The sequence below is a fragment of the Cyprinodon tularosa genome, unplaced genomic scaffold, assembly GCF_016077235.1.
Source record: "Cyprinodon tularosa strain WSP-4 unplaced genomic scaffold, ASM1607723v1 ctg337, whole genome shotgun sequence".
NCBI lineage: Eukaryota > Metazoa > Chordata > Actinopteri > Cyprinodontiformes > Cyprinodontidae > Cyprinodon > Cyprinodon tularosa.
Genome location: NW_024039049.1, coordinates 30,484 through 102,572, shown reverse-complemented (window position 1 = coordinate 102,572; position 72,089 = coordinate 30,484). Strand labels below are relative to the sequence as shown.

Sequence of the window (72,089 nt, the reverse complement as noted above, 5' to 3'; positions counted from 1 at the left end):
GTGAACAGCGCTAATGCTGCGCCAGTACAGCAACTATTTCCGGGTCCAGTCCCTCCTCCGAGGTCACCAGCTGTGACGTCATCAGAGTTCCGTCCTAGTCTCCCAGAAAGATTTTCTGGTAACATGAAAGATTGCAAAGGATTTTTATTTCAATGTCGTTTGATTTTTATGAACTCCCCTGGCTGTTTTTCCACGGATCACAAGAAGATAACTTTCATTCTCTCTCAGTTAACAGGAAGAGCCTTGGAATGGGCTCAGGCAAGATTTGCCGCTGACGATACTTTAAATTGCTACTACTCTGATTTCATTTCTGAATTTACCCAGGTCTTCAACCAGGAAACTGACCAAACTATTGATTCTAGAGCTCTTTTCAACCTTAAACAGGGAAACTCTTCAGTGGCTGAATTTTCTATTAACTTCCGGGTTAAAGCGGCAGCTTCCGGATGGAACCAAAGCGCCTTGAAAGGAGCCTTTTTCATGGCATTAAACGAGCACATTAAAGATGAACTCGCAACCCTCGCCGAACCTGCTACCCTTGAAGATTTAATTCGCCTCTCCATCAGATTAGATAATAAAATTCGAGCCAGAAACAGTTCTAAGAAGCAGGGTACAAATTCTGCCTCTCATAACGTGACTGTTTGTTCTCCCTCTATAGAGCAGTTGCCCATTCAGAGGTCTAAGCCCCAGTCTCTAACGTTGCCTGTTCAGGCCTCACATTCGGGCGAAAGGGATGTTGAACCCATGCAGGTGGGACACACCAGGCTCACTCCAGAGGAGAGACAAAGGCGTTTTCTAAGCAAACTATGTATCTACTGTGGTGAGAGTGGACACTTCATCGCTTCCTGCCCGGCAAAATCAAAAGCCGGGGCCCGCCAGAGGATCTGAGGAGTCTGGCGGGCCAAGTAAACACAAAGAAATCTCCTCGACTGTTACTGCCTGCCACGCTTTTCTGTGCTAATCAAAGCCTCTCTTTTTCTGCTTTCATCGACTCAGGCTGTGAACGTAACCTAATCGACTCTAACCTCGTCCAGCAACTCCTGATTAAAACCATTCCCCTTTCTCAGCCTCTCAGTGTATCCGCCATAGACGGAAAAAGACTCCATTGAGTTACCCACCAAACTCAGCCCCTCGAGCTACTTCTGTCAGGTAACCACCGAGAGACAATAACATTTTTCGTTTTTCCCTCTGCATGTTCCCCGCTGGTGCTCGAGTTTGAATGGTTGGAGAAGCATAATCCTCACATAAACTGGACTGAACGTCATCTGGAATCATGGTCCACTTCATGCCACGAAACATGCCTTCGTTCTGCTGCCCCCGTGGTGGGGTCTCCTAGAGGTGGGGGGGAGATGGACTCTCCTGACCTTTTTTCAGTTTCCCCTTAGTACCATGACTTAGCCCCTGTCTTCAGTAAGGTCAGTGCGACGTCCCTACCTCCACACAGACCATACGATTGCGCCATTGAACTTTTACCTGGTGCTCCTCTTCCTAGCAGCAGATTGTATAACATTTCCAAGCCCGAAAGAGAAACGATGGGAAAATACATCAATGAATCATTAGCTGCTGGAATAATTCGCCCATCATCCTCTCCATTGGGCGCCGGGTTCTTCTTCGTGGGTAAGAAGGATGGTTCCCTGAGACCTTGTATTGACTATCGAGGTTTGAACCAGATTACAATTAAAAACAAATACCCACTGCCTCTTCTCGCCTCTGCTTTTGAACCTGTACAGGGAGCAACAGTGTTTTCTAAGTTGGATTTAAGAAACGCTTATCATCTCCTTAGGATCCGTGAAGGCGATGAATGGAAAACTGCCTTCAAAACACCCTTGGGCCAATTCGAATACCTTGTAATGCCCTTTGGTCTAACTAACGCCCCAGCCTGCTTCCAGGCCCTAGTAAATGATGTTCTCAGAGACTTTCTCAACGTGTTTGTTTTCGTGTACATTGATGACATTCTCATTTACTCCAAGGACCTCGATGAACACAAGAAACATGTCCGTCTTGTCTTACAGAGACTACTGGATAATAAGCTGTTCGTGAAAGCCGAGAAGTGCGAATTTCATCAATCTTCAGTCACCTTTTTGGGGTTTGTGCTCGAGGGCGGCCAGGTAAAACCTTCAGAGGACAAGATCAAAGCAGTCTTAGACTGGCCAGTTCCAGAGAACCGCAAACAATTACAGAGGTTTCTAGGGTTCGCTAACTTCTATCGTCCGTTTATTAGAAACTACAGCCAGACCGCCCTTCCATTAACCTCCCTTACTTCTGTTAAACGCACTTTTCAGTGGACTCCCGAGGCTCAAGCAGCATTTGAGAAACTAAAATCCTTGTTTTCCAGAGCTCCTGTCCTCATGCAACCTGATCCTGCTAAACAGTTTATCCTAGAGGTGGACGCTTCAGATTCTGGTGTTGGAGCTGTCCTGTCCCAGAGGCTCGATTCAGACCAAAAGATACACCCTTGTGCTTTCTTCTCCCGTAGACTTTCTTCCGCTGAACAAAATTATGATGTGGGTGACCGAGAGCTCCTGGCTATCAAACTGGCGTTGGAGGAATGGAGGCACTGGCTGGAGGGAGCTGAGCACCCGGTTCTTGTATGGACAGACCACAAGAACCTGGCTTACATCCAGTCCACCAAACAGGCTAATCCTCGCCAATCCAGGTGGTCAATCTTCTTTTCTCGGTTCAACCTAATTATCTCCTACAGACCCGGATCCAAGAACGTGAAGCCCGATTCTCTCTCTCGTCTCTACTCCGTCGATCATCCCGAGACACCTGAACCTGTCCATCCAGCTTCATGTACTGTGGGAGTGGTCAACTGGGAGATAACTGACCTCATCAACTCAGCCCTGGCCACTGAACCCGATCCAGGTAACGGTCCATCTAACCGTACATATGTTCCATCTTCTGTCAGGTCCCGTCTTATCCAGTGGATGCATGCCGCCAAATTCTCTGCTCATCCTGGAGTCAGTAGAACAGTAGCTCTCATCTCCAGACGCTTCTGGTGGCCCTCTCTCCACAAGGACGTAAAGGAGTATGTGTTGGCTTGCCCCACATGTGCCCGTAACAAAGCCTCACACCAACCTCCTTCTGGCCTGCTTCAACCACTTCCTGTTCCCTCGCGTCCCTGGTCCCATATCGCCATTGATTTTGTCACCGGTCTTCCTGTCTCTCGAGGTATGTCCACTATACTCACCATTGTTGACCGCTTCTCGAAGTCCTGCCACCTTGTTCCCCTCAGAAAGCTTCCCACGGCCTTCCAGACAGCTCAGCTCCTCATTAAACATGTTTTCCGGCTTCACGGCATCCCCCAAGAGATCCTCTCGGACAGAGGTCCTCAATTCATCTCCCAGGTATGGAAGGCATTCTGCTCTGCACTCGGCTGCAAACCCTCTCTCACCTCAGGTTACCACCCCCAATCGAATGGTCAGACCGAGCGCATGAACCAACAGTTGGAATCCACCCTTCGCTGCCTCACATCGAACAACCCCGTGGATTGGAGCCAATTTCTCCCATGGATTGAATATGCCCATAACTCCCTCAGATCTGCATCCACTGGACAATCCCCATTCCAGGTCAGTCTCGGGTATCAACCACCTCTTTTTCCCGCAGATGAGAGAGAGATATCGGTGCTGTCCGTCAATCAACACATCCGCCGGGAGACCATCGCCACACTCAACCAGTCATCAGTGTCTGTTAAACGCTTCGCTGACGCCAGGAGACCTCCCGCCCCCGAGACATCCCCCTCAAGGGGATGTCTCGAAAACTCTCCCCAAGATTCATCGGACCATATAGGATCACTCGAGTCATCAACTCCTAAGCTGTTCGTCTCCAACTACCTCAGTCCCTCCGAATCCACCCTACATTCCACTTGTCCCAGATCAAGCCTGTTTCTTCGAGCCCTTTGTGCCCACCGTCCGACTCCCCACCACCCGCCCTGGAGGTCGATGGCCATCCGGCCTTCACAGTGCTCCGCATCGTGGACTCCCGTCGACGAGGTCGCGGATGGCAGTACCTCGTCGACTGGGAGGGCTACGGACCGGAGGATCGCCAGTGGGTCCCAGGCTCGTACATCCTCGATCCTGCACTCATCGAGGAGTACGAGCGTTCCCGCCCATCTACCTCTTCCGGACCGCCAAGGGGCGGTCGTTGAGGGGGGGGTACTGTTGGGAGCTGGAGAAATCCCATCTTTCTCCAGCAGAGTCCGCCGTGGATCCTCTGAGGGAGCTCCCTGCACAGCTGCAGCTCATCAAGATCATCAGAGGATCCACTACTTAAGCTGTCTTCAGACCTCGCCTCAACGCCGCAGTGTTGTTCCAGTTGGTCAGCGCTAAAGCCTAGATCCTCTGAGTATCTCCATGACTTTGAATCCAGTCTGGATTCTAACTATTATCTCTGTCTTCCAGGAAACCTGTGCCTCCTCTGAGAAAGCTCTGGAAGAGCTAACCTGCCGAGCCAACCTTCTGAGCCAAACCCTGAAGATCCCTCTGAGAAAACCTCAAGCAGCTCAGGACTGAGCTGGGACTTCCAAGCCAAGGTCTGTTCTAACAAGACGTGAGACGCTGAAGCAGCTAACAGACTCTGCTGATGAACCCTTCTCGAGATCCAACAGTGACTCTCCCAAAGTTAACCTCAAGAACCCTCAAGGTACAATCAGTGAACTTCTGGAAATAAATCCCTGCCAGCAAACCGCTAACTGTGCTGTCTCTCACGCAGACTCCGGTGAACCAGTATCCAGGCCCCGAATCAGAATCAGTACATTCTGTGTGTTTGTGCTTTAATAAACTGTTGAACTGTTCATCCTTGTGTCCGTCAGTGGTGTTCTGCATAACTGGGTCGCCTTCAGTGAACCCATCATGACACCTATTCACTACTGTTTATGCTCTAAAAACATTCTAAATGACTTCGTTTCCAGTAAATTATGGACGCTACCCACTCAGGACACTTGGAATACATTGGACGAGCAGTATGGAGGAATATTGACACGTTTTTTGTGGACTTTTATGGACCTTTCTGCCTCGGGCGCCATAGACCTCCATTATTTGAATGTCAGCAGACAGCAAGAAGCCTCCCAGATCTCCAGATGCATTTGAGATATCAAGAAAGTACTCCAGAGTGTTGTTCAGCATGGGGGTGAGTAGAAAATGAAGGCTAATCATGTTTTGGGTGTACTATTCCTTTAATTTGTATTTAATAAAAGCACCACTAGATGGCAGTATATCTTACACACTGGGGCTTTAATAATAGAAGCATGATGGTAAAAATCACAAACTTTTCTGTGCTGCAGAGACACATGATTTCTATCTGACGGCTGGTGTGGCTACGCTTGGGGTCAAACCCAATTGAGAAGACAATCCAACGAAAAAACAAGATCCGTAAAGTTAGGCGCACTTTGATGGATGCATGTGGAATATATTTTACCCATAATGATTCCCTTCAGTATATTATGTTCGAATGAGAGAAAACATCTTCCCTGTGGATCAGCTGGATTGAGTTCCTCTGCAGGAATCCTGGACCTGAAGCAACATCTGGTTATTTTACTGTGCGTGATGTGTGCTTGTGACCTTTATAAAGCTTGAAACAGTCAGCATATGCAAACACAGCCTGTCTCCTACGTCACAATTGTTCACAATACATGATGGAATTTTGCTTCATTTGTTGGGGAATATTTTTATTCTTCCAATTTGGAAAAAGACTCTTGCTTTCACTGTGAAGCCGCCCTTCTAGGCTCTTCTTCAGGAAGTACTGTGTTGATTTTCCATGACAGAGGAGCTGAAACACTAAAACAACAGGCTTCAGGTTCAGACAGAGAGGCACGAATGTCGTCGGTCGGCTTTAAAGGAGGGGAAGCCCTTTTTTGAAGCCCGGATTTTGGCAGTGATTAAGTTCACGATCGAGGAAAGTAGTTCTCCGCAGCAATTTGTCCACCTGCATGTTTGAACAGACGGGTTGGTAACAATTACTGGTCCAGGAAAGCAAACATTACAGAGTCATTACAGTAATGATAGTAATTCAGGCCAGGGTAGAAGTTAGCCTCTGCAGGCTTTCTCTCACTCTTTCTCCTCTCTGTCCCACCTGAAGCCCAGACGCCACTCACCTCTTTTTTCAACGTTTTTTTATTTCTTGCTTTTTTATTTTGAAATCATAAAACAAATCACAGGCTTTTTAAATCATATAGTTTGCAGGTGAACTTCTCCACATGTTCTCACACTGCGACCACAAACCTCAGTGGGTTTAATTGGGATGTTATTGGACAGACTGACACACGGCGCCGCATCTACTGATCTCTATTTATTCACTGGATTGCTGATCGCCCGTCGGTAGTACAGGGTCGAAGTGAAGCCACCGGCAGCCATATTGGTACTCCCGGTCATAATGTAAACAATCGGTGCTCTACAGCATCGAACAACGATGATGTTCTGCTTTTCAGGGGGACTTAAGGCTTTAAGATAAAGATAAATTCATCACTTTGACACAGACTGGCTGCTTCATAGCATCAGTAGATTAACTTTAACTTAGAATAAATAAAAATCGGCCCATCACATTCCATAGTCATTATAAACTCAATGAAGACTATAAATCATGTAACATATTATACAAAATTAATGTGTTAATGGAGCAGAATAATACAGATGAGCCAAAAGTGCTAAATTGATGATGTAAATGTAATATACATGTATTGATTTCATTGGTATGTTAATTACAACATATAAGTTTAAGATTTTACTACTGAATTACAAGTACATGTCTGTTAATGTTGTAGTATTTTTCTATTTGCAGAGTGTGCATGAATGATGCCGTATACGTTTATACTCTGTCTGTGCATTAGCCTTTAAAGGCACACTATGCAACATTTTTCAGTTAATTAATGTGTTCCATAACGTTTTGGATGATTAAATGAGTCATTTCAGGTCGAACAAAGGTTTTCTCGGCCGCCCTGGTGGTCTGTGGGGGAAATACCGCACTTGCAATTGCAGGAGCCCTCGGCCCGCACCCACAGGCTCAGAAGTCTCGCGAGAGTCGGTCTTGCTTTACGGCGAGAACTGCTACACGCCCCCAGTTAAAAGCATTCTCGTTGCTAGCACAGTGGCGATCTTTGTGCAGTTATGCTATGTTCACACCGGACGCAGCAAGAGCAGCAAAATCGCGTCTGCTGCTTCATTTTTGCTGCTTGTACCAGTTAGTTCTGACTAACGGTGCAAAAGTGTGTCTGACGCGCGTTGGGCGGAGCTTCACTATCCTTTCTCTGCCTTGCAGCTATATTTGCTGTGATCAGTGGGAATAAAGTAGTTTTAATATGTTTTTAAGTGAGAAAATACACCTGAAAACGTAATCAGTGCAGTCAGTTCATTCAGATTATCATCCTGCCTTCAATATTATTTCTGTCGGAGCCGCTCAGACCCCCACATACCAGCGGTGCGCCGACAGTAGGGATCCCTTCATCAGCAGCCTCTGGCTGGGTCGCCTCCTCGCGGTTCACCGCGGCGGCTGGTAGGTGTTTTTCATCTAAATAATCCGATCTGCAGGCAGCAGGATAATAAAAGCCAACATATTCTGCCGGCAGATTTCTGCATTTTAAGTTAATTTAGGCGTCAATAAACTGTTTAAGAGGAGTGATCATAGCGCTCTGATCATCAGCGCTGTGTCTCTCTCCCTGCGTCAGATGCTTAAACGCGCCCGACGCGCTGCTTCAGACGCGCTGCTTCAGCTGCTCAAAACGCGCCGCGGGACCTTTTGCTGCGCCTTGACGCGCGTCAACCATTGACTTTGCATGTAAACTAGCTGCTTCTATCGCGCCAGCTGTGGTGTGAACGCAGCATTAGTCATTCGTTGCGTTCACCTGTCTGCTAAGCTCAAAACAACCGCGCCTGGCTTGACGGAGAAACCAGGAGAACAGCTGAGCATATTTACGACAGTGCACTTTTACTTTCTCCCTCTGGGGGGAGCCTCGCTGGAAAATCAACACCGGTTGCATAGTGTACCTTTAAATCTGACAGGTTTACCATAGTGTCATGATCTGGCCTGTTTGCTCCCCATTAATTGGTTATTTCTCTCACCTGTCATTTTCCCTCCCTGCCTCAATTATCATTTATTCCTCTCACCTGTTTCCTTTGGTTTATATTCAGTTCAGCCTGAGCATTCAGTGCCAGATCATTATTTGTCTTTCTGTTAGCCTCTCTGTTATTTTGATTCTTTGGTTCATGTCCTGGATCCTAGCTGCCAGTGGAAAGAGGTTTTTGTGTTTGTCTCGTCTCCTGATCGTCCACTGTTCCTCCTCAGCTGAGTCCTCTGGGTTTTTGGCTCAATATGTGGGGAGATTCAGTTTTTTATCCCGTAAGCCTGGCTCCAGGGAGGAGACCAGTTTAAAGTCCCTGCTTCAAGTTCCGGTTCCACGTCCTGTCTCGGCTACCCTCTTCCACTGAGCCTGCCTGTCTGCACCTGAGCCTGCCTGCTCCTGTGCTTGACCACCTGGCCACACTTCTGGACTCTGAACCCTCCTGGGAGCCTGTGGATGCCTGGAAGTCTGGATCCTGCCACCTGTTTCTGTTCCTGCCTGATCTGGATCCTGCCTGTTCTGCCTGTTCTGGATTCCTGACCAGGATCGGCTTCCATCATGTCCTCTGGGACTGCAGCACTTGGGGACATTCTTGGTCTAGACTGTTAAACCAGGTAAGTGACCAACACATATAATCATCTTCTGTCAGATGATCGTTGTCACTTACCTGTGTTTCTCCCACTACAGAGTGTCTGAGATTGGGCGGTGCCCCGCCCCCCTCCTGCAGTGTCCGCGAGCCACAGCTCCACTTTAGTTTTTGTTTTATTCAATAAACGTTTTTAACTTTCCTACCGACTGTCTCTCCTTGAATACTGGGTCCATCTGTCCTCGTTCCATGACAGATAGAGCTAAATTAATGAACCATTCTAAAAACTCCACAGAGCTTCAGTTTTTACACTAGCAAAATCACATAAATTTGGTAAAATAACAGGAAACGTCAAGTTCATATTTTGCTTTTCTCTCTTATTTACAATAATAATCTGATAATTTGAAAAAAACAATTAAAAAAAGTATATATGCACACACTTACAGTGAAATTACGTGTGAAGAAACTTCCAAATGACATGTAGGCATTTTTACTGCGTATCTCCGTGGGAGTGGGGAGTAGCAACATGGCGGACGGTGGCTTCACTGTTTTTGGGCAATCAGCGATCCAGTGAATAAATAGTGATCAGTGGGCGCATCATTATGAAGTAGACTGTATCTGATGTATGAGGTGGGGTTTGTACTCAGGCTCCTAACTGACTGTTTTTCTCATTCTTCTTCATATAATCCAAGATGGCGGCATGAATGGTTTGATGTGTGTTTGTCGCGTATACCTATTCTCATTTATACTCATTTTGCTTGCTTTTATACTCATATATGGAGAAATTTTTTGGCAGATTCTATGCTTGAGTTCTTTGGCTTTTAGATAAGGAGAATTTTTTAGATTATGGACTACGTTGTTGCAGAAAAGCTCCATCTCCAGGCTCTTCCTGTTAGCCCTAGCAGTCCAGCTACCATTTTGAGACTCCAGGCTCTAAATAGCCCAGCTATCACCTCCTGGCTCTGCTTGGATATTGAGGCCCTCCGAGCCTCTATAGGACCTGGCAACCCAGCTTCCATCTTCTGGCTCTACTTGGATCGTGAGGCCCTGCTACCATCTCTAGGCTCCAGGCCCAAACAGCCTAGCTACCAACCTCCTTCTCTGGCTCAGCTCTAACCCTGCTACCATCTCTAGGCTTCAGGCCCTAGCAGGCCAGTTACTGTCTCTGGGTGCTGTTTGGATCCTGTGGCCTTGCTGGCCCTTCCAGATTTCACTTGGATCTTGGGGTTCTGCTGGCTTCTCCGGACCCTGGCAGCCCAGCTAACAACTCCAGGCTCTGCGTGGATCCTGAGGCCCTGTCAGCTCATTCGGGTTTTGCAAACATCCTCTGCTAACATGGCTTTTCTTTTAATGTTGCTTTGCTCATTGTTTGTGCAAAATCTAAGATCAAGTGATTTACACTCGGTGAGTACATCTTACAACATTTATGGCTCTTTGGATGTAGCCTATGGATTCAACTGTTCAGCCTTTGTGCATTCCCCTCAAATTCCGAAAGAGTTGGCAAAGGACTTAAATTTAGCCTGGTTTCTACCCAGAGATATTCATCAGCTTCAAAATCTCTTGATTTTAAATGACTATTTTGCATTTGATGACAGACATTTCTGGGACTTTCATTTTAAAAACTCTACAGATCTGTTGTATACTGATGGTAAACAGAGATGGTTAATATTCTTATTGCTGCTTTTGTCTGGCAACGTTCAGCCAAATCCAGGTCCTGAGTTGCAGTGTATTTCATTGCCATCTGATGTGAAATCCATGTCTGGTTTGAGTGTAATTCACCTAAATGTTCGCAGTTTGTTACCCAAAATGGATCTGCTTAGAATTTGGGTGAATTTAACAGATGCAGATATTGTTGTGCTGTCTGAAACCTGGCTGACAAAATCAATTACTGATTCGAACATCGGATTAAATGGTTATAATGTGTTTCGTACTGACAGATTAAGGAAGGGTGGTGGGGTTGCTATTTATGCTAAATCTAAATTTAATATGAAGTTAGTCCATTCAGAATCAGTTGGTAAGCAGCTGGAATTTTTGGCAGTGAGGGTGGAGTTGGCCAAGGGCCTTTATGTTACTGTTGTCGGGTGTTATAGGCCTCCTTCTGCCCTCAGTACTGCATTGCAGACACTTATTCAACTCTTATCCAGATTGGACTACTCTGAAATTATTTTAGCAGGTGACCTAAACTGGGACTGGCTAAAACCTTGCTCAGATGAATTTAAGTCATTTTGTGATTCTGTCAATTTTACACAATTAATCAACTCTCCCACTCGTTTAAATCTTAAGTGCCATGAGAAATCCACATTAATTGATTTAATTTTGACTAATGTCCCGCACAAATTTTCTGCTGTTGGTGTTTTTTGCAATGACCTAAGTGACCACTGCGTTATCACTGCTGTAAGGAATACTAAGTTGCCTAAAGGTAAACCTCGTGTAATATGTAAGAGAAATCTTAAAAATTTTAATGAACAGGGCTTTTGCCATGATTTGTTTAATTGTGATTGGAGTAGAATGGAGCTGATTCCCGATGTGGAGTCAGCCTGGATCTTTTTCCGGGATAGTTTTCTGCAAGTAATAAATAAACACGCCCCACTAAAGAGATTTAGAGTTAAGGGGCGGGATAATCCCTGGTTTTCCTCTGAGCTTGGAGATATTCTTCATGACCGCAATTTAGCTTGGGCCAAAGCAAGAAAAACGGGCTCTTCGTCTGATTGGCTTGCTTTTAGACGGCTAAGAAACAAATGTTCTTCTTCTATTAAGAAAGCAAAATCTGATTTTTATCTGTCAGTCACTACTAATAACTTAAATGACCCCAGAAAATTCTGGAAGGCTATAAAATTACTTTCTTCTAACAAAGATAGTATCAATGTTCCTTCTTCTATTATGAAAGAGTCTCTAGTAGTTTATGACAAGCTAGAGATACTGAATCATTTTAATGAGCATTTTATTCAGTCAGGTTCTTTGTTTGACACTGTTTGTCCTTATGCTGTGACACCCTGTGGAGATGTGCCAGTCACTACGGGTGTTTTTAATCTCGTTCCATTTTCAGTGGCTGACGTTCAAAAAGCCCTAAAAGGACTGGTTCCTGAAAAACCCCCAGGACCTGATCTTATAGAACCCTATTTCTTAAAAATAGCTGCTGATTGTGTAGCACAGCCTCTAACGTACCTTTTTAACCTTACTTTAAAGAGCAACACTATTCCTAAAATCTGGAAATCTGCATTTGTTTGTCCATTACTGAAAGGGGGTGACCCGTCAAATTTAAATAATTATAGACCAATTTCTAATTTGTCTGTTTTGGCCAAAATGCTTGAATCCCTGGTGAGTGATCAGATGAAAGACTTCTTGCACGCCCAGGACATTTTATCCCCAGTTCAGTCAGGTTTTAGAAAAAAACATAGTACCATCACAGCTGCAATGAAGGTGATAAATGATATCTCTGTTGCTCGTGACAAGAAGCAGCACTGTGCATCACTTTTTCTTGATTTGTCAAAAGCGTTTGACACGGTTGATCATGATGTTCTAAAGATTAGGCTTCTTAAATCAGGGTTTTCAAAGAAAACTGTCTCTTGGTTTTCAAACTATCTTAGTGACAGAACTCAGTGCATTAAGCATGATGGTGTTCAATCTGGTATTTTACCAATCTTTAAAGGGGTTCCACAAGGCTCTGTATTAGGCCCTCTTTTATTTACTATTTATATAAATGATCTTAATCGGCATGTGTCTGATGCAAATTTTCATTTTTATGCAGATGATACAGTTATTTACTGCTGTGCACCTTCTCTTAAACAAGCCATTGCACACTTACAGAATGCTTTTAATGTGGTCCAAAATACTTTGCTACAGTTGAAACTTGTGCTCAATGCAGAAAAAACTAAATGTATGCTTTTCACAGACCTTCGGAACAGGTCACTGAATGTTCCTTCAGTGGTTACTCTTGATGGTCGTGAAATACAGATAGTTTCAACTTATAAGTATCTTGGTATTGTCATTGATGACAACCTATCATTTAAGCCTCATGTTCACTGTCTAGTGAGAAAGTTGAGACTAAAATTGGGTTTTTACTTTCGAAATAAGCTGTGCTTTTCTTTTAATGTAAAAAAACGGTTGGTGGCATCCACTTTTTTAACTGTGCTGGACTATGGTGATATATTATATATGCATTCATCTGCTCAATGCCTGCAGATGATAGACGCAGCCTATCACGCATCATTGAGATTTATTACTAATTGTAAAGCTCGCACCCATCACTGTGAGCTGTATTCTCGTGTAGGGTGGTCTGCCTTGGCTACACGGAGGCTTTGTCATTGGTATATATTTATATATAAGGCTATTCTTGGTGCGCTTCCATCTTATTTATGTTCACTTCTTATGAAAAAAAGTACTGGTCATTACTCTCTCCGTTCTCAGGCTGTTGTCTTGTTTTCTGTCCCACGTGTCAGTACTGAGCTGGGTAAAAAGGCCTTTGCTTACTCTGCTCCCTTTACATGGAATTTGCTGCAAAATAACATGAAACTTAGTAAATTGGTTCCTTTGAATACTTTTAAGCTGAGAATTAGATGTTTTGAGTTAGACTCCCTCACATGTCAATGTTTTAATTGAAATTTTATTGTAAGTGCATATTTGGCTTTTATGTGTGTGTCTTTTATACATATGTAATGATGTGATGTAATTTTGATGCCTATCCTGGCCAGGTCTCCCTTGCAAAAGAGATTTTTAATCTCAATGGGTATTACCTGGTTAAATAAAGGATAAATAAAAAATAAAAATAAAAAAAAAATTCTTTGTAGAAATAGGCCGGTTAGATGGGGAGTATTAAACCTTTTACAGTCTCCAACATCTTCATCTTCACCAACCTTTCCCTATCTTCCCTTCATCTCTGAAGAAAACAGTGGACAATGAAACACGGCAGTGCAAGTATCATTATCATGATGCTTTTAAGAGGTCTGACCCACATACAGAAAACCACTCAGAGAACCAAGGGAAAGTTTAACAGGTTTGTTGATGAGAATAACAGGAAGTAGAATCTTCAACTCAGGGAGCTGATGAACCGGAACTAGAAGTGGAAGGGAAGTTCACAGAGGTTAGTTCAATGGCCGTAGGAAACTGAATTGAGTTCTTGAAAAATTGAGGAAGCGGAACTCACGTTGGAGGGGGTCTGAGTCTAATCCTTGAATCCAGAAATTGTGGGTTATCCAGAGGAAGGGTGGAAGGGAGGGTGGACAGGTTGGCAGAGTTGGACCCTGAGGATTAATTAGAGAGGACTGCCACTTAGAATTCCGACAGAACTTGAACAGGTCATGTGGAAGTTTTCCCCTGCTCAGTGTGAACACAAAAGATCCTTCCAGGGGGAGAAGGCCAAAACTTCCAGTCAGCGGGAAGGCTTCCTGCCAAAATGCAAAGACAAAAACACAGTTAATCTCAGACAAAACGTAGCTTAGGTTTGACTCAGCTAATCTCGGCTAGGCTAGAGGACCCAAAACTGGCAAACACTCTGGCGTCGAGGTAGTGGCAGTCAACGGCTCAAATACTCCCCAGTGATTAACGAACGAGCCGCAGGTGTGCAGGAGGGCCAACGAGGACAGGGTGCCACCTGTTGGTGGAGGGAGAGACAAGCACAAAATAAACCCACACAAACTGTAGTCCTAACAATCATGGCTGCACTTATTTTTATTTACATTTTACATCATATCTGAGCAGAGGGAGGAATGTCTACTATATTCATTCATTTCAGTTTATTTCTATAGCTCCAATTCACATCATGTCATCTCAGGTCACTTTACAGAAATTATTCAACCAGATCATCCAGTCAGATTGATTCAAAGTTTCCTATCCAAGGAAAACCAGCTGATTGCATCGACTCATTGACTCTTCAGCAATCCCTCACACTAAGCATGCTTGTAGCGACAGTGGAGAGGAAAAACTGCCTTTGAACAGGAAGGAACCTCCAGCAGAACCAGGCTCAGTGTGAGCGGCCATCTGCTGAGGCCCACTGGGGTTCAAGGAGACAGAAGCAGACATAGAAAAAGAGGCATAGATACAAAAGGAACATTGAATTCTGATCTATACAAGCTTTCTATGTTAGAAAAGGTAACAGTAAACTAGCTCCAAAGCTTCTGTCTAGGAAAACACAGTTAAGCAGTTGAGCTCTATGTCAGTTTTCCTGTCAAAAGGTGTGAAAGAGAGAACATCCAGTTAGCCACAGTGAAAAATAAAAGGTGTTGATGGCAGCAGCACAGCTGATATTTCTCTCCAGGATGGAGTCACAGCCAAACAGGAACAGACCAGATGAAGCTACTATGAGAAAAAGCAGAGAGAGCAGAACGTTAGAGATTGAACTAACAGATTCTGCAGAGTGGGAGAATAGAGATAGAATGAAGCAGAATGATGAAAAAGGGGTCCCTATGTCCTCCAGCAGTCTAAGCCTATAGCAGCAGAACTATAGAGATAGCTCAGGATAACCTGAGCCACTCTAACTAGAAGCTTTATCAAAAAGGAAAGTTTTAAGCCTAGCCTTAAAAGTAGACAGGGACAACCCCCTGTTTAGCTGCTGACATCAGCATCTTCCATTATAAATGATAGTGTTGGGCCTGTTTTTCAGCCTTGAGTCCGGTTTCTCTCCTAAATATAACTATGGGAACAACTTTTACTGTGACTAACTGGATGTGCTATTTTATCCCTTTTTACATGAATACCAGCCTAAAGCTAATCATCTTAACCGTTTTCTTTTCTGGACAGAGCCACCATTTTAACATTTCTCTTCATATTTTTATTCTTTTTTTTTCTTCACAGTATAAAAAACTGCTGCATAATATCTCAGTGCTATGCAGTATGGTTTAAAGTTGTACTGTGACAAATAATGCGATGGATTCCAAGTCATCGCTACTGAAGCCTCCATCCAGGCAACGTTTCAACAGCCTTATTTACGCGACAGAAAAACGAGCCCACGGAGCCAAGAGGGGTTTGATTTTCCAAGATGCTGAGTCGCCGCTCAGCGTCAGTTTCCATCCAGTCTGGAAAACATTTGCAAAGTTTTGTTATGAAAATGGGCGCAGATATGCTCCATCCTCACTCTGTGGGAAAGATGGCTCCGTTTTCCATCTGGGGCTCACTTAGTCGGCGTGGGAGGTTGTGTGAACATTTTCAGTGCAACACTGCAGATGATAAAATAGCTTATGAAAAAAAAAACCAAACAAATGACTGCAGTCACTGCTCTGGGTGGGCCTGCAAGCATATGACACATTAAGCCTGTGATGGATCCGTTTTCTATTTCTCAGCAGTTTTGTGTACAGTTGCAGTGAAATATAATCCCTTAAATATCACCTTTGATGTTTTATGTGTTTGCTTTTAGTCCAGTGACTTGAACAGTCTTCATATTAGCAAAGACATTTGGATCGAGAGGCTTATGTTTACAAGAACTTAAAATACCTTCATAGTTTCTTTTTTTTGTGTGTTTAGTTTCTTTAGTATTTCAAACACTTATTGGACCCGATAGCTGCTATAGGTGTAGAAAGCCTTAAAGCTCAGGAAAATAATTAAGTGGTAATGATTATGATATCTTGCAGGTGCAGGTGGAGCTTAAAGGAAGGAGTCTCCAGGTTTTATTTAGTTGTCTAGATCCACCTTTAGCTCCGGTTACAGCTGCAAGTCTTCTGTCTGATCAAGTCAAGTTCTTTACAACAACAGAAACAATCAAATAACCAATGAAGCAGCAAAACAAACACTTTCTTATCTAAATAAATAGTTCGCTCAGATTTTTAAAGAAAGGCTATTTCAGAGTTTAGTCAACCAGGCTAACCTATATGCGGCATAATTGTCATAAAACAGGACAGATTGACCAATATTCAAGGTGAGACAGTCGGTTGGAAGGTTCAAAGCGTTTATCAATATAAAAATATAAACAAACTGAAGCTAAAGTGGAGCTGCTAGGATCTGCAACTCTCGGATGCTGCAGGAGGGGGGGCGGCGCACAGTCCAGTCTATCTCCCTGGAAAGCGGCGCAATCCAGCAGCTGGACTGAAGGCAGACGCAGCAGGCGTCACTGAGAATGTCCCCGGTGCAGCAGTCCTAGAGGACTTGCAGGAAGTCGATCCTGGACAGGGATTCAGATCAGGCAGGATCCAGGCTTCCAGGCAGGTTCAGAGTCCAGAAGCGTGACCAAGCAGACACGCACAGGATCAGGCAGGATCAGGTGCAGACGGGCAGGCTCAGTGGAAGACAGTAGCAGAGACAGGACGTGGAACCAGAACTTGATGCAGGACCTTTAAACTGGTGGAGCCAGTTGGAGCCAGGCTTACTGGGATAAAAACTGAACCTCAGCGCATAAAGAGCCAAAAACCCAGAGGGTTCGGCAGGGGAGGAACAGTGGACCAGCAGGAGACGAGACAGACACAAAACCATCTTTCCACTGGCCGCCAGGATCCAGGACATGAACCGTGGAATAAACAGAACTGAACGGAAATCAACATCTAATGATCTGGCCATGATAGCTGGAACTGAGCCCAATATAAGAGAAACTGGCAGGTGGATGAGATGAGAGATAATTAGGAGCTGGAAGGAGTGAAGCAGGTGAAAGGCAGGAGTAATTAGGACCAGCTACCAAAGCAGATCATGACAGTAATTCAGTCTAACACGGCTTAGATTCTCCCATCTAAAACAGAACGGACCAATCGCAAAGCACAAGGCGGGAGTTTCAGTTTGCGCCAAAGTTACCCATAATGCAGTAGTGCTTTTCTGTAACCATAGGGTATGTTCAATTCCAGAGGCTGCGTCCGTTCGTGAAAAATGAATCATGGGAAACCGAAGGCTACGGAGGAAACAGCGGACCCGTCCTTCAAAACAGGCTAGAAGAAGGACGCATTTTTGGAGGATCTTCCAATCCGATCAGACCTCGATATGACGTAATCGTCCGACAAATCTGGCCCTCAGAGGACGCAGCCGCCGGATTTGAACTCTGCACTATTTTTCTACAACTTGCCTTTTGTATCTATGCTTCTTTTTCTATGTCTGCTTCTGTCTCCTTGTTTTCCTTACATAGAAAACGTTGAATCAATCTGACTGGATGATCTGGTGAACTGGAAAGGGCCTTGAGATGATGTGCGTTGAATTGGAGCTATAGAAATAAACTGAATAGATTTAAAGTGCAGCAGTGATCAAAGAAAAAAAACATGGTGCAAAAAAACTCTTTGATTTGGTCAGTTTGATGCAGAGTCTGTGACAGGATTTAGGGATTTTTTCGCTTTCAGCTGTAAATGTTGGATTTCTTTAACAGCTAGTTTTTAGATTTCTTTCGCTATTTTTATGTTTAGTTGTTGTTGTTTTTTTCTGGTGGCGCTAAAAACATTAAATGTCAAACTGAGTATTCTCTGATCCAAAGTTGGACCTTTCCTCTCCGCTGAGAAATCCCCCTCCTCTCCTCTCCTCCCACTGTTCTCCCTGAATCCCTCCCATGACTGATGTCATCATTTCTCACTAAAACCTTAACCAAACAATAAATATTCACCAGCTCAGTTGCTCTAAAAAAGCAGGGTTTGTTTGCACAACAGCACTTGCCAGAACACGCATAGAGGTTTTTGCTGGGTGTGATAATATCGGCGGTTTGTATTATCAAACACCAGATTGGGAAAGCAGAAGCTCCACAGAACTTTAAAGAACAAGCTTTTCCTTTAATCGGTTCACCCAGGATTTTATTTTGTGTTTAGTTTGTTTTTTAAAACCGTCTAATTCTGGATAAATCAGATCAGACTTTCCGTATAGCTCTCACCAATGATTGGCAGGTTCATTCCTTTAGGATCATTAGCAAATAAAAAGGAACATCTTGGTTTTAATAAGCAGGTTAACAAACTCAGACTCAAATCCTAAACTCGGAATTGATCCAGTCTAAGTTTCGAAACTCTGAGTTTTTCGATTCATAAAAGCTGCTATGAAATAGTTCAATCAACTCGGAGTAGGTCCGCTCAGAGTTTAACACGAGCGTAACAATTATGAAAAGCAATTATCAGTGGATCCCTGACTCAACGGGTCGCCATGACAACAGGAAACAGGAAGTGCCTATTTCACTCCACTGGAACTAGATAATTTAATCAAGAAATAAAAAAATAAGAATGTGTTTAAAAGACAGAGAAACAGCCGTACAGCTGCAGAGGAGAGGAAGATGGAGAAGGAGATTGCTGCTTGAGTTAATGAGTAAGTTTCTATTAAGCTAACTATGGCAGGCCGTTTTAACATCTATTAAAAGCACTCTCCTCTCTGTTGCTCCAGTTGTAGATCACTAAAGTAAGATTAGGTGATCTAATTCAGCATATAATAAACTTCCTTTCGTGCTGCATTCAGGGTCCCTAGAATTTATCGCTTCCATAGAATCAGCTTCAACCAGCTGTGTATAAAGTGCAGTTTCCTGTATTTCACAGCACCCTCCTTCCTGTCATATTCCATATTCCATTTGCTATAAAAAGCTGTCTTTCTCTCTCCTTTCGTCGCATTAGAATAATTTTACCCCACACCATCATCGCCCTGATTATTACTTCTGCTACAGCTTGGCAATCGATTAGAGAATCTAATAAGACAGTGGAGAAAATGGGCAACAGCCCACATGTAGAGATTTAGAAAGACCTCCTTTATTAACAGGCTAAAAAGCTGCAACAGAACTGCAACAGTTATGTGGCAACAGCTTTGCTGTGGATTTGACTTTCCAGAGTTGCTGAAAGTCGCTTCTGCTGCAGGAGTGTGGAGCTGAGAAATCAAAATGTACCCTTTCAAAAGCAAACTACTTCTCTGCATTTCAACCTGAGATACTTTTCATATTAAACTGAATTCAGTTTATTTATATAGATTGGTTCAAAGTTTTCTATAAAGGGAAAAAACTGCTAACTGTATCCAGTCATTGACTTTGCAGGATCCTCCCCTCCTGAAAGAGCGAGTAGAGACAGAAAGCAATCACTGTCGCTCGTCTCCAGCAATCCCTCAAAGCAAGCATGCAAAGGGACTGAAGTTCTATAGGTGGTTAAGTCCAGGAAATACACATTTAACAGCTGAGCTCTGAGCTGGTTTTCATGCCAAAGAGATGGAAGAGAGCAAATCCAGTTAGTCACAGTCAGAGAAACAGGACTACACTGGAAAACAGGCCGAGCTCCAACATCTAGAAACAAAGGTGTTGATGGCAGCAGCACAGCTGATATTTCTCTCTAGGATGGAGTCACAGCCAAACAGGAACAGACCAGATGAAGCTACTATGAGAAAAAGCAGAGAGAGCAGAACGTTAGAGATTGAACTAACAGATTCTGCAGAGTGGGAGAATAGAGATAGAATGAAGCAGAATGATGACAAAGGGGTCCCTATGTCCTCCAGCAGTCTAAGCCTATAGCAGCAGAACTATAGAGATAGCTCAGGATAACCTGAGCCACCCTAACTAGAAGCTTTATCAAAAAGGAAAGTTTTAAGCCTAGCCTTAAAAGTAGACAGGGTGTCTGCCTCACGGACTAAAACTGGTAGTTGGTTCCACAGGAGAGGAGCCTGAGAACTAAAAGATCTGCCTCCCATTCTACTTTTAGAAATTCTAGGAACCACTAGTAAACCTGCAGATTGAGAGCGAAGTGCTCTGTTAGGAACATAAGGAAGGAGGATTTTAAATTCTATTCTGGATTTAACAGGAAGCCAATGAAGAGAGCTAAGAGCTAAGATTTTGTTTTTCAGTTTCAACTCATTGTGGATCTATGTGGCTCTATAGAAGGAGCCTTTCAACCCTTTCCAGACTAATAAGTGTCGATGACTTTGTATCTTAGCTTGAATATCTTTTTAAAGTGACATGAAGTGTTGGTGCTGGGATCTGGAGGCTTGTCTACCTTTCTCCACCAGAGGGCACCTGAGATCTTCCTCCTGAGGGCGTGAGCTGACTTCTACACATCTGTTTCCCATCTGCTCATCTGGAGGCCTTCTTAAAGGAATAGTACACCCAAAACATGATTAGCCTTCATTTTCTACTCACCCCCATGCTGAACAACACTCTGGAGTACTTTTTTGATATCTCAAATGCATCTGGAGATCTGGGAGGCTTCTTGCTGTCTGCTGACATTCAAATAATGGAGGTCTATGGTGACGAGGCAGAAAGGTCCATAAAAGTCCACAAAAAGCGTGTCAATATTCCTCCATACTGCTCGTCCAATGTATTCCAAGTGTCCTGAGTGGGTAGCGTCCAGAATTTACTCGAAACGAAGTCATTTAGAATGTTTTTAGAGCATAAACAGTAGTGTATAGGATTTCCTGAAAGCGAGCACATGCGCGTTCACGACGCTACGGAAACCGCGGCAGACCAAACCAGATGAAAGTGCGCATTCAGCGTCTGCTCTGCCGATAATGCAAGCGTAGAAGAAGAAATGTGCTGTTTACCTGTCAGCTTCTTGCTGTCAGCAGACAGCAAGAAGCCTCCCAGATCTCCAGATGCATTTGAGATATCAAAAAAGTACTCCAGAGTGTTGTTCAGCATGGGGGTGAGTAGAAAATGAAGGCTAATCATGTTTTGGGTGTACTATTCCTTTAAGGAGGAGGAGGCTGACACTTCCCTGCCAGAGTGTTTGCCAGTAATGATACCAGCAAACTTGAGCCAGCTAACTCTGATCTGTTTCTCTGATTTTTGTGAACTAGTCTGACTCTGTGTTCTTCTGCCTCTCAGATCCTGACTTATCTGGATATCAGTCAAATCCTGGAGAAAACAATCGCTGCCTGGAACCTGCCTGTCTGCCCTTCGCCTCAGCCTGCCGATCAGCCTTTGGACTCTCAAGGTCCCCCCCCCCTGCCGGTAGAATATCCTCTGAGCAAGTTTTAACTCAAACCGCTGTTCAACTGCAAGTTTCCTGGATCCTCTCTAACCGATCTGTCCTCCTCTAGTTGCTTCCCTCCCGTGACCAGCCTGACGAACCAAGACCCCGTTCACATTTCACTGTAACTTTGTAAATAAACCTTTTAACTTTTTCCCTGTCTCCTGAGAGTGTTTCTGCATGTGGGTTAGACGATAAGACCCCAACATGACAGTTTTTGAGTCTCCAGGTCAGGCAGCTAACAGGCCGATGTGTCAAACTTTTTCAAGCTGCAAGACGTTTTTTCGGCTCATCGAAGGTAAATGATGAAGCAAAACTTTTCAGGACCACATCCATGAAAGAGAACATGGTCACTGGGCAGGAAAATAATAAATAAGGCCGGGATGACTCAGGACTCCTGGACGGTGCTAAAGTTTGAAGTCGCCTGCAGATACAATCTTTCCTCATTGCTCCAGAGAGTCTGATTCATAGCTTAGTCTGAGTCTGGCCTGTTATAGGCTGGGCCTTTTTTCTCCTTTCGGGGGGTGTCAGCTTTAACGACGACTGATTTAACTCTTCAGATTTACATAGAATTAGTCTCAGCGGAGCGCTGGGTGGGACAACAGAGGCTAATATATTGTTCCTCAGTAGAAACCAGAGTGGGAGGGCTTTTTTTTTTCTGCTGTTTTATGAGCCGTCAGGTTTCCACCTGTGCTGACACGGCAGAGATTTTACAATAGTCCTGAAAGAGTTACAAGCAGAAATACCAATGCTTTTTTCCCTTTCTTTTTTTCTCCCTCTTTTACTGGAAGGGTGGGGTGGGGGGGCCTGCAGTTATTGTGGAACATTTGTCAGGCAGCCAGTTGCAAGAGCAAAGCCAAACGCTTGATTTATGGCAACATCTGCAAGATGCAAGGCTCTTGTGTATGCTTTCAATCACAGAAGGAGCCTGCGCCTGGATGGGAGACTCAAAAGAACTGGTCTGATGGGGGTTTCATGGAATCCATGCTGGGAATCACAAAGATGGCCGCTGATGTGAGCGTGTTATACGGCCGTGGGATCTCTCCAGCTCAGGGTTTACACATAATTACTTTTATCAGCCATCTGATACGCTCCAACATTTGAAGGTAATTCTTGATACTGGGAAGTCTAACATCTCAGGAGATTTCCTCTGCTTCAGTACAGAGAGCAGAGAGCTGTTTCTAACTGTGATGACAATAAACATCTGTCTGTATGTCAGCACATCTGGCAATAATGAAAGCAAATTAGCTTCAAAATTCAGAGTGTCTGGCAGGGACATAAGGCTGGGGCACGGTAAAGGCATTGGGCTCATCGTCCCAAGACCAAGGAGATTAGAGCGACCTGAGACCCGTAGCTCTGTCGGTCATTACCGGTTTGCAAGAATGGTTCACTTCCTGTCTCATTTGGCTGGACACAGAATCAAAGCGGGGGGAAATGATCCTGCCCCCGAGCCAGAAGTGCACAGAAATCACAGAGCGACAGACTCAAGACGAAAACATCCTTCAGAAGTGGAAACGCTTCAGTGCCACAGTCACTTCTTATGCCACAAATGGTTTTATAGTTGCAGCAATTTCAGAGACTTTCCTAAACGGAGTAAATAAACCATTGTTAGGGGGGGAATTACAGCCGCCTGCCTAATTGTAACATGCAGAGCTTAGTGAAGTGTAAAACCTCGCCTTTGAGTGGAGAAGGACATGTTAGAGAGTTTGTCTCCACCCAACCAGACCTACTGAACAACACTTACCATGAAATCCGTATATCTGATTTTTTTTTTCTTTTTTGTAATGATGAGGGAAATAATTTAATATAGAAAAACTTAAAATATAAAGTCAGAATTCTGCCAAAAGTGCACACATGTAATCAATACTGATCCAAGCAGTTTTATCTAATGAAAAGTCCGCTCATATTCAGAATTCAAACCTCTGAGAGTTCTTTAAATACGAAATATGAACATACTGTTGAATAAATAGTCAGTGTTTTTAATTCAGAGTAATTTTCATGTGAATGTGCTTTACTGGAGGCATCCATGTTTGTCAAAGAACACTACTGCCACCTACTGGTTAGTGACGTCACGGTGCGGTATCGGCTGTTGATCAAGTCCCAGTGCTGTATCTGGTGTTTGTCATAACCAGAGGTGGAAAGAGTACTAAAAAATTGTAACTGAGTAAAAGTATCTTTACTTTGCCTAAATTCTACTCAGAGTAAAAGTAAAATTACCCATCTCAAAATTTACTCAAGTAAAAGTACAAAATTACTTCATTTAAAATGTAATTTGAGTAAAAGTTGCTTAGTTACTTTGAGTTATTTAATGCAAAAAAAGGATGAGTCATGAATGGAATTGAGCACAAGGTGTTTTAATCGATTGCAAGGCGTATTTCAGTGACATCCACACTGCAAAAGATCATCTGGGCTAAGGAACATACTTCCTCACAGTCAGAGATGGCAAAAGTACTCACTTTCCGTACTTGAGTAAAAGTACAGATACTTGTGTTAAAAAATACTCTGGTAAAAGTGGAAGTACTGATTAAACTTCTTTACTCAAGTAAAAGTAACAAAGTACAGGCTTGTAAATTTACTTAAAGTATAAAAGTAAAAGTAGAAACCACTTTTTTCATGCCGTTGCCTACATTTTAAATGGATGTCTGCCAATAGGACTAGATCTCCGTTGTGTTCATTTACAATCATCTCGTCGTCCATGCTACTATGCTAACGCCACCGCCACCAAGCTGCAATGATTTGCCGCCAATGAATACCGCCGAATCTGTCGATTCATCTTGTAGCGGTGCGTCAAATGCAACGTAGATTCCCATCCAATTAGATTGAATTTGGTATTGATGACGTGAAAAATAATAACGGTAACTCCATTGAAATGATTCAAAACTAAAGTAACGAGACAATTTTCTAAAATGTAAGGAGTAGAAAGTACAGATATTTGTGTAAAAATGTAAGGAGTAGAAGTAAAAAGTCGCCATAAAAATAAGTAGTAAAGTAAAAATATCAGAAAAATCTACTTGAGTACAGTAACGAAGTATTTGTACTTTATTACTTCCCATCTCTGCTCACAGCACAAGGACAGTCACAACCTGAACCATAAAGTGCAAACTATTTTCAAACCTACTGTCCAACAGACAACATCATGATAGGAATAAAGAAATTTAAACTGCGTTTTAAAGTTTTCAAAATGCACACAAAATTAAATGCCCAAAAGATATCAGAAATCAAACTAAAACGCAACAGTAAAGTAACAAAAGTAATACTTCTTCTTCTTCCTCAAAAACTTATTTTTTACAGATTTAAAAACTTCTAAAGACGAGGGAAAAAATATTGATACATTAAAATATCCCAATATCTTCATATGCTGATATATTGCCATTTAAAAACACCATATCAATCTCTTTTACTAATGAAATATTGCTATATGTCATCGTTATGCTACGAAATCCCCCGAAAATTCACCAAATGTTGCCATATTTTTATATGTTGATCTATTTTACTAACAAAATCTCACTTTAAAAATCTATTTGATATCAGCGTATGAAAATATATTTGAGTATATTATTTTTCAAAGTGTCAGAAATGGATAACAAAACTGCTATTTTCAATGACTACTTATTTTTGTCCAGCTTTAACATCAGTATCGATATCGGTTATCGGCTACATGAGTTTTAAAATATCGGCATATCGGATATCGGCCAAAATCCCAATATCGTGCATCCCTAGTAATATTAGGAGAAAATGTTATATGAGAATTAAAACGTTTCCAGAATAGTCAAAGTTATTCTGTACAAGTACAAAAATCAACAAATTATGAATATAAAGTATATTCTGGGATTAAAGTCCCTCTGATGCTGTTTTAGTGTCTGATTCTAACAGCAGATTTGCCACATTCAACATGGCGGACGCTTTGACTCATCCGCATCATAGGCAGACCCCGTCCAAGGAGACATCTACATAGATAATATCTATGTTCTTTACTGCCAGCACTATTTTATAGCACATATCATGGAGTCCGCGGCCTCATTGTGGCTTCAGTGTGCTGACTGTTTCAGATATTCGGACCGAGCTTTAATATTTAAGGATTTACTCTTCCTCCAACATTTTTTCCTCATTTTACTCTTTCTTTTTGACGTTTTGTTTTGATCCCATTTAGTTTCCATCAAGGAAAGAATGCGTTTGATGAAAATGTGAGTGAAATATTTCATCCACTACTCTTTAGAACCCGATACCAGCCTTTGGAGCAGTCCTTTGTACCTTTATGTTACGTTCTCACTGTTTAGACGATTTAACTGTATAAAAAACAAATCCAAAGGCCATGATCAAAAGGTGTTTTGTTGCACTGATGATGCATGTTGCATAGCTTTCCTCATCTCCCAGCCCTTGCTCTTCTGCTCTGACATCTGTTTTACTTACATCTCCTTGTTCATAGTCCATTGTTGACCTCACACAATGTTCTTTTTTAGAAAATTCATCTCAAAACAATGTGCAGCTCTTGTAAATACCACCACAATGCCTTAAACAAGGAGTGTAATTAGAATCCTCTGAGTTGATCATTTATCTCTCTGAAATCCCTGCTGGTCGTTGGAGTTCATGATTGTTGGTACCGAGATAAGACGGAAAAAATGGACCGGACCTTGATTGTTGCTTCAGTCGCTGCACGGCAGCTGTTCTCCAGGTGTTTGGATGTGTGTGGCTGAACCATCTTGTCTTAATGGCGGCCTCCTCGAAGAATTGGCAGGACTTCCAACGCCCTCCCCACCCCTCGTTCCTTTAAAACAGACCAAAGGCACACAAACCACTCAGCCAGCAGCATGCTGAGGAGGTGTACCTTAACATTACTCAGCCAGAAGAGATTGCTGAAAAATAAAATGAAAGCAAACCTTTTTGTTTCTCTTAACACCAAAGTAACTGTAATAGATGGTCTGGTTAAATCCCCTCCCCCTCCAAGCTGCTGGCACCGCCATAGTGAATTTAGCCGTTTTCGTAAACACAGCTCCACTGTGGAAGACTTGAAGCCGCAAGACATGTTCCAAGTGCAAGTTTCAACAGCTAGGCCCTTTGCACAAAGCACACCGTTTTTGCCCTCATGCTGAAAAGGGGGGGGAGGCCTGAAACAACAATCCACCAGGCGAGAGCGGTGGGGGGGGGGGGGGGGGTGCAACAGGGAGAGGAATGAGTCACACAGCAAACATAGCCTGGGCTAAGGTACATTATACCACCATGTTCCAACAGCAATTAGTGGCATTACCTGAAATTATACGTAATGATTCTAAGCTGTGTTTAATCGCAGCCACCTTTATTAATAGAACCATAAATAACGGTAGTTAGAAGAACTAATTTGCTGGTTGGTAGCCTCCAAAAATTCTATTTAAATACCTGTTTCCCTTCTGGGATGATGGCCATGCCGAGCAGCTGAAAAAGTGGACATTCCTTACTTAAAAAACAAGATTTCATCTAGAAAAGTTTTTTATGGAGTTTTGTTTCACAATTGTTGGAAGCAAAGAACGTGTTTTGTAAAAAAAATCCATAAATTAAACTTTGAAAAATTTACTCTCCCAGAGAAAAAAATGGAGAGTAACTTGACTGTATTTTTTAAAATAAATCCTTTTTCATAATAAGTTTTACTAATTATACTCTTATGCTGCTATAGGCTTAGACTGCTGGAGGGCATAGGGACCACTTTTCATCATTCTGCTTCACTTTATCTCTATGCTGATGATACCCAACTATATCTGTCTATAATCCAGATGAAGCTAACCCATTACATAGATTACAGGCATGTCTGAAGACATAAAAACCTGGATGGTTTCTAGAATTTCCTTCTTTCATCTGAGGAATATTGCAAACATGAGAAATCTCCTGTCCAGGGGTGATGCTGAGAAACTAGTCCATGCATTTGTTACTTCAAGGCTGGACTATTGTAATTCTTTACTATCAGGAAGTCCACAAACTGTAGTTAAAAGCCTTCAGCTGATCCAAAATGCTGCAGCCAGAGTTCTGATGAAAATGAAAAAGAGAGATCATATCTCTCCTATCCTGGCTTCTCTTCATTGGCTTCCTGTTAAATCCAGAATAGAATTTATATCATATAAAGCCTTAAATGGCCAAGCTCCATCTGATATCAGAGATCTGATTGTTCCTTATGTTCCTAACAGAGCACTTCGCTCTCAATCTGCAGGTTTACTAGTGGTTCCTAGAATTTCTAAAAGTAGAATGGGAGGCAGATCTTTTAGTTCTCAGGCTCCTCTCCTGTGGAACCAACTACCAGTTTTAGTCCGTGAGGCAGACACCCTGTCTACTTTTAAGGCTAGGCTTAAAACTTTCCTTTTTGAGCTTATAGTTAGAGTGGCTCAGGTTATCCTATCTCTATAGTTATGCTGCTATAGGCTTAGACTGCTGGAGGACATAGGGACCCCTTTTCACTCCATTTTCCAGTGTAGTCCTGTTTCTCTGACTGTGACTAACTGGATGTGCTCTCTTCATCCTCTGACATGGGAGCTGGTTTGGAGCTCGTCTGCCTGGCTGTGTGTTTCCTGGACGGGGCACTGGACACTGAATCTGGTTCTGCTTCCTGTTCAAAGGGAGTTTTTCCTCTCCACTGTTGCTACAAGCATGCTTAATGTGAGGGATTGCTGAAGAGTCAATGAGTCGATGTAATCAACTGGTTTTCCTAAGATAGAAAACTTTGCACCAATCATTAAAACGACTGATAATAAACCTTTTTCTTTCTGATAGAAAGGAGAGTTTGCTGAATCCATCTGAGTATAACTGTCTCTTTATAAAAAAAGCAAAGACTGATAGAGATAAAACTTCCACTAACTTTGAAGTGTTTTCTTTTGTTCTAATAGAAAGGACACTTGGTCTGGTTTTTATTCTCCTCCATATTTTCTCCCACTAAGAATTCTCTCATTTTCCGTTAACCAGTCCCTTCAAACACAGTCGTTCTGTTTTGCTCTATGTTTATCTGACCAGTTAAAGGTTATTAGCCTATAAAAGAAAATAGGTTTTTGTTCTGCTTTAGTGTGGAAGTCCTGCAGGTTTAGAGGTTTTCTAGCTTCAGCACAGCTGATTCTCATTATTGCAGTTTAATAGCCCGTTAATCAGCTATCAATTAAAATCAGCTGTGCTGAAGCAGGAGAACCTCTCAAACCTGCAGGACAGCGATCCTCCAGGAACCATTTTGGGCATTCCCGCTCTAGAACAGACTGAGGTTCTGCTCCTATAGTAACATTTGTATAATCGGTGTCTTTTCTAATGAAAGTACTCCCCGCCCAGTGCCTCTGACTTTAACCGTGTCTCTTTCTGGGAAGACGCCACCACTACAGCTAAAGCTTCCATGAACCTTGCAGTTTCTTTGTATTTCTTTCTATAGAAAGGACACATGGCTCATTGTTTATTCTCTTCCATTGTTTCCTGAATTGAACCACTATCAATGCTCCAGCTTAAATTATCGTAACCATTCCCTTTAAACTTTCCAGTAGTACTCTCAAAGTACTATTTATTTGCATGGATCTTTCTAATCGGAAACACAGATGAACGGAGCTTTTTATTTTTGGTTCCTGCAGAAAGTGCACCTGACCTACAGATTCTTTTGTACGATTTTTTTGTTTTACTTTCCTACCTGAAGTACCTCCTGCTCAGTGCTTCTGTGTTTATCAATGTTTTTGGAATGACTATGACCCGGATGACTGAGAACCTTTAGCATTATATTGACTCCATTTTGGAAAGGACACCCTGGGAATAATGTAAGAGTACGAGAACCTGCTTAGGAAACTTGCAGATTTTAGGAACCATCTTTGTTTCATGAGAACTCAATGACTCCCCAATACCAAGAGGTGGACCTGTTCATTAGGCAGAAGTGTCAAGTAACAAAGTACAAATACTTCATTACTGTACTTAAGTACACTCTTAAGGCATCTATACTTTATTCCATTACTTATTTTTCTTCCTACTTCTGACTTCATTACATTTTCACACAAATATCTGTTCTTTCTATTCCTTGCATTTTTAAAACAAACGTTACTCGTTACTCTTGGCTTCGGTTTAATAGACAAGCGCACCCTTTCTGAGGCTGTCGTTCTATTGGCTGGAAAGGTTGCTAGGCGACGATCCGATCCAATCTGAGAGAGAGCAAAAAAAATCCGCAAGCAGAGCCTACGGGTTTGCGAGCGTATCTGAGACTCGAGCAAAAGAAGGAGGCAAGCGAGAGGAGAAAATATCTGTGCAAGAAGCATTAAATCTGAGAGAAGAAACAAAGATTTGAGAGAGAAGAGAAAATATTTGAGAGAGAGCGCATGTTTGGAGTGTGAGCATTATAAGTTTTGAGTGCAAGAAGATGAAATTCTTTTCTCAAATTGGAATTATGTGCTCTTGCATTATGGCAGGATAATTCTTACATACATGACAAACGTTTATCGATGTCTATGACCTAGCCTAGCCTAGCCTACCCAACTGTAGGGTGACCAGATGTCCTCTTTTTCCCGGACATGTCCTACATTTCAGACTAGGGTTCTCAAAAGTATCGATAGTTAAAAAAGTATTGATACTAAAATGTTGTATCCGGATACGATACTCTCTAACTCTCAGCTTAGTGCTTTTTTAAGGTTCACATTCAGTTCTCAAAAATTAAATGTTGAACATGGGTCAATACTCATTAAAACCTTAAAGTAATCAAAAGTAATTAGTGGGGATGCACGATATAATCGGCCCCCTATCGGTATCGGCCTTAAAACTGAATATCGGACATCGGCCGACCGACCGATATTTAACCCGATATTTGATCAGCTTCTGAGTTTCTAAAGTCTAAAAAAAATAAATAAATACTACTTCTTCTTCTTCCTCAAAAACTTCTTTTTTACAGACTTAAAAACTTCTAAAGACGAGGGAAAAAATATTGATCCATTAAAATATCCCAATATCTTCATATGCTGATATATTGCCATTTAAAAACACCATATCAATCTCTTTTACTAATGAAATATTGCTATATGTCATCGTTATGCTACGAAATCCCCCGAAAATTCACCAAATGTTGCCATATTTTTATATGTTGATATATTGACGCGGTATCGATCTATTTTACTAACAAAATCTCACAAGAATTTGCAAAATATCACGAGAGTTTGTAACAGAACGATGAAATTTCACGAGATTTTGGAAGTAAAATAGACCGATACCGCGTTTTTAAAAATCTATTTAAGTATAATATTTTTCAAAGTGTCAGAAATGGATACCAAAACTGCTATTTTCAATGACTACTTATTTTTGTCCAGCTTTAACATCGGTATCGATATCAGTTATCGGCTACATGAGTTTTTAAATATCGGCATATCGGATATCGGCCAAAATCCCAATATCGCGCACCCCTAGTAACTAAGTTACATTCGTTTTTAAAAGTAATCGACAAAGTTACACTACAATTATATTTTAAACAAGGTAACTTGTAACTGTAACAAGTAACTTACCCAACACTGCTTATGACTGAATTAAACTGTTTTAACTGAACAGGTTTGATTAAAACCAGATTTAAAACTGACACTACTGTTGGTCTGTGCTGTTCTGGGATAACGGTAATCTTGTTAATCCCAATCTGAAACAGATCAAATCTAAACAGGGATTAAAAGAAGCACAGTTAGGATTATTACCAGCACATTTTTTTTTATTGTTAACATATGTGCAAAACACTGCTTTAATCAAAGCGCACATAAATGGAAGATGCTTGGCTGCAAAGTATCTGTACAAAAACAAGTAAGCAAAAATAATCAAATCTGTTTATAAACAATTTACAAAATATAATAAACTTTATATAAACATGTAAATATTCATTTATGTCATCATCAGCAAAATAACCGCAGCTATTTTGCACGAAGCTGTCCTTTACATTCATTGTTGCACGTTTCAGACATCCTTTATTGCCAAGGTTTCCATTCAGTGAGGTAGAAAGGTTCCGGTTTTTTTTACGTTCTCTTTGGTTCTCCTCGTGAAAAACAGGACGGCCGACCGGCTAGGAGCTCGTCCTCGTTTGTGGGAAATGATCGGTCCTGCAGCTGTCAAAAGGCTGCTCATAGACGCTGCTGCCTTGTTCTGACGAGTCCTTGTGTTCCAGGTCCGAGTCGACGTCCAGAGCAGAGTACAGATTCTCATGAAGAGTTAATCCATGATGCGTGACGGATGGCGGGACGTAAACATCCTTGTTCGGAGTCCAAGGAGCTTTCCCAAATGTTCCTACAGGACAGGTTTAGACGTTAGACCGAAGCAGAGGTCATTGTGATGAAAAGCCAGCGGCCTGAACAACTTACCCATGAAAGTGTTGCTGGTAGAAACGCAGTTCGGAGGTTTTCCACAATCAACGGGTTCCGCCTCATCAAGCGACGGCTGCGGGTGTCCCTGTTCAGACGGGGAGCCTGGACTCGAGCCGCTGTCCGGATGCTGCAGCCCGAGGGAGGAGGAGCAGAGGTCCAAATGCTCGAACGGCGAGTACTCCCTCTTTTTGGGTTTAGTCAGGCTGCCGCTGTAGGACTCCATGGAGACCGGCTTCTGGTAGGCGGGAAAACCTGAGGGGGAAACGGGCAGATGTGACATCACTTCCTCCTCTAAGACGATTGAACCGGGACGGGATGAAGAATTTCACCAACCTGGGAAGCCGTCAGACGGCTCGCTGGGGTAGATGCCGTCCTGACAGAGCAGCGAGCCGATCGGACCTTGGTAATGGCAAAGCAACGGATCGATGGCCGCCTGCATGTCGGCTTCACTTCCTGTGTCCAGCTGGCAAAGACCTACCAAGGTTAAGACATGGTGCCCGGTTAGGATTTCAATCAGTTTTTCCTTTTTGATAAAGCTTATAGTTAGAGTGGCTCAGGTTATCCTGAGCTATCTCTATAGTTCTGCTGCTATAGACTTAGACTGCTGGAGGACATAGGGACCCCTTTTTCATCATTCTATCTATGCTCTCTCTTTTAATTAAGTGAGTATAAAGTGACCTGAGATGACATGATGTGAATTGGAGCTATAGAAATAAACTGAATAGAGCTGAATGGAAGAAGGAAAGGCCAGCGTTGTACCGTTCATGTCTTTGGCTTGAAGGTAGAAGCCGCTGTAGGACGACGCCAGGTACTGATGGCTGCTGCCACTTTCGGACGGGATGTAGGCGTCCTGTCGGTCAGCCAGAGTCCCCTGGGAGGACAGGTAGCTGGGAATGTCCGCAGGCAGGTTGGTCTCGTCTAAAAGCACAAAGAAACGAATGAGTCAGAGTTCGGATGCCTGGACGATCCTACAACCAGGCGTCCACTGACCCGTATTGGTGACGCTGCAGTCCTCGTTCCGCCGGCGGGTGTGGTAGATGATGACCACCCAGACCAAGGAGGTTCCAACTACACAGCAGACCACCGCTATGATGACCACTCCCACTGTGGCCCACCCATCGTCAGCCGCTCCCAGTCCCCCGCCCATGACCAGCCCAACGCCGCCCTGCGCCGCCGAGTCACAGTTAGGGTTCGGAAGGACCGCCAGGCGGACGTCGCCTCTCTCCGTTCCCAGGACGTTGGACATCTCGCAAGTGTACTTCCCCGCGTCCGCCTCTGCAGCGTCGACCACGATGAGGAGCTGGTTGGCAGCGGCGAAGAAGTGGCGCTCGGTTACCAGCAGGGGGCTGTCGTCTTTGGTCCAGTTCAGCCTGGGAGGAGGGCTGCCACCGGCGATGCACTGGAGGACGGCCGTCTCGCCTTTAACCACGGTGCGATCGAGGAGTGGCCGCAAGAAATGGGGGGTTTCTGCAAAAAATACAGGAACGGGTTAAACGATGAAAGAATCTCTAGACGGAAAATGTCGGCTCCAAACGTGAGCAAACTTTCTCACCGAGAACCGTGAGAGTCGCGTTGGCAGAAATGGCTCCTGCTGTGTTCTGAGCGGTGCAGCTGTAAACGCCGATGTCCTCCGTTTTGACCCCCACGATGAAAAAAACGTCGTCCTCCGGCATGACGTGCATGCGGCGCTCGCGGGCGGCGGGGAAGTCGGTGCCTCCGTCTTTCTGCCAGGCGATCTGAGGTGAAGGGTGACCGGTGGCGGCACATTCCAGCCGCGCCATCATCCCCGCCCGCACCGTCAGGTCCATTGGCGTTTTCAAGAAAGAGGGAAGTACTAAAAAAAACAGAAGAGGGAGTATGGAATGAAATTTATTCCATTATTTTTGCAAGCGAAAAACATGTTTGAAAATCGATATTTAAAAACAACAAAATTTTGAATCCAAAATTAAAAATTTGAAAACAATTTAATTTAAAAAAGGCTTGGAGAGTAACTTAGCTGTATTTTTATTTTCTTTTTTTTCGTTCACATGTATTTTTACCTTATTTTGTTATTTCTTCCAAAAAATGTTGACAATTAGTATTTTTTCAATCTTTCTCTCTTCAGTAATATTTATTAACAGATTATTTATTTATAAATATTTATAAATATATAAATATTTATAATTATTTATTTATTTTTTATTATTATTTATTCTTCAGATACAGTATTACTATTGCATTATTTTGATTTGCGTTTTATGTTTTTTAAGAATCTGAAAAGAATGCAATCTGTAAAACGCAATCTGATAAACTGAAATTTGTAAAAAAAAAAAAAAAAAAAAAAAAAAAAAAAGGAAAATATAAAATTTGTAAGTTTTTTTGAACTTTAAAATTCTGCAAAAACAAAAAAGTTAGTGAAATAAAATCAAATGAAAGAATTACAAATAGAAATTTTAATTTCTGGATTGCATTTTAAAAAATGTCCATGTTTAATATATGTTCTTTGTTTGCAACAATAACGGAATAAAAAGTCACTCCATACCAGAGACACAGGTAACCGTCATTCTATCTCAGGCTTACTGTTGACGGTGAGCCGGGCCTTGGTGGAATACGACGAGCCGAAGTGGTTGGAGATGACGCACTGGTACCTCCCCTCGTCAGAGAAGTCCACGTTCCGCAGCTGCAGGGTGGTGGTGTACTCCGTCACTTCCGTCTCACTTCCCGCATCGCCCTGCGCCCGGAGGTGCGCCTGGCTGTGGATCTCTGCGTCGTTCAGGACCTCGTTGTCTTTCTTCCAGGAAAAGTTCATGGGGGAGTCACTGGAGCTTGCGGCAGAACAGACGAACGTCACGTTGGTTCCTTTGAGAGCCGACTGCGTCTCCGGCTGCACCGTAATCTTGGGTTTTGGGAAGTCATCTGGATGCAGAAGGGAAATCATTTCGTTACATATTTCTAACTCAAATCATTAAAGAAATTGGAAACAAAACTATGGAGTGATTTTTGTGCCGTTATTGTTGCAAGCAAAGAATCCATGCAAATAAAAATAGAAAATGTAATCCAGAAATAAAACTTTGAAAATGTTTAAATTGAAAAGGTTTTGAGAGCAACTTGTCTGTTTTCTAAGATTATATTTTTTTGTCTAATTCATTTCTCATATAATTTTTCTGACACAGATTTAATTTTTACACGTTTTAGATTTCTCTTTTTCAGATAAACTTTCATGAATTTATCCTTCTTTTCAAATCATGTTTTCCACATCACTTCACTTCTTTCCATTGGACGTTAGCAGAAATATTCTTATTGGTCCTATGGAGTGAAAATAATTTGATCCATAAAATGAAATTTCAAGAGGATGCATTTTTAACAATAAAAACTACTTTAAAAATAATTGAAAACTGCATAAAAAACTAAATTTGAGAAATCAGCAAGGTTACTCTTAAAAGGATCACATCTATTTTAAATCTCCGTTTACAAAACTTTGCATGCAAAAATAAAGGAACAAAATTCTCTCCAGAGTTCTACCCAATCCGATCCAAACTAAACGGCTATTTCTGAGCTATTAATGCTAAGTCAGGACCTCCAGCTGAATAAAAAACGCTCACCGCACACAAACTCCTCCTGGCGCACAGAGAACACAGTCCTGCCCTTCAGCATCTGTGGGTGGGCGCAGCTGGCATTGATGGAGGGCAGGAAGGTTTGCTCTGCCACCCAGATGGGAAGCCACTTCAGCTGGCAGTCGCAAAGGAGGCTGGAGGTATTCAGGTGCCTACGAGGAGGAGAAAACAGCAACAAAATGCATGAATTTACTCACATGCTTCATTAATCCAACAGTTAAGAAGGAGACTGTTTCCTATAAGCAGCTGAATCAAGATATTTCAGTATAAATAAGAAAAGACAACCTATCTCTCCTTTAGTTAAAGATCAGACTTTTGCTATAATGTATCGATTCTGACCTTGAAAAGAGAAAAATATGTCTGATCTAAAGTCAGGCAGAGAAAATAGATTTTCTTTTCTGCTGCATGGATGAATGCATTCAGAAAAAAAAGATGTCATTAAAATTGCTACATGATGGAAAAGGCACAGGTATGGAGTTGATTTTGTTTCAATATTGTTGCAAGCTAAGCTTATGTTTAATAAATCGCAATTTGAACTCATCGGATATAGAAAACTTTTGTAAAAGAAGCTTCGCGGTTTTCTCAGATTTTACTTTTTCAAATTTTTTCCTTTTCACATTTCTTTTTTAATAGATTCTATTTTTTTTTTTATGATTTCTGTAATTCATATTACGGTTTAGACATTGCATCCTTTTTGTATTGAGTGTCCCAGATCATATTCTCTTCACCTCAAGCTGAAAAATCTAAAGCCTCGGGCTAACGCGCATTTTGCAAACATGGGTCGACCCGTTAAAAAAATGTGGCTCCCTACCCACTGGCTAATAAAGCCGATCTTTTTTAGCCATTATGTTAAGGGTAAAAGATGCTCTTGATGCACACTTTGACCAATAAAACGATGCTAACATCCATGCAGGAAGAAGTGCGTATTCGGAAGATAATATGATCTGGAAAATCCATGATACTCAATCTGGAAAAATGAAACTTAAAATCTAAAATCCGGAAAAAAGGAAAATAAGTTTTTCACAAAATAACACTCGAAAATAATCCAAAAACAAAAAACAATCTAAGAGCAAATTTCTCTTCCCTGGATGGCATTTTCTTCCGTTTTAATTTATCCAATGTTCTTAGCGACAATAACGGAAAAGAATTCACTCCATACAGAGTAAAGTTTGGCATAGGCCTGAACGATGAAGTCACCAGCGTGTGGTGCCGACTTTCCCAGCACACCATAATGAATTAGACCTGGTGTGCTGGGCAAATAAAAAAACAACGAAGCTCTGTTGAAACTCGACACTTACAGCTGCTGAAGGTTCTTCATCTGGGAGAAGGCGTTTGCTTGGATGGACATGATGCCATTATTGCTCAGATCTCTACGTGGAGACAAAGAAAAAAAGGCATCAGCTCTGATTAAGAGTTTTTTTTTTGCAGATGATTTAAATAGTTAATAAAAAGTGAAAAAACATAACAAAAAAAAACCAATAAAGGTCCTGGCAATGGATGGCTGCGGTAATGAAAAGAGGCCAGACTCCGAGCTGCTTTGAGCTCTGGCATCGGCACTAATTGGAATCAAATGTAGCTCTGAGAGAGTCATAAACAGACCGAGTTCTCTCCACCTCGTCTCGCTTTGAGATCGATATATCTGCCTCACATGTAAAGATGCTAATGGCAGCATTTCTTTCCTGACTCCACATCAAAGCAAAGGAACAGAGAACAGTCTGGATGCACGGTTCAAGCAGGAACCCGTCTATGATTCAGTACGCTTTGTTTGGAGCTCAGACTCTACAAAACAATCAATGAAACGGGAAGCCGACTCACAGATGCTGCAGCTCATCCAGGCCTGAGAAGGATTTTTTGGTCACCGAGCGAATCTGGTTCCCCTGCAGGAATCTGGAAAACAGGCTGGATCAGTTAACAAGTTTGTTTTGAGCTTTATTATTGCAATTTAATATAATAAACTCACAGTGTTTTCATCTTTTCGAGTGCAGAAAACGGTCCATTCATGTCTTCAATGGTCCAGGAGATTTCATTATTCTGGAGATCCCTTTAAGTAAAATAAAAAACCCAACTTTAAAGCAACTGAGCTTGCAAATAAAAGTGTATTCATGAGTGCAAAGGAAATGTCTACACATTAAGTTTTTACTCAAAGTGGTGCCTTAAAAGGGAAACCCCTTTCTGGTCAACATGGCGCTTTTAAGTTAGCAACCGAATTTTTGGGTTGTGCGAAAACGAAACACAACAAAAGAAGCTTGTAAATCTCACTCAATGGCATCGACAGAACTAATCGCTGACAATGAAGGGATTATGTGCTTTTATCTGTGTACAACATGGCAGAGTTGTGAAGAAATATTGTTATTTCTTCAACATAAATACCATATGTCAGCAAAAGGTCCAAAGTATGAAGATAAGAACGCGTAAGACTACGGACATTTTGAAAAAAACCTAATCGAGTCTAAGATAGCATTAGAGGCTGCATTTAAGCTATCACCTTCAAATTCAGCATGAATTTTAAAATCTCCTACTATAACAAACTTGTTATTATTCGACACTAAATCAGAAGGTAAAGACCTGATAGATGATCTAAAATTACTAACAAAAGAGATTTTGCTGCTTTAAAATTTGGATGTGGGAAACTACAGGTTGAATGTTCAAAAGAGTTGTAAATATTAACCGGCATTGGACTACCGTAATCAAACTATATTTAAAAAAAATGCTGCTACTACTCCCCCCCTGCCCAGAATTTCTGGGCATATGATAATGTAAATAGCTGAAGGGAGTTGCTGTCGTATATTTCTGCCGTCAGGTTTCTGTGAGACAACTTAAATTCATTTGATTATTACAAATCAGGTAATTACTTAAACTGTTTGAAGTGAGAGATCTTATGTTAATTGTTTGTTGTTTTGGAACTTTCATTACATTTCGTTACAGAAGTGTTACTTTTTTTTTTCAAATTTAGTTTTTCCTCCCCACTGTCGCTACAAGCATGCTTAGTGTGAGGAATTGCTGAAGAGTCAATGAGTAGACGCAATCAGCTGGTTTTCCTTAGATAGAAAACTTTGAATCAATCTGACTGGATGATCTGGTGAACTGGAAAGTGACCTGAGATGACATGATGTGAATTGGAGCTATAGAAATAAACTGAATAGAATTGAACTGAATTTAGCAAAATACTTTAAAATGACTTTGCTGTACCTTGGCATAATATGTTAAATGTTTCTATCGTATTTCCAATACCGATTTGTTATTTTAAAAAATGTACCGTATTTTCCAGACTATAGAGCACATCACAGTATAAGCCACGCCCCCCAAAAAACCAAAAACAAACAAAAAACGTACATATTATAAGTCGCACTGGGCTATAAGCTGCTGATATCTACTGAACTGTCTCCCACCAAACCTGTAGGGGGAGCTCTACATTTAGCCCCTGGAGTAGGGACAAAGAAGAATGCTAGCTCCCGTTAGCCTGTTAGCTAGCAGCAGTAACAGCTTCTACTGAGAGATGGAGCTTCATCAGCTTTTTATTTCAGCTCTGCAGGCGATGAACACAGTCTCTTCATCGGTTCAGCAGCTTTTATGTGGCAAATAATGTCAAAATGAGAGAATTTGTTCTCGTCGTTCCCGCTGCTAGCATATCGTTGTGCTAAATGAAAATTAGCCCCTTATTCTTCATTTCCAACTTGAACTTCCCGCTCTGGCGGTTATGTAACATCCACAGAAAAGCCGTACCTTCTTATAAGCCGCACGGCACAAAACGGGGGAAAAAAGTAGCGGCTTATAGTTCAGAAAATACGGTAGTTTTTTTTGAAAATGGCCTCTTAGGCTACGTTCACACTGCAGCCTGAAGTGACCCAATTCTGATTTTTTTGCCCATATGTGACCTGTATCTGATCTTTTTATGACAGTCTGAACGACACAGATCTGATTTTTTCAAATGCGACCCAGGCCACTTGGATATGTGGTCCTGAATCCGATACGTATCTGATCTTTTCAAATGCGACCTGTGTCTGATCTTTTTATGACAGTCTGAACGACACAGATCTGATTTTTTCAAATGCGACCCAGGCCACTTGGATATGTGGTCCTGAATCCGATACGTATCTGATCTTTTCAAATGCGACCTGTGTCTGTACGGCCAGGTCGCATTCATCCGACCTACACGTCATTGATACTTGGCTTCGACTCCGCACCCACACGCTTCTCTGTACGGACGTTGCTAGTACTGCCCCACAAAACGCCATTGCAAGAAATCTGGCTCTCTTTCTTTTTGATCTTCTTAAAAAGATTTCGTTCGTAATGTGCCTGCTCCTGTTGGAGAAGAACTTAAAGAACGCAATATACGCTGCGGTGTTACGAGTCATGTTTACTTCCTCAAACACTGAGGACGCTTGCTACAAGTGACGTCATCGCGTCCTCGAGTGCGCATGCGGGACACTTCGGTTGAACGCTTTCAGTTCACACAGTAGATCACATACAAGTCGCAAATACTTGGAAGTGTGAACGGACACGCAAAAAAATCAGAATTCACAAAAAAATCGGAATTGAGCATTAAGGCCTGCAGTGTGAACGTAGCCTAAGTCACCCAGTGTTTCAATATCAGCTCAATAATGAAGCAACAAAATTCACTCCGTACACCAACAGTTTAGCCACATGAACTAACCAGGCTCTGAAATGTTTTTTTTTTGTTTTTTTTAAGAAAACTCAAATTGTAAACCTTCCCAATATTTACAGAAAAAAAAAAAAACTCATCAAGTTTACTAAAGAGCCGACAATTTCACAGAAAAAAAACCCTGCCTCCTTTGATCGGCTGGCTGATTTATGGGCTTCAAACAGTTGCTTTGCTCCTCAGCATGCTTGGCCATGGCTGATTGAGATGGAGGAAGGGTGTGAGTGTGCGCTTTCATGTCACTGTGTATTGGGGGGGGTGTCTGAAGCGATACATGTGCACCTAGAAGCACACCTGCCCTACGGTGACCTCAGCAGCACCGCTCACATTTGGTTCTAGTTAGCCTCCACCGCGAAATTAGCTTTTCTGTGGGAAGGGGGGGTCGGGTGGGTGGTGAGACAGCAATCTGAGCAGTGAAAGGATGGTGGCGGTGAGGATTATAATCTACTTCACAACCCCAAAGCAAATCTAGCAGAATATTTCCCCTCCAGCATAAGGATGAGTTAGCAGCACGGCTCGGCTAGCATACGAGGGCTGGCGGTCTGTAGCTGCGTCTCATAAAAACACACTTAAGGTAAACGTAAAGAAGCTTACAGCATCTGCAGGTTGGGGAGGCCGCGGAAAGCTCCGCCGGCGATGAAGCTCACACGGTTGTTTCCGACGTGGAGCTGGTCCAGCAGGCTGAGGCCATCGAAGCTGGACTCTTCCAGCCTGGACAGGTGGTTGGAGGACAGGTCGCTGCAGGCCAGGAAAACAGTGAGAAAGATCAGAACGGATCGGAAGCCTCAACGTTTAAATATGCTTTAACACCCAGCTGCACCACAGTCTCATGCTTCTACTGCCGTGCTTTATAGTGAAAACGTCTATACTTTTTTTATTCATCTTATGGAGGAAAGTCTGTCACATTTTTAAAGTTAACACTCCCAAACAGCAGTGAGTGTAAAAATAAGTCTATAAAGGCAGAATGAAAATACAGCAACAATCATTCTGGTTTCTGAAAAAGTTTGAAACTTTCTTTAAATCAATTCACATTAAAAACCGCTTTCTGTCAGTTTGTCTCACTAAATATGAGCCATAACTATTAAACGTTTGGGTTAGGGATGCACGATATTGTGATTTTGGCCGATATCCGATATGCCGATATTTTAAAACTCATGTAGCCGATAACCGATATCGATACCGATGTTAAAGCTGGACAAAAATAAGTAGTCATTGAAAATAGCAGTTTTGTTATCCATTTCTGACACTTTGAAAAATAATAAACTGAAATATATTTTCATATGCTGATATCAAATAGATTTTTAAAACGCGGTATCGATCTATTTTACTTTCAAAATCTCGTGAAATTTCATCGTTCTGTTACAAACTCTCGTGATATTTTGCAAATTCTTGTGCGATTTTGTTAGTAAAATAGATCAATACCGCGTCAATATATCAACATATAAAAATGATAACTTAGTATACACCTATCTTAAATTAATAGCCCCCCCCCCTCTCAGGAGAAAACTCCACCAGCCGCCACTGGTTGAAACGTTTCTGTGAAATTCGTGGTTTTTTAATGTGGAAGATTTGATTTTCTGAGCCTATCAGGAATAAATGCTCGATGGATGCGGACTCACAGCTTGCTGAGCTTCTGGCAGCACCTCCAGGTGTCCGGCTGGATCCTGCTGATGGCGTTGTGTTCCAGGTGGAGCTGCTGCAAAGCCTCCAGCCCATACAGCCACCCTTTGCTCACCTCCGTCAGGTTGTTAAAGCCGAGCTGCCTGTAGCCGAACACAGGTCAGGGTTCGCTTTATGAAATCACGTCTAAAGGAAATCAGCCCAGAGAGAACTTACAGGACTTCCATGTTGCTGAGGCCAAAGAAGGCTCCGTCCATCAGCCCAGAGAGGCGGTTCCTCTGCAACTTTAAGGAGCGCAGAGTAGGTAGGTCCTGGAAGGTCAGGCCCTCCACCCGACGGATCTGGTTTCTGCACAAATCCCTGGGAAAAAACAAAAAATTTAAAAAACCCTCTTTGTTTAGAGGGGCAAACGTCCTGCAAACAGTCTGTAAGAAGAAGGAGCTTACAGATGCTGCAGGTTGGGCAGCTGGAAGAGCCGAGCTGGGATACTGGAGATCCGGTTATGGCTGAGTTCTAGGACCTGCAGAGTCCCGGCCAGGTTGGCGGCCCAGCCCAACTCCAGTGACGAGATACGGTTGTTGCAGAGGAACCTAAACGGATGAACAGGAGCTAGCTTAGCATACATTCTAATATGCATTACATTTACAAAACAAAAAAAAAAAACTCACAAGTTCCTGAGAGGCAGAGCGGGGAAGGAGTCCATCTTTATTTCCACTATTTTGTTGTTGCTGAAGTCGAGTGTTTGCAGGGAGGAGAAGGACCGGAGCCGCTCCTCTGAGATCCCGCTGATCCGGTTGTTTGCTCTGAAAACACAGACGCCATTACTCCAATAACGCTGATATCTGACCACGGTTTCATGCAAACAGGCAAGTCCTCAAATTCCACCGCAGTATGAAAAAAAAAGTCAACCCCTCACGAACGCTGCCACCCAACATGAAACCCTCTGACATCACGTTTCTAAGCTAATGCTAGGTGTATTTATCGTAACAGGCAGCTAATTGTCCAATATGACTAACGTCGCTGCTCATCCCATCAAAACAGCCCCAGCTTTAGCCATGTGTTATTTTGTTTATAAGGTAATTACCAACAAGGTATTTAAAAAAGTTACCCGCCAATTACTTGGCTGATGAATCCCGTTCCCTCAGTGAAAGCATGCCTCAGCAGAGGCCAGCAATTTCCTGAGCTGCACGCCTCCTAAATTGCAGTGCAGGGACTGCTTGGTTATAAACAGAGCTGCACAGTGCCCTCTTTGTGAGGGGGGAGAGAGTGGACGGGAGGGAGGGAGGGAGGGAGTCCCTCCAGTGCTCCAGACTACAGGCCCCGTTTCAGCGGCGGCGGCGCTTTGCAGCGTTTGGACTTATTTTATGGAGACAAACACGAGGAAAGGAGATTTCCTGATTAATTTATGTCTCGATTCTTGATAAAAAAGGTGCCATTTAGCTGCATTTAAACATCCTTTTTTTGTCCCCTCTAAATCAGAAAAAGAAAACATCCATCCATTCATTTTCTGTCACGCTTATCCTGAGCGGGGTGGCGAGGGGGGCTGGTATCTCCAGCCGTCTACGGGGTCGACCCTGGAAAGGCCGCCGGTCCATAAGGACACCTAAGGAGGATCTAGAGAAGCCAATTAACCTAACAGTCAGGTTTTTGGACTGTGGGAGGAAGCTGGAGTACCCGGAGAGAACCCACACGTGTTCAGGGAGAACATGCTAACTCCATGCAATAAGACCGGGAATCAAACCCAGAACCTTCTTGCTGCAAGGCAGCAGTGATATCCACTGCACCACCGAGCAACCCAATAAAAACATTAATAGAAGAGAAAGAAACATTAATAATAATTATTTTGGGAGTAGTTTCCTTATCTGTACCTGTTACTTTTACTTAATTTGTAATTTTGTGAGTAATTCTTTTGGATAACCTTACTTACAATTTTTAAACAAAATTCTATTCAGTTTATTTCTATAGCTCCAATTCACATCATGTCATCTCAGGTCACTGGATATAGATCCAGATCATCCAGTCAGATTGGTTCAAAGTTTTCTATCTAAGGAAAACCAGCTGATTGCATCGACTCATTGACTCTTCAGCAATCCCTCACAGTAAGCATGCTTGTAGCGACAGTGGAGAGGAAAAACTCCCTTTGAACAGGAAGAAACCTCCAGCAGAACCAGGCTCAGTGTGAGCGGCCATCTGCTGAGGCCGACTGGGGTTCAAAAAATTAGATATTAAACTATAAATATTGTAGCTAATTGAGGTTCTTTATCCTTTCCTTAGCGTTTTTCAGGTCTGTGCTACAAACTGCAGGCAGCAGGATAATAAAAGCCAACATATTCTGCCGGCAGGTTTCTACATTTGAAGTTAATTTAGTCGTTAATAAAGTGTTTCAGAGGAGTGATCATAGCGCTCTGCATCAGCAGTGCTGCGTCTGACTCCCTGCCAGCTCCCAGATCAGCTTCTCTCATTGGTTGATGAGGCGCGTCCAGAGGATAAAGTTCCATTTTTCCAACTCCAGCAGCTGCTGCTCTAGACGCTGCAGGACCTTTTGCTGCACCTTGATGCGACTTTGCATGTAAGCTAGCTGCTTCTGCTGCTTGCAGTCTGTATGTAGCATGAAGCCGGGCGTACGCTGTATGATTTTTTTTCTCTTTTCGGGGTGACTTTCCAGTCATGCAAGAGTTTTTCAATCGGGCTGACTTTCAGCCCGGTGGTGTGTAGGGGTGTAAATAATTATCGTTTCGTATCGATGCATCGGTCCAACAGCCGACGATCCGATGCATCGACACGTCCACAAGAGAATCGATTCATGTTTTTTTCCTCCGGTCTATTTTTATCCATTTACTCCTGGGTGTAATTCTCCTCCCGTGCTGCGGTGGCGCTAAACCTATTTTGCCCTCCTACCTCGCTTCCTGGTTATACTCTTACAGCAGTGTGTCGCAGTGAGCTTGATGCAGACATTTTTTATTTATGCTCAGTATTGAAGCGTGGTCTGAGCTACACGCTGTGGGTCCAGATACGGCCGAGGCGGCGAGGAAGTGGGGGCGAGTTTAGTCCGACGACGGAGGGACATGAGGGCCAAAAAGAGCGGAGATCCAGATGCAAAAAGGGTCCCAGCGTTCTCGCGCACCTCGCTCTTCTAGCGGGTCAAACTTCACGAGTTGTTTTCCGCAATTTTGGACATAAAAACAAAACAAGCCGGCCTCCTGTCTGCGGCGCTGTCTGCGGTCAGCTACAATCTGGGAGAGGAGCAGCGGAGTGTCAGCAGAGGGGGCGGGGCGTCTGGAGCCGAGGTATTGCATTGAACTCATTGCACTGATTCTCTGCAGTATTTTTTGATGCAACTTTTCTACTTCTGTTATTTGCTGTTGTTTCTAAAAAAAAAAAAAAAAATGCGTAACGATATTTCAGCTTTCATTGATTTATTTCAAATTTGAAACATTGTCTAGCCTGTAAGGTGTAAAAAAAAAAAAAAAAAAAAAAAAATTAATCTATTAATCGAATCGTGGTGTATTCTTGAGTATCGAAAATAATCGAATCGTTGGGTCAGGAAATCGATACTGAATCGAATCGCCATGATGGATGTGATTTACACCCCTCGTGGTGCTTGGTGTCATGTACAGCGGGTAACGAGGGGCGATCAGCCTCTAACGACCACCTCCCCATCAGGAATCGTAGGTCGGGAGAAAAAATTAAACATGTTTGAAAATTAGTCGGCCGTCATAAGGTGGTCGTGGGCAAATCGCTCAGTGGGAAAACAAGGATTCTTCTTCTTCCTCCTCTCAGCTGAAAACACAGAATCATGGCTGGGGTGTAATGATTGAAATGGAGTTCGTCGCAACGATTGAAAAAAACGCACAGTGTTTGCCCGACTTTAAGGAAAAAAATTTACTCCATATATCCTGATCAAAGAGTCTATCTCAACTTAAAATTACTAAAATTTGAATTATGGTTCTTTTTACCACCACTACACTGAAGCATTATGGGAATAAAAACTGGATAAGTAGAACAGAAAGCATATTAAGGAAAATTAAACAGTCTTTAACATTTTGGTTTACGTTATTGTAATCTGGTTGATGGGGAACCCTGAAAATGTCTGCGGTCGTCCTCTGGATCCATCGCTGCGATGAAAGACGGTTTGATGGGAGACTCAGAGGTCTGCACGCTCCACAGCCTTCTGGCTCCAAACAAAAGCTGATCAGTTTTCAGGCTCTCCAAAATGGACACCCAGTGGGAAATTAGAGGCACACAGGCGAAGAATTAAATTCCATGTAGACTTTACAGTTTTTATACCGGCGACACCGAGTTCACAAGAGCTCCGACCTGCCGGAGTCCAGCAGACCAGACCCCACAAACGGTGAAAAAATGGGAAATCGTGAGAGCTTTCCCCGACGCCTGCCATTGTTGACATGTGTTTTCTGTAAACCGACGTCCACTAAGCAGCGAATAATTTTAATAGAGCGAGATTTTCAAACGGAAAGAAGCTTTTTCTTCCCTTTAAACCGTCCCACTGGTGTGTGTGTGTGTGTGGTATTTCCTATTGGAAAAAGAACAGAGTTTTGGTGCTCGATCTGATGGCTCCCCTCTCACAGCCGTGGCGCCGCTAATGAAAACCAGCGCTGCGTTCACTGCTCAGACGCCGTATTAAACTTGTCAGATATCTTACACACACGAGGCTCTGCTTTTTAACTCCCCTTTTTCAGACTATTTAAGGCTTTTATTGTCTTAAATCTTAAAAATGATCAATGGAAACTAATCAAACACATATTGAAAATGATCATAATCATCCGTTTTTTCTTATTCTTATCGTCTTTGCAGGCCAAATCTAAGCCGTTGTCCCAATGGTGACTTTGGGGATTTGTTGGTGGTGGGGGCCCAACCCCCTCCCCCATAAATTCCAAGGAAATTGTTCAATTAATTAAGATGATCTCGACTGAATTACTACCAGCTGCAGGGTTGTTGCCGTTTGTTTTTACTTGAAGCTGAGAGGTCAAAGAAGTCGGCGAGAGCTGCCGCTATGTCTGACTGGCTGTTTGAATAAGTGCTATTTGATACCCTCAGCTTCTTTTTTTTTCTTCTTTTTTAACAACCCTCCCAGCTCAGGGAAACCGAAGGAGAGAGATTCTTGAAAAGTGTCCCACTGGTTAGAAAAGGAGAAAAAAAATCATAGTGAACTGCTCAATATTTGGGAAGAAAGTTAAGAAGTGAAGCCTTCATGTGAAAGAAAGCAAGGATCTTCTCCCATATTCCACATGCAAAGTATTTATACTGTAAAAACTGTTTATTTTCTGTTATTTTAAACACTTTTAAAGTCGTAGGGAAGCGGCTGCTCCGAACGTTGCATTTCCGAATTCTCCAGAGTGGTGATCACCTTTACACGAGTGAATAAAGTGAATTGGTCGATTATCAAGGGGGCGGGATTGTTGTGGCGGAAGGTTTGGTTGTAGCCGGTATGTCTGAAGCATCTTGCTAACCAGTTAGCAACTTAGTGCTAGTAGGTTCCCAATGGGAAATTCCATTGGGAACCAAGTAGCACTAAATTGGTGACTAAGGCCCCGTCCACACGAAGTCAAAACGAACACGAAACGCTAATATTTTCCAGAACGTTTGTCGTAAAGACAGAGACGTAAAATAAATGTGATCGTCCACACGAATGCATGAAAACGCTGCAAAATGTATGCCAGGCCTGTAAGTGGCGCTGTGGTGCCAAAGCAAAAATAGGCGACGAAATGTTGGGCATGCGCACTAATATTTATACATGGTTGCCCTGCGGGTCCATTTTGGTGGTTCAGTCAAATTCAGGTGCTGAACTATGTGGTCGATATTGCTCTGTTCTTCCTGGAGATATTCCAGAAGAAGAAGATTCTGTTGTAAGCCCGACAGCAGGGTGAGTAGCATTAGCAGCAACCATTCAACACAGTACGGCGCCATTGTTGTTGTGATACTGTGTCGCGCATGCGTGTTTAGAGGCGACGCTATGACGCATGCGTGTAAGAAAAAAAATGCGGTTAGAGCTTAAAGATGGAAACGCGAAAACGGCGTTTCAAAATCTTCCCACTCTGAAGGCTGAATAAAAAAAGATCGTTTACAGATCCCCGAAACGCCGGCTTCGTGTGGATGAGAGGCTGGTTTGGTGAAAAATTTGTGCGTTTAGGCCAGGGTTTGACTTCGTGGGGACGGGGTCTAAGAAACGACGATGTCAAGGAAAAGGTGAGCTTCAATGACCGCCTGAAACCGTAGTTCACCACAGATATACGCCTGAAAGTTCGCAGAAAAAGATCGCTAACAGGACGAGCACGTAGGACGGCCTTATGGAAACATGTCACCAGAATGATTGACAGTTAGGAGGACCACTTATTTAGATGATCCACCCGGAAAGCGAGGAGGAGAGCGAGTTTTGTTAAAGGAAGAGTCATATTCAGAATTCAAACTTCTGAAAGTTCTTTAAATCTGAAATGATTCCATCCTGTTCAATAAATGATCAGTGTTTTTAATTCAGAGTAATTTTCATGTGAATGTGCTTTACTGGAGGCATCCATGTTTGTCAAAGAACACTACTGCCACCTACTGGTTAGTGACGTCACGGTGCGGTATCGGCTGTTGATCAAGTCCCAGTGCTGTATCTGGTGTTTGTCACAACGCGCTATTATCCAAGTCATCTTGAAAACATTCTTCTTCCAAATGTTGGCTACATATTACGGGTTTTTTCTCTGGCCAGAAGTTCGATGGCAAATCCTCCCTCTTCAAGTTGGCGATCCAACGACCAACCCGTCCGTGGAGGATCAGGAATCAGAAAGGTGGAATAACTCTTTTTTTAACTTTTCCCCGATGTATTCCAGCATCCAGCTGCGATGCACGTGGGCATTGTCAGTTTCACTATAGCTCTGTTGAATTTCAACGGTGAAGTCCTCTGGAAATCTTCAATAATTGTTGTTGATTGCAGATGTGTCTAGTAGTTCCCATTGATTTAGCTTGTAAAGCGGGGAGAATGGCGCTAGGCTTACCGCACCGTGACGTCACTGCTGGAAGATGGCAGGAGGGAGGGGCTACTATATTTGGGCAAAAATGGCCGCTCCCAGACTCTGTGATCGCCATGAAAATTGTTAATTTCTGTACTGATTAATGCTAAATTCGTTAAATCACTGCGAACGTATTAGTTTTAGGTAGGGATGTACGATATTGGGATTTTGGCCGATATCCGATATGCCGATATTTTAAAACTCATGTAGCTGATAACCGATATCGATACCGATGTTAAAGCTGGACAAAAATAAGTAGTCATTGAAAATAGCAGTTTTGTTATCCATTTCTGACACTTTGAAAAATAATATACTCAAATATATTTTCATATGCTGATATCAAATCGATTTTTAAAAACGCGGTATCGATCTATTTTACTTTCAAAATCTGGTGAAATTTCATCGTTCTGTTACAAACTCTCGTGATATTTTGCAAATTCTTGTGAGATTTTGTTAGTAAAATAGATCGATACCGCGTCAATATATCAACATATAAAAATATGTCAACATTTCGTGAATTTTCGTTGGATTTCGTAGCATAACGATGACTTATAGCAATATTTCATTAGTAAAAGAGATTGATATGGTGTTTTTAAATGGCAATATATCAACATATGAAGATGTTGGGATATTTTAATGGATCAATATCTTTTTCCTCGTCTTTAGAAGTTTTTAAGTCTGTAAAAAAGAAGTTTTTGAGGAAGAAGAAGAAGTAGTATTTTATTTATTTATTTTAGACTTTAGAAACTCAGAAGCTGATCAAATATCGGGTTAAATATTGGTGGGGTGGCCGATGTCCGATATTCAGTTTTAAGTCCGATACCGATAGGGGGCCGATTATATCGTGCATCCCTAGTTTTAGGTATAAATAATAATCCATTGATTATTCCTTGCTGACCGGACTTTTCCTTTAAATCCAATTAAGGCGTTAGTTTTAAATTAAAGAACTTTATCTTTAATACTTTTTCATGGATCGGCAGAAACCCCGTTTACTGAAGCGACCGGGGGAATAAATGCATCAGAGAACTGTCCCAGTCAGTGATACTAAAAGTCACGGCGTCCCACAGTCTTATCCCATCTTCTCTTAGGGGGGGTCGTGTTTCTTGACCTATTTATTATCAGAAACTCAGACTTTATTTGGGGAGATTTAAATAGAACCATCACAGATTTTTTTTTTATTCCCTGGAAGCTTCAACATAATAATAATGAACACGATTTATGAACATTAGAGACAATTTTCAATGAGAGGTCACTTGGTGTGCTCATTAAAATGCTTAAACTCCTTAAAAAAGGGGGAAGTATACCTGTCTTACTTAGTATTTTATTGCATGTTAGGCGATTATAAAAAATCAAAGTCTAAGCAAGGATTAAATGTAACAGAACTCGATTCTAAGAAACAGAGAATAATCCCCTTCCCTGTTGGAAAAGTTCTGGGAAAGAAAGAAAAAAAGGCTGTGCTGCTCATGTTTCTTTGCTTAGAAAAAAAAAAATATTGCTGCAGGTGAGATTTCTCTCCCAAAAACTGCAAACAAATTGTTGATTGAGTCGGAGCGCAGCCTGCGGCGGCTGCTGCCGCCCGTCGTGTTTGGGCTTGATGAGGAATACGCCTCGTCTAGCAACATGTGCATTCCTCCGCCGCAACTTCACGCTGGGCAGCTCTGAGAAATGCGCCGCAGACCCAATGAAAATTGTTGAGGTTTCACAGACTAATATCTGGAGCGATTCTGAAAGCACGTCTTGCAAAACAAGATTCCAGACAATTACCAGCTCACAGTTTGCAGGGGAGAAAATGGCTTTTTTTGCTTTTAATTCAGTTTTCTTTCTTTGTTTTCTTACGGCACTAATATCCTCTTAAAGAGTGGAATTAAAACGATTTTAAATCCTCTTCCCAGACAGAAGGGAAAATGTTTCCATTAGCAGCGGTGACATTTGTGCTCCGCCGTGTCTCCAAGTCTGGGAACGAGCCGAGTCGGACCCACAGCAACAGTCCAGATAACCGCCGTTAAAACTCGCTACCAAAAAAACTTTTACTTACAGGATGAGCGTGGTGATGTTGGACGCATGAGGACCCAGATCAGGAACGGCCTCCAGTTTGTTGTGATTCAGCTTTCTGCGGATGTAAAAGAAGAGCAAACTTTAACGACACCGAAGGATGAATAACGGCTACTATTAAACCCGAGCAAAGAAAACACAGAATACTCACAGTTCATTTAAACAGACCAGTTTGGAAAACAGATTCCTGTCCAGAACTTGCAATCTGTTATGGCTCAGGTCTCTGTGAAAGGAGCAGAAAGTAATATAAATGCACAACCCTCTTTTTCTAACTTCCCCATAATATCTTGGCCATGCCTGGCATCATGGAACAGGAAGGAATTTTATTTAGTTAAAAACACCAGAATTACATTTTTATAGATAGTAAGCGTACTAAAATACGTTTTAAATCAGGGGCCTTCAATGATTTCCAGGCCAAGGACCCCAAACTGATGGTGAGATGGAGCAGGGACCCCATAATTATATATATATATTAGGGATGCATGATATTGGGATTTTGGCCGATATCCGATATGCCGATATTTTAAAACTCATGTAGCCGATAACCGATATCGATACCGATGTTAAAGCTGGACAAAAATAAGTAGTCATTGAAAATAGCAGTTTTGTTATCCATTTCTGACACTTGAAAAATAATAAACTCAAATATATTTTCATATGCTGATATCAAATATATTTTTAAAAACGCGGTATCGATATATTTTACTTTCAAAATCTCGTGAAATTTCATCGTTCTGTTACAAACTCTCGTGATATTTTGCAAATTCTTGTGAGACTTTGTTAGTAAAATAGATCGATACCGCGTCAATATATCAACATATAAAAATATGGCAACATTTGGTGAATTTTCGGGGGATTTCGTAGCATAACGATGACATATAGCAATATTTCATTAGTGAAAGAGATTGATATGGTGTTTTTAAATGGCAATATATCAGCATAGGAAGATATTGGGATATTTTAATGTATCAATATTTTTTCCCTCGTCTTTAGAAGTTTTTAAGTCTGTAAAAAAGAAGTTTTTGAGGAAGAAGAAGAAGTATTATTTTTTATTTTTTTTTAGACTTTAGAAACTCAGAAGCTGATCAAATATCGGGTTAAATATCGGTGGGGTGGCCGATGTCCGATATTCAGTTTTAAGGCCGATACCGATAGGGGGCCGATTATATCGTGCATCCCTTATATATATTGTAATAAATAGTGTTCTATCAAACTGGTCCTATAGTCCCTCTATTACAGATGGAGTAATGTAACTAAAGTAATCCCTCCCTGGGATTATTAAAGTATTTCTGATTCCTGGTTGATGGGACAGGTGTTGTGAATGAAACGGTGTCCAGCTTGAAAGAGCTCCTGTGTGTCTCTGAATGTGAGCATTGATGACTGAAAGACATCTGCCTCCATTTATCTGTTTACTACAGTCTGTTGGATTCATGTTCATGTGGATTTAAAGATATTTCAATTAGTGGAAAAAACTTCAGGGGGGATTAGAAAAAAAAAAGTCTGATCAACGAGAACTTTGTGACCTCTATGCAGTACCTCTGTAGCCCCCTAGGGGTCGTGGACCCCCTGATGAAGACCTCCGTCTTAAAGGTTAATAATTTATTTCCTTATAAAATAAATGCCTTAAAGGTACACTATGCAACCAGTGTTGATTTTCCAGCGAGGCTCCCCCCAGAGGGCGAAAGTAAAAGTGCCCTGTCGTAAATATGCTCAGCTGTTCTCCTGGTTTTGAGCTTAGCAGACAGGCGAACGCAACGAATCACCATGTCTACTGCGGTAAGTGACTATTTTGTTCCAATTTTTGAATTTGAACATTCTCGCTGGTTGTGCCTAGCCTGACGTAGTCCTACTCAATTCTTGTCAGAATGAGTCTGATACTGCTCCATAGAGCTGTGATTATGGGGCGTGTTTCGAACGAACTAGGAAAAAAAATGCCTCTGCACTCAATTGGATAGACCTACAACCAATAAGAGCAACGGAGTGCGTGACGTATGTTAAGCGACGAATAGTTGTTGTCCACAAAAATCAAAGCGTGCAGTTGCACGCCTAGAATAAGAAGATGAGCCTTGATCGCGTTTCTCTGTTCCTCTTTCAAAATTAATTTGCTGTCGATATCTTCTAGAACAGACCTAATAGCAGAATCCACTCACCTCAACTCTCCAGCGGCAGCCATTGTTGTTGTCACCCAAGCGCTCTTTGGTGACGTGGTTGATTACGTTACTGTTGATCATCTGTCCATCATCGTATAAAGCCCGCCCTGACAATTTGATTGGCCCGCCAGATATTGTGCTAGCATACTCGCGCTAGTGTTGAGCAATGCCAGACCGAACTTCCCGACCTTAAACGTTGTGGGCGGGACTAAGTTCAGAATGGCACTCAGGCTAGGTTCCGCCATGATAAATGCACAAATATCGCCACTGCGCTAGCAATGAGCATGCCTTTCACTTGGGGCAGGTAGCAGTTCTCGCCGTAAAGCAAGACCGACTCGCGATGCACGAGACTTCTGAGCCTGTGGGTGCGGGCCGAGGGCTCCTGCAATTGCAAGTACGGTATTTCCCCTACAGACCACCAGGGCGGCCGAGAAAACCTTTGTACGACCTGAAATGACTCATTTAATCATCCAAAACGTTATGGAACACATTAACTGAAAAATGTTGCATAGTGTGCCTTTAAAACCCTGTTTTATCCTCTGTTCCAGATCTGTACAGAAAATGGGATCCTACGCTACTTCCAGGAGCTAACTTTATCAGCTTTTTGAGTTTTATCTTTTCCTCTCATGTTAACATTATGCTATATATTTTATTTCATTTCATTTATATATATCATTTTTGTACCATAATTACATTATTTATGGAAACACAGATGTAAATCAGGATGTGCAGGACGGATCGGGTAATGACGCTGCCATCGCCTAGAAATCAGGTTTTTTTCCCATGTGTTAAAGGCATAACGTTATGGATGATTAAATGAGTCATTTCAGGTCGAACAAAGGTTTTCTCGGCCGCCCTGGTGGTCTGTGGGGGAAATACCGCACTTGCAATTGCTGGAGCCCTCGGCCCGCACCCACAGGCTCAGAAGTCTCGCGAGAGTCAGTCTTGCTTTACGGCGAGAACTGCTACACCCCCCAGTTAAAAGCATTCTCGCTGCTAGCACAGTGGCGATCTTTGTGCAGTTATGCTACGTTCCCGCAGCAAAAGCAGCAAAATCGCGCCTGCTGCTTCATTTTTGCTGCTTGTACCAGTTAGTTCTGACGCGCGGCTGAAGCAGCTTTGCTGCTCTGGCTGTGCGGTCCAAAAGTGGGTCTGACGCGCGTTGGGCGGAGCTTCACTATCCTTTCTCTGCCTTGCAGCTATATTTGCTGTGATCAGTGGGAATAAAGTAGTTTTAATATGTGTTTAAATGAGAAAATACACCTGAAAACGTAATCAGTGCAGTCAGTTCATCCAGATTATCATCCTGCCTTCAATATTATTTCTGTCGGAGCCGCTCAGACCCCCACATACCAGCGGGGCGCCGACAGAAGGGATCCCTTCATCAGCAGCCTCTGGCCAGGTTGCCTCCTCGCGGTTCACCGCGGCAGCTGGTAGGTGTTTTTCATCTAAATAATCCAAACTGCAGGCAGCAGGATAATAAAAGCGAACATATTCTGCCGGCAGATTTCTGCATTTTAAGTTAATTTAGGCGTCAATAAACTGTTTAAGAGGAGTGATCATAGCGCTCTGATCATCAGCGCTGTGTCTCTCTCCCTGCGTCAGATGATTAAACGCGCCCGACGCGCTGCTGTTTCAGCTGCTCAGATGCGCTGCGCCTGCTGCTCAAAACGCGCCGCGGGACCTTTTGCTGCGCCTTGACGCGCGTCAACCATTGACTTTGCATGTAAACTCGCTGCTTCTGTCGCGCCAGCTGCGGTGTGAACGCAGCATTAGTCATTCGTTGCGTTCGCCTGTCTGCTAAGCTCAAAACAACCGCGCCTGGCTTGACGGAGAAACCAGGAGAACAGCTGAGCATATTTACGACAGTGCGCTACAGTTCCATTGGAAGATTTAAATATGGAGAATTATGGTGTTTTTATTGAATAAAGTACGGCAATATGCATTAAACAGGCCTTTAGCTGACAGAGCGACCCACTTCCAGCAGGAATTATACCAAAATTATTAAAAATATACCGGTATGTAACAGAACATCTATCCAGTACTTCCAGTCCTCAAGTACAAACATTTTAGTTTCACCTGGTTTAATTTCATAAAAAATCTTCTTTAAGGAACCTTTCGCTATCCGATTATTAATAAAAAAATAACAGAATAACTGATTTTTAAAATGGTCGTTCACTGCAGCTAGATTTTCCAGTAAAATCCCAGGTGATGATCCCTAAAACAGCTTCCAGCTTTAAAACCAAACAAATATAGTATCTATAGATCCAGTTCACCAGATCATCAAGTCAGATTGATTCAAAGTTTTCTATCTAAGGAAAACCAGCTGATTGCATGGACTCATTGACTGCTCAGCAATCCCTCACACTAAGCATGCTTGTAGCGACAGTGGAGAGGAAAAACTCCCTTTGAACAGGAAGAAACCTCCAGCAGAACCAGGCTCAGTGTGAGCGGCCATCTGCTGAGGCCCACTGGGGTTCAAGGAGACAGAAGCAGACATAGAAAAAGAAGCATAGATACAAAAGGCAACTGTCAACCAGCTCCACAGGAAACACACAGCCAGGCAGACGAGCTCCGAGCCAGCTCCCATGTCAGAGGATGAAGAGAGCACATCCAGTTAGTCACAGTCAGAGAAACAGGACTACACTGGAAAACAGGCCAAGCTCCAACATCTAGAAACAAAGGTGTTGATGGCAGCAGCACAGCTGATATTTCTCTCCAGGATGGAGTCACAGCCAAACAACGACCCAGATTTTTCCAAACTGTACAGAGAGTAACAAACCACACCTGCTGCTCGTCTGCGGCTGAAAGCAGGTTACATCAATCAGCTCAGTAAACATGGTCTCTATGAAAAAGCTGGATTAATCCAGTAAACATATTTGGACATTTACAAAGTTAGGCTTCAGCCTAAAATCTAAAATAATCAAAGATGTTTAAGATGATTATGATTGCTGTAGAGGCCCGGCTCCTCCAGGCTGGGTGCGCTCTGAGCCACCGACTCCATAAAAGGTTGAATCGTGCAGAAAAAAACCACCTAATGAAGATATTTCCCAGCATGTCTGCAAACTAATCAAAGAACTACAGCTCTGCTGGTGCCAGCTGCAGTAGAGATTGTTGCTTTTCCCGCTTTAAACTATGCATTAAATATATATATTTTAAGCAATCCTCTGTAGATATTGGGACATGCAATCTAATTCAAAGTTTTCGTATAGTAAATAGAAATGCGTGTCATCCTATGTCTACGTAGAAATGCACAGATTTTAGATGCTTAAATGAACAGTTTGAAGAGCTCGAATCATTTCATATAAACTATTTTACAGTTAGTAGAGTTTTCTGCTGTGTTGAAGTTGGTCTGAGCGCTCAGTCAGCCGGGCTGCAGCTGACTGGGGGCCGCCCCCCGCTCCCCACAGCCTCTTCTTTTCTTTAAATGAACCTTAAAAGCAGCAGCAGAGATCTGGCAGGCGGAGCCTCACGCGCCATAAAGCGCCGCAGTTATTGGCGCTGCTGCGGACGATCAACGCTGTGGTACCAGATGCTTTTTAACACCTCCCCTCCTCCTCACTCTTACCTCCCTCATCTGGAATCCATCAAGGAGTCCTGGGGGGACAGGGGGGGCTAACAACTACTAATGTATTAGTAATGCCGGGAAAAGAACAGAGGAACGCCTTCTGAGCCTCTCAGCCCGTTTCTGCTCCTCGGCTGCATGAACTCATCAAGCTGAGTTTTACTTTTCTAAAACTCCCTCCCCCTTTTTCTCACCCGACGCCAACGTGTTGATGCAGCTCTGCAGGCCGTGTGGGAAAGGTGTCCAGAGATAAACTCTGCACTTCCATTTCCCTCACAAAGGAGGCAGTGAGTGCAGAAAGATAAGAGGACAGGCCGTAACCTGTGCGAACGCCGCGGCTGACATCACGACGCCGCACGGCCTCATCAGGCGCTGAGAAACTGATTCCCACACCTGCAGGGAAAATGTTTAATAAAGCTGCATTTTAGTTTCCGATTAGATTTAAGAATTATTCTGAACATTTGGCAGATAAATGAAAAAAAAGAGACCGGCTCCCTTTAAGGGCTGAGAGAGAAAAAAAATGCATCTATTTGTGTTTTTAAACTTGTTGTTTTTGAGAGTTACCCCGAACGGAGTGGGCGGTGCTACCACTCTACTCCAGTGGGAGGAGCCTAAGCAGTCATTACAAAACAAACTATAAAATAGGTCACTTTTTATCCTGTTTTACTTTGATAAAACACGAAAAAAAAAAATTTTTTTAGGTGGTATGTGGAAAACAAAAAAAAAATTTAAATAAAAAACGCTAGCTGGAAGAAAAGCAAAAAAAAATTTAGATTTTTTATTTAAAACAAACATCAGGTGGATTAATGATGTCAAGTGTTAAAAAGGATCATAATGACAAACATTTTAAGTATATTTTTTAATAAATTACAGCAATCAATACTTAACTATCAACTAAAACCAATGACAAAGCTAATGTGAATTAGCATAAGCAAAAATGCTAACAGGTACAGTGGTACGAGTTAGGCCTGGGCAAAAAAATAAAAATAAAAATAGATTCAATTAATAAATTTTGTTGCGGGCGATTTAAAAAAAGAAAAGAAGGCACAGATTTTTTTTTATGACGGCACATTTTTGGCACCTCGTAGTTTCTGTAGCTAAAGTATTACGCTCAGGTTGCAGATTAGCTAGTAGCAGCATCACAGGAAACGGCTAACGACATCATAACTACAGGTAAGTGAGAAGTTTGTTTTTGAAAAAGAGGAATAAAATCATCTATGCATTTTTTTTTAAACGGTCAGAAAAGAATTCCGGTCCAGATAGCTAACAAGCTAGCTGTTAGCTAACATAAGCATGGCTGCCAATAAAAAAAAAAAAATGAAAAACTTAAATCAGATAAAAAAATAAATCTGACATTTCATTTTTAGGAGTTGTCGCCCAGCCCTAGAACAAATATGCTTACGGGTCGATCCAACAAGACTGAAGCCATTTTGCTAGGTTACCAGTAGGTGGCGTTACATAGAAAAAGTTTTACCTTTGGCATTATCAAGGCTTTTATTTGTTATTTATTTTGTGAGCTGCTCATTTTTTTAAATTACTGTAGCGTGTTATAGAGACACACTAGATGATGAAGCCTTCAAAATAAAAGTTTTGCTCTTTAGACACTTTCTAATAGCTTTAAGTTGTTTTGCTACGTTGTCATTTTTAATACGTCTAAAACTATAAAGACTAGAGTCTGGAACAGGCTTCAAAAGTTTATCACTATAGCGCCGATCATTTTGGTCCTTCTGGGGTCGACAATTCCAATGTGCCAGAGGAAGATTTAAGGCTGTTTTCAATTTATTAATCAATGTTTGGATTTATATTTTCACATATTAACCATATATGGCGCTATTTTAATGAACGCGTTTTAACCAAATTTCTTCCTCTCCTCCCATCATCCTAATCAGAGCCATATAAGCGAATGAGAAAAAAAGTTTTAAAAAGTTAAACTGTTTGCCATTTTTTTTTTACTATTTACCTCCATCGTTCATTAAAAAATTTAAGTTTGGTTTTAAATCAGAATTAATATCTTCATTCTAGTAAATTTCTTAAATAAATGGATTCTTGTCCTAAAATAAAGTCAGTATTAAAAACAAAAAAAACAAATTTGAAAACATGTGTTTTCATTGTCTTCCAGCAGCAGCCCCACCCCCACCTCTTTCTTACTTCATCCCCTCTTCTAAATCATTATTCCAGCAAAAATTCAAATGAACCAGAAGAAGATTTATAGTTATTTCCAATCATCTAATCATTTTTAATTGGGTTTATGTACTGAGGGACAGGAGGAGACTGATAAAACTAATCATTATGTTGATAATCGATTAATCTGACAATTATTTGTGTGAATAATCAGATAACAAAAGGTTCCTTAAAGAAGATTTTAAACAGAATAAAACCAAGTGGAACTAAAACTTTTTGACTTGTGGAATTCTTTAGTTTTTTTTCCATCTTAAATGCAAAATTTTGATATATTTTTTTCACAATCTTGGTATAATTAGTGCTCTGAGTTTGTCCCTCTGTCAGCTAAAGCCACGTTTTAGAGTCGCTATACTCCAGTTAACGATTGATTACTAAATTAGTTGATGACTATTTTAATATTCGATTAATCATTTCAGCTCTAGTTGCATTTAAGGTTATTTTGGTCTGAAGGTCTAAATGAGGCAAAGTTTAAAAAGTGAAATAAATCATAAATTATTTTGTTTAACTTTAGTTTTATTTTAGATTGAAAGCATTTTAACAAATATATAACTATTTCAGCATATTATTCTCTTCACAGCAAATTCCTTCAACAGCCGCTCCCCCCTCCTCCATCTATTGCTGAGGGTTTGCCCCCCCCCCCCAGCCCAGAGCTACACGCTCCTCCCTAATCAGAACCACTGCTGGCCCTGCTGCTGCTAATTCAGCAGAAATAATGGGGTGCTGGAAAACAAAGAGTTGAGCAGTTTAAGGGGTTTAAGATGTGCTGGAGAGCATCTCATAAATTAGCATCCCCCCTCCCCAGGCTGTTTCTGCCGCTTTCTGTGACAAGTTTCCACAGCAGCAACTTTCTGCCGGCGCTCAGTCAGATGCTAAATCCTAACATTTCTGTTTAAATCTGCAGCCAAACTGCCCAGATTTAGGCTTTAACCAAAGTCATTGACTTTCTGCACACAAAAAATAAAATAAAATTATTGCAAATTATGAAATTGGCTCTAAACCCACTGGAAAATTATTATTATAAACACAACAGGAGATTTGTTCCACTTACTTTTGAAGGGAGGGATTAAAATAGTTCCAGTTATTACAGAATCTGCAGCAAATAATCTGTTAAAGCCTAAATAAACTCATGTTTTAACTTTATTATTTTACTTTTGAGAAATTGGCAGATCAGTGACCGACTCCAATTTCACCCCCCCCCCCCCCCCAACACTAATGTGGGATTAGAGATTAGATCATTTTAGAGATAAAATCAGTGTAGATCTATATTAGATTGGGTGATGATCAGTGCATCTACATGTTAGATGTGGCCTCTCCTGCAGACACCCAGAATAAAAAAGGTTTGATCCTAATATTGGGGGGTGGGGGGGTTAAACCCAAACCAACCGAAGCTGATGAATAAAAGAAATAAATGAGAAATAAAGGATTTTAAAAGATAAAAAGATGTTTCTCACAGCTGCACCGTCCACTCCGGGAGGGGGTCTGGAATTCGGCCCCTTCTCACTCGGCCGCAGTCCACCCGCTCCCCAGAACACACGCAGGGAGGGGGGCAGGTCCCCGCGTGGGCCCCCGCTCCACGCTGCAGTCCCGCAACCAGCAGGAGAACCAGGGAAAAACCGCCCAACCCGCGGCGCTGCGTGACGGGAAGCATTCTTCTGTTCCACGGCAGGTTTCAGCTCGATGCTTTAAACTTAGTTCGCAGCGCGGTCGATCAAAGAAAAATCAAACAATAATCTGTAAAATGTTTGTTGGGATTAAATCCACCGCTTCGGTTCTTATATCCAATCCTTCATCCCTGCGTGGATCCAATCTGGGACAGAATCACACAAACATTTCCTCTCTAACTTTCCCATTCCACTGTGGAAACTTTTGCTGCTGCTGCTGCTGTCCTGAGTGGGCTCCCACAGCCAGCATGAGCACACAGCAGAGGTATGCGAGGGGAGGGCTCACCGGGCATGATGGGAAATGTAGTCTGAGCCTCAGAGAACAGCCATGATTGACTGTGGATGGAATTATAAGGATTAGGGCCACAGAAAGAAAGAAGTTAGCCGATTTTTAAATATTATTTCAGTTTAATGAGGGAAACAACTCAGAATTCTGTCTCTAATCTCAGAATTATTACTTTAATCTGACAATTCCAACTTTTTTTCTGAATTCTGACTTTTTTTTTTTTAGAATTCCAACTTTAATCTTAGAATTTTGACTCGAATCTCATAATTTTGATTTTAATCTCAGACTTCTGACTGAATTCTGACAGCTAACAATCATGTTATCATCCAGCTGTATCCATGTCTGTTTTAGAGACTAGCTTTCATGTTTTAATCACCTTCTGATCTTCCATTAATCAAATAGCATCAGCAGGGACCCTCAGGGACGGAAAAAGTCGCCTCATTCCATCATTTTCCACCAATGTGTTCCTGTTCCTCCCAAACAACTCACGTCAAGTTAGAATTCTCAGATTAAAGTCAGAATTCTCAGATTAAAGTCAGAATTCTCAGATTAAAGTCGGAATTCTGAGATTAAAGTCGGAATTCTCAGATTAAAGTCAGAATTCTCAGATTAAAGTCGGAATTCTGAGATTAAAGTCGGAATTCTCAGATTAAAGTCAGAATTCTCAGATTAAAGTCGGAATTCTGAGAAAAAAGTCAGAATTCTCAGATTAAAGTCAGAATTCTCAAATTAAAGTCAGAATTCTGAGAAAAAAGTCAAAATTATCAGATTAAAGTCAGAATTCTCAGATTAAAGTCAGAATTCTCAGATTAAAGTCAGAATTTTCAGATTAAAGTCAGAATTCTCAGATTAAAGTCAGAATTCTCAGATTAAAGTCAGAATTCTGAGAAAAAAGTCAGAATTCTCAGATTAAAGTCAGAATTCTCAGATTAAAGTCAAAATTCTAAGAAAAAAGTCAGAATTCTCAGATTAATGTCAGAATTCTCAGATTAGAGTCAGAATTCTCAGATTAGAGTCAGAATTCTCAGATTAGAGTCATAATTCTAAGAAAAAAGTCAGAATTCTCAGATTAAAGTCCGAATTCTCAGATTAAAGTCAGAATTCTCAAATTAAAGTCAGAATTCTCAGATTAAAGTCAGAATTCTGAGAAAAAAGTCAGAATTCTCAGATTAAAGTCAGAATTCTCAGATTAAAGTCAGAATTCTAAGATTAAAGTCAGGTTTTCAGATTAAAGTCAGAATTTTCAGATAAAAGTCAGAATTCTTAGATTAAAGTCAGAATTCTGAGAAAAAAGTCAGAATTCTCAGATTAAAGTCAAAATTCTAAGAAAAAAGTCAGAATTCTCAGATTAATGTCAGAATTCTCAGATTAGAGTCAGAATTCTCAGATTAGAGTCATAATTCTAAGAAAAAAGTCAGAATTCTCAGATTAAAGTCCGAATTCTCAGATTAAAGTCAGAATTCTCAAATTAAAGTCAGAATTCTCAGATTAAAGTCAGAATTCTGAGAAAAAAGTCAGAATTCTCAGATTAAAGTCAGAATTCTGAGAAAAATGTCAGAATTCTCAGATTAAAGTCAGAATTCTCAGATTAAAGTCAGAATTCTCAGATTAAAGTCGGAATTCCAAGATTAAAGTCAGGTTTTCAGATTAAAGTCAGAATTTTCAGATAAAAGTCAGAATTCTTAGATTAAAGTCAGAATTCTGAGAAAAAAGTCAGAATTCTCAGATTAAAGTCAAAATTCTAAGAAAAAAGTCAGAATTCTCAGATTAATGTCAGAATTCTCAGATTAGAGTCAGAATTCTCAGATTAGAGTCATAATTCTAAGAAAAAAGTCAGAATTCTCAGATTAAAGTCCGAATTCTCAGATTAAAGTCAGAATTCTCAAATTAAAGTCAGAATTCTCAGATTAAAGTCAGAATTCTGAGAAAAAAGTCAGAATTCTCAGATTAAAGTCAGAATTCTGAGAAAAATGTCAGAATTCTCAGATTAAAGTCAGAATTCTCAGATTAAAGTCAGAATTCTCAGATTAAAGTCGGAATTCCAAGATTAAAGTCAGGTTTTCAGATTAAAGTCAGAATTTTCAGATAAAAGTCAGAATTCTTAGATTAAAGTCAGAATTCTGAGAAAAAAGTCAGAATTCTCAGATTAAAGTCAAAATTCTAAGAAAAAAGTCAGAATTCTCAGATTAATGTCAGAATTCTCAGATTAGAGTCAGAATTCTCAGATTAGAGTCATAATTCTAAGAAAAAAGTCAGAATTCTCAGATTAAAGTCCGAATTCTCAGATTAAAGTCAGAATTCTCAAATTAAAGTCAGAATTCTCAGATTAAAGTCAGAATTCTGAGAAAAAAGTCAGAATTCTCAGATTAAAGTCAGAATTCTGAGAAAAATGTCAGAATTCTCAGATTAAAGTCAGAATTCTCAGATTAAAGTCAGAATTCTCAGATTAAAGTCAGAATTCTGAGAAAAAAGTCAGAATTCTCAGATTAAAGTCAGAATTCTCAGATTAAAGTCAGAATTCTAAGATTAAAGTCAGGTTTTCAGATTAAAGTCAGAATTTTCAGATAAAAGTCAGAATTCTTAGATTAAAGTCAGAATTCTGAGAAAAAAGTCAGAATTCTCAGATTAAAGTCAAAATTCTAAGAAAAAAGTCAGAATTCTCAGATTAATGTCAGAATTCTCAGATTAGAGTCAGAATTCTCAGATTAGAGTCATAATTCTAAGAAAAAAGTCAGAATTCTCAGATTAAAGTCCGAATTCTCAGATTAAAGTCAGAATTCTCAGATTAAAGTCAGAATTCTCAAATTAAAGTCAGAATTCTCAGATTAAAGTCAGAATTCTGAGAAAAAAGTCAGAATTCTCAGATTAAAGTCAGAATTCTCAGATTAAAGTCAGAATTCTAAGATTAAAGTCAGGTTTTCAGATTAAAGTCAGAATTTTCAGATAAAAGTCAGAATTCTTAGATTAAAGTCAGAATTCTGAGAAAAAAGTCAGAATTCTCAGATTAAAGTCAAAATTCTAAGAAAAAAGTCAGAATTCTCAGATTAATGTCAGAATTCTCAGATTAGAGTCAGAATTCTCAGATTAGAGTCATAATTCTAAGAAAAAAGTCAGAATTCTCAGATTAAAGTCCGAATTCTCAGATTAAAGTCAGAATTCTCAAATTAAAGTCAGAATTCTCAGATTAAAGTCAGAATTCTGAGAAAAAAGTCAGAATTCTCAGATTAAAGTCAGAATTCTGAGAAAAATGTCAGAATTCTCAGATTAAAGTCAGAATTCTCAGATTAAAGTCAGAATTCTCAGATTAAAGTCGGAATTCCAAGATTAAAGTCAGGTTTTCAGATTAAAGTCAGAATTTTCAGATAAAAGTCAGAATTCTTAGATTAAAGTCAGAATTCTGAGAAAAAAGTCAGAATTCTCAGATTAAAGTCAAAATTCTAAGAAAAAAGTCAGAATTCTCAGATTAATGTCAGAATTCTCAGATTAGAGTCAGAATTCTCAGATTAGAGTCATAATTCTAAGAAAAAAGTCAGAATTCTCAGATTAAAGTCCGAATTCTCAGATTAAAGTCAGAATTCTCAAATTAAAGTCAGAATTCTCAGATTAAAGTCAGAATTCTGAGAAAAAAGTCAGAATTCTCAGATTAAAGTCAGAATTCTGAGAAAAATGTCAGAATTCTCAGATTAAAGTCAGAATTCTCAGATTAAAGTCAGAATTCTCAGATTAAAGTCGGAATTCCAAGATTAAAGTCAGGTTTTCAGATTAAAGTCAGAATTTTCAGATAAAAGTCAGAATTCTTAGATTAAAGTCAGAATTCTGAGAAAAAAGTCAGAATTCTCAGATTAAAGTCAAAATTCTAAGAAAAAAGTCAGAATTCTCAGATTAATGTCAGAATTCTCAGATTAGAGTCAGAATTCTCAGATTAGAGTCATAATTCTAAGAAAAAAGTCAGAATTCTCAGATTAAAGTCCGAATTCTCAGATTAAAGTCAGAATTCTCAAATTAAAGTCAGAATTCTCAGATTAAAGTCAGAATTCTGAGAAAAAAGTCAGAATTCTCAGATTAAAGTCAGAATTCTGAGAAAAATGTCAGAATTCTCAGATTAAAGTCAGAATTCTCAGATTAAAGTCAGAATTCTCAGATTAAAGTCGGAATTCTGAGAAAAAAGTCAGAATTCTCAGATTAAAGTCAGAATTCTCAGATTAAAGTCAGAATTCTGAGAAAAAAGTCAAAATTATCAGATTAAAGTCAGAATTCTCAGATTAAAGTCAGAATTCTCAGATTAAAGTCAGAATTCTGAGAAAAAAGTCAGAATTCTCAGATTAAAGTCAGAATTCTCAGATTAAAGTCAGAATTCTGAGAAAAAAGTCAAAATTATCAGATTAAAGTCAGAATTCTCAGATTAAAGTCAGAATTCTGAGAAAAAAGTCAGAATTCTCAGATTAAAGTCAGAATTCTCAGATTAAAGTCAGAATTCTGAGAAAAAAGTCAAAATTATCAGATTAAAGTCAGAATTCTCAGATTAAAGTCAGAATTCTCAGATTAAAGTCAGAATTTTCAGATTAAAGTCAGAATTCTCAGATTAAAGTCAGAATTCTGAGAAAAAAGTCAGAATTCTCAGATTAAAGTCAGAATTCTCAGATTAAAGTCAAAATTCTAAGAAAAAAGTCAGAATTCTCAGATTAATGTCAGAATTCTCAGATTAGTCAGAATTCTCAGATTAGAGTCATAATTCTAAGAAAAAAGTCAGAATTCTCAGATTAAAGTCCGAATTCTCAGATTAAAGTCAGAATTCTCAAATTAAAGTCAGAATTCTCAGATTAAAGTCAGAATTCTGAGAAAAAAGTCAGAATTCTCAGATTAAAGTCAGAATTCTAAGATTAAAGTCAGGTTTTCAGATTAAAGTCAGAATTTTCAGATAAAAGTCAGAATTCTTAGATTAAAGTCAGAATTCTGAGAAAAAAGTCAGAATTCTCAGATTAATGTCAGAATTCTCAGATTAGAGTCAGAATTCTCAGATTAGAGTCATAATTCTAAGAAAAAAGTCAGAATTCTCAGATTAAAGTCCGAATTCTCAGATTAAAGTCAGAATTCTCAAATTAAAGTCAGAATTCTCAGATTAAAGTCAGAATTCTGAGAAAAAAGTCAGAATTCTCAGATTAAAGTCAGAATTCTGAGAAAAATGTCAGAATTCTCAGATTAAAGTCAGAATTCTCAGATTAAAGTCAGAATTCTAAGATTAAAGTCAGAATTTTCAGATAAAAGTCAGAATTCTTAGATTAAAGTCAGAATTCTGAGAAAAAAGTCAGAATTCTCAGATTAAAGTCAGAATTCTCAGATTAAAGTCAAAATTCTAAGAAAAAAGTCAGAATTCTCAGATTAAAGTCAGAATTCTCAAATTAAAGTCAGAATTCTCAGATTAAAGTCAGAATTCTGAGAAAAAAGTCAGAATTCTCAGATTAAAGTCAGAATTCTAGGATTAAAGTCAGGTTTTCAGATTAAAGTCAGAATTTTCAGATAAAAGTCAGAATTCTTAGATTAAAGTCAGAATTCTGAGAAAAAAGTCAGAATTCTCAGATTAAAGTCAGAATTCTCAGATTAAAGTCAAAATTCTAAGAAAAAAGTCAGAATTCTCAGATTAATGTCAGAATTCTCAGATTAGAGTCAGAATTCTCAGATTAGAGTCATAATTCTAAGAAAAAAGTCAGAATTCTCAGATTAAAGTCCGAATTCTCAGATTAAAGTCAGAATTCTCAAATTAAAGTCAGAATTCTCAGATTAAAGTCAGAATTCTGAGAAAAAAGTCAGAATTCTCAGATTAAAGTCAGAATTCTGAGAAAAATGTCAGAATTCTCAGATTAAAGTCAGAATTCTCAGATTAAAGTCGGAATTCTCAGATTAAAGTCGGAATTCTCAGATTAAAGTCAAAATTCTCAGATTAAAGTCAGAGTTCTGAGAAAAAAGTCAGAATTCTAAGATTAAAGTTGGAATTCTCAGATTAAAGTCAGAATTCTCAGATTAAAGTCAGAATCCTGAGAGAAAAGTCAGAATTCTAAGATTAAAGTTGGAATTCTCAGATTAAAATCAGAATTCTCAGATTCTCAGTCAGAATTCTGACTTTAATCTGACTTTAATCTCAGAATTCTAACTTTTCCCCCCATATTAAACTTATATAAAATTTTAAAATCTGTTAACTTTTCTTTATTTCTCCAGTGGCCCTAATCCTCCTCCGCATGGTTAGGACTGTATTTTTTAATCACTTTCTCCGTAGCAGAAGTCTCCGGCTCTTCTGTTCATAGTTTATCCACAATAAAAAAAACCCTGATGTCCCCAAACTATGAAATCTATGGAAGTTTATTTCTGTTAACTGAGATTGAAAAATATTCTGGATGATAACTTCCTTAGACTTAATTTTCTTAGTTTCATCACTAATGGTAGCAGCGTCACATTAACTTTGCATCATCTGGAAAAACTATTTATGTTAGTATGCGGTGAGCAACAAGTTGGGGCAGCACCGAGTCCAACCACAGAGAAATTAATTGTCTGGATGAAAGTAATTATTTTGACTTGTTTTTTTGTTTTTTTTTAAATACCAACAGGCCAGAATGAAATGAGCTTAAATAAAACAAAACTAATGAGTCTATTTTTAAAATGTAAGAAGTAGAAGGAAAAAGTTGCCTAAAAAATAATTACTCCAGTAAAGTATTGATAGACATCATTTCTACTTCAGTAACAAAGTATTTGTATGTTGTTACTTGACGCCTCTGAGTTTGGTGACTAAACCTTTAGGAAACCAGTGAAACATAACAGGAATAATTAGTCGACTATTTAAATAAAACATCTCAGAAAAATGTGTTGGCCGCTCTAGAGATGTGAGTCATGCTAAAAGCTCGCTAAAAACGATTAAATTCAAAATTTCTGCAGAGTCAGGCTTCTAATTAGACCTCTGGCTTGGTCTTTGGCATGTCTGCGGCTTCTGACCTGACAGGATGGCAAGCCTTCATATTTTAATTGCACTTTTTGCCTTGGATGTGGCGCCAAACCCAAAAGAAATAAAAATGTCAGAAATTCCACAGAGAGGCTGAAATATTTACATAAATGAGCGAGAAGCGGTTCACCTTCAGCACAAAACCAGAGGAAACAGCCTCTGTTGTTGGTTTGAGTCACCAGCCTATCAGCACTTCAGTCTTTGTTATCTTTAGTTCAGTTTATATCTTTACAGCAGGTTTCATTGAACACAAAATTCATAAAACGTTTTAATTAGAAAGAACCTCATTGGAAAACACTAAACTCTTCCCAGATTTCCACATTAAAGGATCTTCATGGGATATTGATGCATGGGCAGATGTTCCCCTCAGGCCAAGTGTTGAACAGTTTCCTGTTGACGAAGGTTACGTTTTCGCCGTAGACCAACGCTTCCTCCTCACTGCGAACTGCAAACCTCTAAGCCTTCAGAACAAAGCAGAGATGGAAGCAAAACTCAGATTTTCTCTGGCTACGATTTTAACCGTCCAACTTCAAAGAGAAATCAGACATTTTCTTTTTTATTTAAAGATCAATTACATGATAATTCACTCTGCTTGTCCCCATAGAGGAGGCGCAAAGTCTATCAAAGACTCAGGTAGGGCTGAAACAATTAATCGGATTAATTGCGATTAAACGGTTATGAAATAATCGTCAATTAATTCAGAAATCGATTAATCGTTAACTAGAGTATAGAAACTCTAAAACAGGCCTTTAGCTGATAGAGCGACTCACTTAGAGCAGGAATTATACCAAGATTGTAAAAAAATAGAGAAACATTTTGCATTTAAGATATAAAAATAAAATCTGCTCTATAATCCAGAACTCCTCATGTGGAAAAAGTTTTAGTTTCACTCGGTTAAATGTATCCAATCATTAATTGAGTTATTGGAAAAATAATCAGCAGATTAAATTTTTTGAAAAATAACCCACTGACTGCCACTCTGGGTCCCTGAGCAAGACCCTTAACCCCACCCTACTCCCCGGGTGCCGCACAATGGCAGCCCACTGCTCCCCAAGGGGAGGGGTTAAACGCAGAGAGGGAATTTCCCCATTCCGGGACAATAAAGGATTTAGTTTTTTTTATTTACAGATAAAATGAAGTATTTTGGTAAAATTTCTTTTTTCTTTTTCATATTGATTATTATGAATTAGGCTTTTCTCTGGAGGAGAAAAGTTTCTATTGCTTTGCGAAATGTTAGTGGAAACTTGAGTTGAAGTGAGGTGAATAATCTGTAAAGCGCAATTTGAAAATAATGCAAATTGTAAAACTCAATTTGAAAATCAGAAGTACATAAAACTTATAACTATAGAATTTGTATTTTGTTTTTGAAAAAAAAGTATAAAAAAACATTTAAAAATTTTGCAGAAAAAAAATTATTTTTTTAAAGGTTTTGCTTTTTTAAAGGAAAAATCTGGTCAGCAGGAATAATCAATGGATCATTATTTATACCTAAAACTGATACATTCATGGTGATTTAATGAATTTAGAGTTAATCAGTAAAAAAATAAAAAATAATAATTTTCGTTGCGATCACTGAGTCTGGGGGCGTCCATTTTAGCCCAAATATAGTAGCCCCTCCCTCCTGCCATCTTTCAGCAGTGACGTCACGGTGCGGTAAGCCTAGCGCCATTCTCCCCGCTTTACAAGCTAAATCAATGGGAACTACTAGACACATCTGCAATCAACAACAATTATTGAAGATTTCCAGAGGACTTCACCATTGAAATTCACCAGAGCTATAGTGAAACTGACAATGCCCACGTGCATGGCAGCTGGATGCTGGAATACATCGGGGAAAAGTGAAAAAAAGAGTTATTCCACCTTTCTGATTCCTGATCCTCCACGGACGGGTTGGTCGTTGGATCGCCAACTTGAAGAGGGAGGATTTGCCATCGAACTTCTGGCCAGAGAAAAAACCCGTAATATGTAGCCAACATTTGGAAGAAGAATGTTTTCAAGATGACTTGGATAATAGCGCATTGTGACAAACACCAGATACAGCACTGGGACTTGATCAACAGCCGATACCGCACCGTGACGTCACAAACCAGTAGGTGGCAGTAGTGTTCTTTGACAAACATGGATGCCTCCAGTAAAGCACATTCACATGAAAATTACTCTGAATTAAAAACACTGATCATTTATTGAACAGGATGGAATCATTTCAGATTTAAAGAACTTTCAGAAGTTTGAATTCTGAATATGAGCGACTTTTCCTTTAATGTATCAATTCTGGAATCCATTTTCATTCACATAATGTGCTCCTTGCTTGCAACAATAATGGTGCAGATTTCTCTCCATACCGGGTCGTCTTAAAGTCGTCCTAAATTCTCTAAGCCGACTTTCTTTCAAAGGAGCAGAGAAAAATGTCTGAAAAATCTCATTTCTGCGACTTTTATAAAGGTGTTACATCACATTTATCTAATTTCTCCCAGTTTTCTATTTTTCATGTAAACAATAATAAGAAAGAAACTTAAAAAATGGTTTATAGCAAACAGCAAGTAAAAGTACCTCCTGCTAGAAACCCTCTGCTGGTGATAAATATTCATCTCCCTCCATCAAAGCAACATATTCAGTATTTCTAAGAATGTTATATTGTATTATGATCCTACAGAGTCTGTTTAAATGGTTTATTGGCTAAATTGCCTGGAGGTGTGATAATTACCCTTTGGCCATTTGACCACTTATTTGAATTTAAATGAGGACAAATGGTTCCAAAATAAACCTGTTCCCCAACAAAGCCTTGACAAAAATAAACGTTCTCATACTTAGAATCTCCTTTTAATTAAAACTTTTCCTGTAATGTTTTAACAGAATAATCTCTAACCCCTCGGGGGGGAAAACGCAGCAGGAAACTTCGTCCCCAGACTGCCTTTCCTGCCGTCTTTATTCTTTTTTTTAATTAAACTCTGTCAATAAATTTGATTGAGCTTGAAAGAAAGCAGGCTGCTGCACAGCATTGATTAGGATTCCATGAGGCTAAACTAAATGCTTTTAATGTTGTTTTATGAAAAATGTTTCTGCACATTGAAATTTTACTTCATGAGAATATTGTCTAATTTAAACATATCATTTATTCTGATACAGCAGCCGTATAATTAATCATATAATATTTGAATTTCACTAAAGGGAGACACCGCAAACTCAAAAACACTAAATAAAAATTACAACTTTATCCCTACAATCATAAAAACGATTCATTGAATTAATTTAATTAATGATTGTTTTTTAAATCTGATAAATTTCTGCAAACTGAACAAAAATCCACATTAATCCATATAGTTGAATTTTATTGAGTCTCTTTAACTGAATTTTTAAAATACTTTTAAAAGGAAATGAATACAGACACTAAATTTGAATATGTTTGGTTGGTTCTATTACCGTATTTTCTGGATTATAAGCCGTTACTTTTTTCCCCATGTTTTGATTACTTAAAAAATAGAGTATGATTTAAACGAGGAAGGTCACTAAAAGAATATTTCACTTTCTTAGAGCTAAATTTGTACGTTTTTTACTCAAGTTCTAACTTTGAAATGATCCAAACCGATTTAAACTAATTAGAAATGTGTGATATTCTGAACTATGAATTGACTTGAATTCAAAAGCTTATTATTACTAATAATTGAAATAATTTATAGCTAAAGAACTGAATCCTTTGGTTGTTATAGATGTAGGGATGAGCAGCACAGACTTTATTTTAGATTTTTAACAAGCTAATAAAACCTGAGATTTCTCAGTACTGATTTCATACTCTTATTTCGTCTTAAAGTAGATATTTATCATATAAATAGATTTATCATAGATTTATCATCGATTTTTAATTTTAGGTTAAATCCAATAAATCATTTAATTTACATTTTAAGTCAAACCAATATAACATTTTGAATTAAACACATTTCATGGATATATAACTTTTTTCAGTGTAGAGTCATGTTCCGTTCTCCAGAAGAAGGTTTTCACCGCCGTACGCTCCGTCACCTAGCAACCATGACAGCTGACACACAAAGCAGGCAAAGAATGGATGCCGAACGTCTCACTGCTGTTCTGGGTGTTAATAACGTTTCTGAGGAGCTTCAGCAGCAGATATCAGATTTATATCCCCACCCTGCAGAGATATTGGAATCTCAGCTTAAATATCAGCCTAACCCATTTACACAGAGACAGATAAAACCTTTAGATAAACCAAACTGCGATTCCAATATTCACCACTGTTCGGCGCCATTTCCCTTTTTCCTCTGAGCGCGGAGCAGCCGGCTTGCTTGGACTCGCAATGAATCCTGGGATACCGAAGGCTACGCAGGATACAGCGGACCCGTCCTTCGAAACGGACTAAAAGCCGCATAAAAAGGAGTCTTCCGATCAGAACAGACCTCGGCGCCACGCTACGACGTAATCGACCGAATAATCTGGCCTTCAGAGGACGGAGCCGCTGGATTCAAACTCAGCAGTAGTGAGTAAAAAAATGGGCTGATAAAAGGCCCCGCCCACTTAGACGGTGGGTTGGAAATACTCCACCAAACTTCTTGGTTAGATAGTGGGTC

The 72,089-nt window shown here is 40.7% G+C and overlaps 1 protein-coding gene across 1 annotated transcript; it reads right to left on the bottom strand.

The window, feature by feature from the left end:
* Window positions 1-31,073: 31,073 nt before the first annotated feature.
* On the bottom strand, window positions 31,074-60,388 carry lrig3 (leucine-rich repeats and immunoglobulin-like domains 3). Its single transcript, XM_038294240.1, has 19 exons — window positions 60,026-60,388; window positions 50,830-50,901; window positions 50,662-50,736; window positions 42,282-42,416; window positions 42,060-42,203; window positions 41,830-41,973; window positions 41,613-41,756; window positions 40,588-40,731; window positions 37,294-37,374; window positions 37,149-37,220; window positions 36,632-36,703; window positions 35,322-35,485; window positions 34,300-34,635; window positions 33,293-33,574; window positions 32,731-33,207; window positions 32,500-32,658; window positions 32,074-32,214; window positions 31,738-31,992; window positions 31,074-31,663 (listed from the first exon to the last, which is right to left on the bottom strand). The coding sequence occupies exons 1-19, from the start codon at window positions 60,220-60,222 to the stop codon at window positions 31,443-31,445; spliced, it is 3,315 nt and encodes a 1,104-aa protein (XP_038150168.1). The 5' UTR covers window positions 60,223-60,388; the 3' UTR covers window positions 31,074-31,442.
* Between the last annotated feature and the right edge of the window lie 11,701 nt (window positions 60,389-72,089).

Excerpts from the sequence above, each read along its gene's own strand:
- lrig3 (XM_038294240.1), bottom strand. The coding sequence starts at position 60,222 with ATGCTTCCCGTCACGCAGCGCCGCGGGTTGGGCGGTTTTTCCCTGGTT. Across the intron at positions 50,902-60,025 it reads CCGGAGTGGACGGTGCAGCT|AGACCTGAGCCATAACAGAT; the intron begins GTGAGAAACATC and ends CTCCTTTCACAG. Across the intron at positions 42,417-50,661 it reads AACATCACCACGCTCATCCT|AGCAAACAACCGGATCAGCG; the intron begins GTAAGTAAAAGT and ends CTGTGTTTTCAG.